Consider the following 70,194-nt stretch of genomic DNA (forward strand, 5'->3'; position numbering starts at 1 on the left):
CACATCTCATTAAAGAACCACAGCACACTTTACAAAGATGAAGTGGACATGGCTGTGCGGGGGATATGGAAATGGGCGACAGCACCGTACGGCCCCGCTGTCCTCACTAATAATAGAGGCTTTTCTGAATCAGCTAATGGTAAATAGTTCCTCTTTGGCCTGCTGGGGGGACAGCATACATCTTAATGAGCTTCAAATTAATCTGTTCTTTCAGTCACCACTGAACTCCACTCATCAACAGTTTTAAGGAGACTATGAATATTTCAGGATGGAATTCTTTTTTTTTTGTTTTCTCCCAGGCCTAGAATTGCAAATTCATTCTCCTCCAAAATATTCTCTTGGTTGGATTGTACTTAAATCTTACTGGCCCATGATAATGGTTTAAAACTCCAATAGGAGTGCCCCATATAAATCTACTTTCCAGGTAGTTAGAGAAAAATATCTATTTTATTCAACACACAGTATATACTGGTGGGAATAGCTCCAAACTACATTTGATGCTGGTTTTATTTTCTTTAATAATGAAAAGGAACTGGAGTATTGAAATGTGAAATGGAGGATGTGGGGTTAGTCAGAGGTGCTATTTTGGTAGGAGAACTGTGAAATCAATGTGTGTGGTCAGAGCAATAATGAGAGGGAGCTAAAGAGCAGCTGGGACTAAAGGTGATCCATGAAAAACTGGAAAGATCACAGTGCCATAGTGAAGACTTTCTGTCTGGAACGGAACAAAAACAATTTTTCGTGAGTGTCACTATGATAAACGTTCAGGTGTCTGCTTGTGGTGGTCAACAAAAAATTTATCTTGGAACTCTTCTCAAATGTAATGTATATTCCCCGTGCATCTTGAAGAACCGACGTTCTCTGCAGTACGAAGGCTGCAAAGTAATTCCGGGCTGCCAATAATCTGCCTCCACTTGCACCAGCTTTTTGCTGCTGGTTATTGTAACAAGACGGGGCAAAAGCCAGGGCAGTAAGAAGCCCCTGCAGCTGTGCACACATGACAACACTGCAGGACACTAGTAAAGTTCAACAACCAAGCAGAAGAAGCCAAAACATAAAAGAGACGTGAGGAATTCAAGCATGGCTTATTTTCCAAAAAAAAACTGAATCCCCAGACAGTGTGAGTAGCGTTCATTTATGATTCCCTGTTTGGACAGCATGTTGGACTCACACTGGGGATCAGCTTGTTGCAATGAAGTCTTCATTCTCCCTGTGCATGTTTTCTGTTACCGTTATCATCGGGCTGCTTTTATATCTGTCCAGGGTGGCTAAGCTGTGTTCAGAGGAGGAAAATGCTGGTTCTGACAGAAAAGTTGTCCTGTGTTGTATCTCTGCAGCACGTACGCAATATGTCAGCCACAGGCATGTAAACCGAGTGCTGCTGAAACAGCTGTGACCGTGCAGGAGACAACGGAACTATTCGTTTGAACAAATCATCCATGTAGTCCGATTGATTAGTCCAGTATGCACATTTTCTTTCTGTATAATTTCAGTGCCAGCTAATTGAGGGTGAAAATTGTCTGGGTAAAAGGCAATAAAAAAAACAAAGGAAATAGCTGTTGTAATGACAGTGGAGACAAATGTCGGCATGATGCCAATATTTTCATTATTTCGACAGTGACAAGTTAAACCTCATCCAATTCTACACTCTTAATCTGAATATATTGATAGTCCTCCACTTTTTGTGCATAATCTCGGAAGCAGGAAATTAAAAGGGCAGCTGTTTTATTGAGATAAGCCTCCGTTTTTCACGCGTGCATTTATTGCATCTTACATGCAAATGGAGTCATGGCCGCTCACCAACATGCTTTTTGTAAAAACCCCGCCAGGTGCTAAATTATGATCATCACTCATGGTCTCAACCAGTTATCCATTCACCAATGTTTCTCCCTAAAATTTGGCCTGATGTGATGCGCCTTTCGTTGAGAGTGGTCCGGTTTAGCACCAGAGCTAATTTCTTTTGTAGCGGTCCGTGCACACTCTGTCCACTCTGCTCCACGTCTGGAATGAAACAGAGCGAATAAATCTCTCTGGGTCACAATCTGGCTTCAGAAAGGGTCAGAAAAACGGGGGGGAAAAAGCCCTCACCTTCTCTGCTTAAAATGAGAAAGAAGGTTCTGTAATGAGGGTTTACACATTCAAGTCTCTACTTCTGTGTGCATGGACAGACCAATTTGCAAGCTGCCAGCATTCTTATTGTCCGAGGCCTTTGGCAGTAATTCTACACACTATCAAAGCTCCACATATCACCCCTTAATAGATTTTTTTGAATTCATGCTCACACCTTATTACCAAAGAGAGTGATGCTGGTTCTACAGCCCCTCTTTATACATGCCAATCATGTAAATGAAGCATAGATCTAAATCCGTTTGTATTTTCACTGCCTGTCAGAGGGACTCTCAGTGGTTAAGGCCATTTTAAATGAATAATCTATGAAAGAAAACAAACCTTTTATAGGTTTAACAATAAAACACGCTCCTTGGTCACAATCGAAGCAGGTGGGGAATCTACATGAGACGTGTTTCAGTTGAGAATACAACAAATTATGTATGTCATGTATGTGCACGGTTCTAACGTAAATGGATATCACTTCTTATTGAAGCCTGCCGGAGAGTGATAAAAGGCTGTGTTAGCGTCGTTAGCAATGGTGATTTCAGTGGAACAAAAAGCAGAGCCACGAGCACATAGCCGTGTTGGCATCATGAGGTTTCTTCAAGGTTTCTTTTAAATTCCTTCAAATCGACCACATTTTTAAATAGATTGTAGATGAATGTATTCATTTTAAATATAATCACCTGCAAGCACTGTGGGCTGGAGCTGCAAATTCTTCTTCTCTGAATTACTTTCGGAATTTCTCAGAGCACTGTGTGAATTTTTCGCTTGATAAATGACTTAAACTGTTCATTTTTTAGCTGAATAGCTGTTGTTATGGATTAATCAGCTAGGTGTTTCACCTCCATTACAGGATAAGGTTGTGAGACGGTTAATCAGCTCCACACTAGACTACGATGCAGGGAGAACATTTTTCCAGGTGATATAATGATCCCAGGCAGTCCTGTCAAATCTTCCAGAAGCAATCGGAGCACAATGCGGTGCGTGTCGCCTCTGACAAGAGAAGCACAACACGCCGTGATGGGCTAATTGTTATGCAGCAGGAGCGCAAAAGGCAACTGGAAGGTCAGTTACAGCATATGATGTTTACTAATGCTCGTCTGACTCAGAAGTACTGCAGTAAATGACAAGTTTCCCACATATTTTTAATCCACTCCCAACATGCGGTCGAGCTGTTCAGAAGCACATTTTTTGTAAAGGGAGGGGAACCCACCTCGGATTGAAAAAAGGGAGTGAAGCTGAATCTGTGCAACTAAGATCACTGTTGTTGGGCCTTCCTGTAAGTCACTGCTGAACTTTAGATGGGACAGTGAAGAAGCACAACATGTGACACACTGAGGAGATCACCAGACAGGGAGGCAACGACTCCTCTGCATTTGCTGAAATTACAGAATGTGGTTTATGATTCATTCTATTGCAGAAATCGTGCAGAAATTTCTCATAATCCTGCATAAATCAGATATCAGTCTTGGTCTGGATATGCAACTTTTTTTTTTTTTTCCCAGTATTACAGGTTTGAGATATATCATTTCAAGCTGGATCACAGACCTTGTAATCTTTTGTACATTGGTCTCAGGTATTTTCTGCTCTGCTGATTTTTCTTCTGTTTCTAACACTTTGCCGTGGAAAATCACTGCCGACTAGAGGAAATCAAAGAGGGCCCCAAGGGTAGCGGCTGAACCCAATGCTTTTTGCTTTAACAGCCAAAGAACATGGCTGAATGTCTATTCTATAAAAATAAATAAAAAGAAGCAGAAACCAAGCTGCAGTGCACGTGCGGGGGGAAAAAAAAGGAGACAAATCAAAGCATTTATTAATAAAGCGCCACGTAAAGCAGGCCTGTCATGTTAACTTGGCGTAATACCTCCGCATGGCATGTGCACCAGCTGTGTTTGAGATGGGGCCAGCATCCGGCACCTCCAAAGCCTTTCTCACACTGGGGTGTCACTCTTTTATGTTGTTCTGTTACATCGATATAAAATATGCTGCCTCTCAGTGGCCATCAGGGGAGGACAGGGCTGATATTTAATGGGTGGATCGTGGGGGTCACTTTCTTGCTGGATGCACAAAAGAATGATGCAACATGACAGCTGTGTTCAATAGCTCAATGCAAATAACAGCTACTGATAGAAGGTGAAATCATGGGCTCATTAGGTAATGTCAGGTCTCAGACAGGTCTACATCTGTGCTGTCAGACATCAGTCTGGCAGCCAGTGAGATTCCTGATCATTCTGGTGCTTCAGTTAGCTACGGAGAGTCATAGGAAAACTGGGGCATGGAGGGAATCTGTTATGTTGTGAAGGCTTGAAAAGCTTCAGAGCGGGGAGGGGGAGTTGTGGTGGTATTTTCCTGCATGCAGTCTGATCCTAAAACACAGGTGCAGCCTCTTTGCGGCCCTCTTTGCCTTTGAGCACGGCCCACCCCCTCCCCCCAGCTGCAAAGTGTTTGTCCATCTGATCCTCCATTAAATCCTGATTATTGAGGATTTGTCTTTTTCAAACCTGGAATTTGCAAAGATGAGGCACCGATGGAGGTTAACTGGCGATGGATCTGACTGTGGGGCTGCTTGTTGGAGATCAATGTGATGAATTAAGATTGCAGTTCCGCTTCACACTCAGTGAAAGGTGCAGAAATGACACCCAAACCATGATGCAACGACAGTTTTCTGATGTAGAGCAGAGAGACAGGCCCCTCCTCACCAAACTTCAGTAGAATGACATTTGACTCAAGTGTAAGCAGTGCTGACAATGTGTGGATTTTGGTTTCAGTTGATTTTATGGGGTGGAATATATTCAACTAATTTCTGCTTGGCTTTTCAGCGCAGTTGCGACCTAATCTGCCAACCCACTTCTTTCCAAAGCGTCTGAGAGCTAAACTCGATGAACGAGCAGTGTGTGTGTGTGTGTGTGTGTGTGTGTGTGTGTGTGTGTGTGTGTGTATGGGGGTGTCTGAGATTTGGGGCTTCCATGCGGCGTCATGCAGAGTCGATCATTGTCTCTCTCACACTTTCTAACTAGCCATTTCACAACATCCAGACAGCGGGTTGGGGCTGTACGCAGCAGCAGCAGCGGCTTTGCCCTCAGGGTTCTTTTCTCTCCCCGTCGTCGACCATAACTAACAATTTGGATTCGGCACGCGGATGAGACCAATTACAGGACTTAATCTATCATGTCTCCTTTCCAATCGGCTGATAGTGAAATGAGTGAAGCAATGGCTATGGGGATCCGCGTCCGCAGGGTGCGAGAAGTGTAGGCTATTTTTAAATAACTAAGAGAATGAACGCTTTGGTTTGACTGCAGAGCAGACTTTGCAGAAGCTGATCGCTAGGCATCATGTACAGGCAGGAGGACTTTACACTCAGAAAGCCGCTGAGTGCGTTTGATTTCGGATTACTGTGACAGACTTCTCAAAGAGGAGATTTTTTTTTTTTTTTTTTTTTGTTAAAGGAGTCTGCTTCCTCTCGCTCCTGTTCGCTGTCCTCCGGGTTTCTGCAGGACTCCAGAGGCGCGGAGAGCCCATGCAGCCGCCAAGGTTGGTCGATTCTTGTTTGTTCGAGACTAAATTTCAATGTATGATACGAGTTTCTTTAACTCGAGTGCAGTCAGCGGTGTGCTTTGGATTCCTGTCTACCTCCAAATATCCCTGTTTTCCAATCATCTTTTCGGTTTTTCTGCCATAGTAACAACCTGATCCACCAGTGTCACTCAACAAACTGCAACTAAACCAACTATATTGTTCCACTCCTGCTGCATACGGAAATACGCTGTTTTATTCACTACAATTCCAGGATTTATCATAGTAACTAATATGTATAGCATGCATTGCGTAAAGGAGGATTTTCTCCGGAGCTGCGCAGCAGGACGAACGCGCCTGTTTAATGAAGGTTTTCACCTTTTAAATCCTCCATGCCTGACAGCCCCAATTAGACCAATAACCAAGCTGTCCATAAAGCTCAAATTTAATGACAGGTTTGCTTGTCCTCATAAAGCCATGTGCGTTTGTGTCATGGTTTGAAGCTTCGTGTCGGAGCTCTTAACAAGCGCCATCTGTTGGAAAAGAGGGCCTGTCGAGGCAGATCTACAGAAAATGACATTTTAACACCACCCCGGCACATGACTTACACTTTAACATAGTAAGCATCACAGTGTCTAAGCTGTGCCTGCCGTTGTTACCCAAACAACACGCATTAACAGGTGATTTAAGGGATGTAAAGCAGCTTTTCATGAAAAGAAGAAAGGTGATTACGTTACAGCTACTGGATTCATGGATCTGTTTAATTATTATGCAGTGCACAGCAAGTGGAGGGCAGAGTCAGACAAATGTTTCTAAATAATCCTAATTTATAAATGACAGATGATAATGTGGATCAGCCCTGTTGATAAGATTGTATCAGCTGAAATTAATCAAACCATGCGCTGATTAGTGTGTCTCCTACATTATGACTTTAAAGACTGACAAGAGGAGGCCTCAACCTATACTGCTGTCTCCTGATGAAGCCGCCCTCCCTGACGACAATTAGGGCCACGGCAACTGATCATTTTTTATCAATGCTTATGTCGTTCATCTGTGGAAAAACATATCACACAATATAGTTTAAGAACAGAAACGCTGCAGTCTTCAAATGGCTCGATTTGTCCAACAAGCAGTGGACAAGGATTTGTTTTCCAGTGGCATAAACGTGAGATTTGGGGAAACTGGAGCCTGACATAGTTTGAATAAACGATTCAGCCACTTGAACAGACTGTCAAAATGGCCAACACCTTTCAACTGTGCAAATTGGACATAGTCGCACAGCTCTGACTCGAAGTAGAGATGTCCCAACTGTGCGAGTAGCAGCAAACTGTGCAGAGACGTGTGCAGCAGAGCGCAGCCTACCGCCTACTCCTTAAACCTGATGTATGCAAGCACTCTGAGGTTTTTCCACCCTGCATTGGACCCCAACACTTGATAAAGACGCATACATCAAAGCCTTTGGGGGTGTTACGACAATTTCATTTCGGAGTTTGCTGCAGCCACAGTATCTCTGCCATAGTCCAAAAATATTCCACAATTCATCAAAACATTTCAGCGAGCAGCTTAGACCTTTCAGCTGCGCTCATTCATTTCAGATGTGAAAGCTTGGCATATTACTGTTGGAAGTAAGTCTGCACAGGGCCACCCTTGTTGAAAACATGTGTAGGCTCAGACCTCATTGTACATGAACATATCCATCACCCGTGAGAGGGACAGCAACCACAAAGACATTCACCACTCTGTGGAAAAATACTGTACTGCCAGCCACAAGCCGAGTGCACAGCCATCCGTCAGGTAGTATTTAGGGTTAAATGGCAATGAAAGGCACCGGCAATGTGGCATTTGTGAAATTCAACTAAAAGTTAAAAGAGGGAGCGTGGTCCTTTTTTAGTGGAGGGGAACAACAGCTGTGTGCTCTTTTGAGGAGATGTTGTAAAAATCCATAAACCTGCAAGCAATACTCATGTTCCAATTAAAAAAAACTCAAAAGTAAACGAACGGCAGGGATACTTTCAATCAGGATGAAATCCCTTCTCTTGCGGTTCTTCTCATTGATTCGGTAATGTGTTAACCTGTTCCTGCTTACTGGGCTCGAGTCTGCTTACTTCATAGAAACTGGATTAAACTGCAACAGGTAAAAAAAGCAGAATATTTCCCTATAGAGCTGGAGGTGTCATTACAAACACATAGTTCATGCTTACAGTACTGTTCTGGGGTCTTTTTTTTAGTAATTTAGCAGACTGAAGACAGGCTTACAATCAAGCACATCACACATGTACACTTTAATGCTGAATTTGTGAGCTCACTGCCTCTAGAATTATAGCTGTGGCAGTGGCAAAAGCATTTCACTCCAAAAGATTAAAAGTTTAATATTCAGTTATATGTTCTGTTCAGGACACCAGATTTCCATAAAGCAGTTTAATTCCAGTGTCACACTTTCTTTATATCTACCTCCCTACTTACTATGCTTATAGTAGTTTTAACTTGCCACAAAGGCAAAACTGTCAGCTCACTGAACCGAAAAACTACTAAATATTTCCTCCTTCTAAACTGATATGATACTGCTCTACGTCACGTGTTATGCTAAACTAACTCTGCAGAACTGATTTTTCTCCACTGCACTGTTTCACATCTCATCGACCAAAACATTCAGAAAATAACTAGCCGATCATTCAGCGAAGAAAGCCATAGTTAGTCGCACCCCTACTTATCTGTTGATTTCTTTTTTGTTGTTGTTGTTTCGTTCCAGCATTCACTGAAATGAGCTGTTAACATTGTGGTAAACATTAAAGCCCAAGGTGTTTTATAGCTGCATTTATCCAAATGGAAATGTTCTTGATGTCTTTGGTACCAGTTTTGCACACACATGGTCCACAGCTGAGGCCTACCAGAGAGTTCAATTTAGCACAGTTTAGGCAAGGTGTACATGTCCCAGGGTATATAAAGTCTGTGTATAGTGACATGAACGTGAATGGACGTGATTTTTTTTATTTTTTTTTATGTTTTTCTCCTCTATCCTCGTGTATCCTCGCACTTGTTCAGTGGAAGCTGGCTCCTCGTTTTTTGTTTTTTTTCCTTCCCCCACAATGAAGTTATTGTGTTTCATGCATCAAAACAAGCCTTTCTTACACATGGTGTTGTGGACGACCACTTTGTGGGTCGTTAAAAGTCGAACAAGTCCGCACATTGAGGTGTAATGCGAGACTTACAGAGAGAGAAGGAGGGGGGGTGTTGTAAGGGGCAAAACGGGCAGCCGTGATTGGTTCAGTGCCCGCCGGCCCGCAGAGGCTGCACCTCCTCGGCACTCCCTCCGCTGCCTGCCGCGCTCCGAGCCGCCCGCGCTGCACTCAGTGCCGCCTGGGTAACGCTGCCGGAGCCGCTGCGTGAGCTTTCAGACAGAGGAGGGCACCCAAACAGCGTCTCGCCGGGCAGTGATGAGAAGACGGGGCTCTGGCTTCGGAACTCTTTCGGGTTATTTTTTTTTCTCCAGCAGGGCTGTCGGAGGCTCCAGCTAACTCTTCTCCACTGTTTTTCCTTCATCCAATGTGAGCAGGGAGAGGAGTGAAGTGCGACCCCGAGCTGGATGGATGGTTATGGGGGAAAGAGGGAGACCCTCGGCGCTTGAAGTTTGCAGAGTCCTCGCCGTGTTTTTCTCGCTTTTCCCCACCGGTAAGAAGACACACACACACTCTTAAAACCTTTTGCTAAAGTCACAGCAGGCACGCCTCACGCCGACACAGTGAGGATAATGTTAACTAGCTACAGGTGAAGTTGCAATCACAACTTAGCGTTAGCTAACTTGTAGTCCTTCGCGATGTTCGCCCTTTTTATTGGTTTTTAACCGTGGCCACCAAAGTTGCCCGGCCCGACGACCACTGCTCTTTCAACATTTTTAGTTCTATGAACAGTCAACCATTTAGTTTGGTCGTCCATAGGGGCTTTTGTTGGGGTCTGCAAATGGGTTCAAATACGGGTAAACGTACTGTAATGCGACGGGGCGATCCGTGATAAAGATCTACTAGATTACAGCGATTATGGTGGTTTAGAGCTAAGCTTTAACCCGCAGGTGTTTCCACCAAAACTTTGGGGAATTCTACAGTTCCGCATCACTGGCGATGATTTCCCTTGCCCTTGCATCGTAAACTGGACTATTTTCGGTAGTTTTCCCTTGTTTTCTTAGAACAGGGTATTCTCGAGGCTGCTGCGACTCTCCAACCTCGTTGTGTTTTTTGGGGGTGGGGGCACGCTCCAGCATTTTCTTTTGCTCATTGAAAGTTACTACTTTTCAAAAAATGTATTCAATTTTTTTTTAACGTTTTTGCTTGATTTTTGCAGTGCTGTAGCGATTAAGCGTTTATTGATCCGATAAATTGGTGCTGGCACAATAGGAAGGCAGCAGTTATATTTCAAGTGGGGACCAGGGTTGGGTCAGGTTACTTTAAACCTCAGTTACTTGGGGTTTTTTTTGTGTGTGAGGGATAACACCCTCCACCCCTCAAATTCACATATGATTTGAATGCCTTTGGATTGCTTTCAATCCAGCGTGCTACATCTTGTTCTAGATTTATTTTATTCGGGGTCAGTCATCTCGAAACATTCTCAGTGGTAATGAAATGTGTTTTGCATGCTTACAGCCGGCTAGCCGGGGGGGGGGGCATGGATCACATGGATCACAAAAGCAGGCGGGCAGAAACATATTCTAAAGATGGCATTGAAATGTGATCAAGCAATGTCACACCTTCCCTGTTAACCTGGGGCTGATCATAGCTACTCCTGTCATAACCAGGTGGCGTACTCTCAATTGGATATCATCTTGTTGCCACCCAGGACTGGTGGGAACGCCTCAGTCGGCTCACTTTAAACCCAACCCCCTCATCAGTTTCCCTCTTAAATCCCGTGCCGTCAAACAACAAAGTGATAACGTGCTGATAGTTGAGATCAGATTAGTTTATTGCCATCGGTTGAATGGTGGAAGTAAGTGCCGAGGGGCGCTGGGGTTAGTGAGAGAAGCGGCTTTCAAGAGTGGGACTTCAAAGTGTTCTGATGTGACTCTCCCCCTCCTCAAGACAGTTGGCGAAACAGCCTATGCCAATAAATGCTTTATTAGACGAAGGTGATAACCGTCAGACACGGTGTCGCAACGAGCGTCGCATCTCGGGAAATGTTTGAAGTGCTGTTTTATTTTTATTTATTTTTTTTGCTGAGAGTCAGTCGGAGGGTGTGTAAAAGCTGGAGATCTACCCACCAGCAGCGTTGATGATCAGTAAAAGTGCAGATTAGGATCCAGATAGAAGGCACTGGGTGTGAAAGGGAAGTACAGCGCTCTATAAATAGCATCATGCCTTGCATCTATGCTGATGCTTGGATCTGCTTTTTGCAGGTGTTTTTTTTTTTTTTTTTTTTTTTTTTTTTCTGATCGAAGGCCATCTAGATAATGGACAAAGTCTGAAAGGAGATAATCGGTGCTTAGGTCTTTGTTGCCGTTTGTCATATTGGCGGGTTTATTTTATCGTATGCGAGAAAAAAAAAAAACAAGGTCACCTTTTGGCAATGCAAGCTTAAAGAGAAACAGTAATGGCTGCCTGTGCGTTCTCGATTGGCTCAGAAAAAAACACATTCTCGGATCTTCTCAAAGCGTAATCATGGCTTTCTCTATGCGCTTGACTTGCCTTTGCTCATATGCTCTCTGATTCCACTCTGACAGTGAGTCTGCAGTGCAAGATCCTCAAGTGCAACGCCGAATTTTGGGCCTCCACCTCAAACCCTGGACCGGAGGAGGAGTATTGCGCGGCGGTGCGAGCGTACAACAGCTGTGTGCGCCGGACGGCGCGTACCTGCAGGGGTGACCTGACGTATCACTCCGCCCAGCATGGCATAGAGGACCTAATGAACCAACACAACTGCTCCAAGGAGGGACCGACATCCCAACCGCACGGCCGGACCCCACTTCCTCCTCCTCTGCCTCCGGTCCTCACCGACAGCCAGGAACGCTCCGATGGCCCCGAAGTGTGCCACTATGAGCGCAGTCTCTCACGCAGCACAGCGCCGCCCAACTACACCCACTGTGGCTTCTTTGGAGACCCGCACCTCCGAACCTTTGGCGACGACTTCCAGACGTGCAAGGTGGAAGGAGCCTGGCCGCTCATCCACAACAAATACCTGTCTGTGCAGGTGACCAACTCCCCTGTGGTGCCGGGCTCTTTAGCCACCGCCACCACCAAGGTGAGGATCATTCTGCTCTTCCCGTGTGCTTGTTTGTGTGGTGGAAGCAAATAATCAGCCAACGAGGCATTCCGTCTTCATTGTGTGCCAGTGTTTTGTTTTGTCTGACCTGCAGCCCGAAACCCGAAGGATTATCGATATCTATACATATATATCTATATTTAGTCTTTTATGGATGGATTTAGAATATCAGTCGTTTAATAAAAAATTTTAAAAAAAGTTTGGGAACTAACTTACAGCCTTCCCTGTTGTGACATTTGTTTTATGGTTGAGGGTGTATGCTTCATCAGATTGGGAATCTCTCCATGTTCTGTATTTGTGTGAGTGTCCTCTTTCATGTGGTCAGAGCTGCAGTGGGGGCTGCTTCTCTGTCAAACTTCGGATGCCGGTTAGCGTTTGGACGACAGCAGATGAAGAAGTCCAACCCAGCGCGAACACATCAGTGGCCCCCGATAAGCCTTTGAAATGACATGCTGCGCCAGAGCTGCATCAAATGTTAACACGAGGCTCCATTTTTCACCCCGGCTCAGCCCGAATTGCGGTTCGTACTGAGCGCAGTGAGGAGTTTCTCTCCATTAAACTGCAGATACCCTCCCCCCATCAAGAGATATTTTCTTTCACATCTTTATCAGCAGAACACACATGATTATAGTTGTTTTGTTTAATGGTTCAGTGGTTAGTTTGGATGGCTGCCACGTCTTACGGGTAAAAGTCGGGGTCATGAGATAAAAGTTGGCCCAGATCTGGCAAAGCATCACTGCTGAGGATCATAACTGAAGTGCTCAGACGAAGGTACAAGAGGACTTTGTCCTTAATCGCGTTTGTAGAAACCGCAATTTCTTTCTGTAATCAAGCCTTTCTTAATGACAGACATATTAAGTATTTGTGTTGGTTTTTTTAAAAGCTTTTAAAGTCATTACTTTTTTTTTTTTTTTCTCCTATGTTGCTATTCTTGGACGCAAATGAGACGGCTTTTTCGAGCCCCGTGATTCTGGACAAAAGGGAAAACAAAGCAGCGGCCTGTGCCACCTGTGCAAACAAGGCCCTTCTGGTAAAAGATCTGCATTAGCAGAGCGCCGTGTTGGTCCACTGCTCTCGCTGCAGCAAATAAAACCCGTCTTCATCCTAATGGAGCGATAACGGAGGCCTCTGCCTTTTATATAAAAAAAAAAAAAATTATTTGCTCTTATCAAATGGTTCAGAAATGAGCCGGGGGAAAAACAGATGCTGAAGTAGACGGGTAAAGGGCAGTGAGACAGAACTGGTGCAACACATGAGTTGTCAAGCTAATGGAGAATTCTGCAGGCCCCCCTACTTCCTGTCCTCTGTCTCCAACAAGCAGACACCAGAGTCCCCTTGGCTGTCCTCGTATTGCTGCTCTGACAATGGCTCGTTGGTGTCCCATGAAACCAAGCTTGGAGAGTCCTGACCAGTCTCACTTAATTAGCTACAGAGTATATCGCTGTGTCCTGGCCCGACGCCACTCCCTGGAGCATAGTTCTGGGGGTTCACAGGCAGGTTTTTCAGCGCTATGAATGGATCGTCTTTGTGTCTGCAGACTGAGGCCTGATTTTACATGGCCGGGACTCGTGTTTTTTGAGGGCGTTTACCTTGGCCTCCCCCCTGGTTGAGCCGGCCCTGAAATGTGACACTTAAGTGGGGTAGTGGGGGTAGACGGCACATATTAGCACCAACTTGTTCCCGATTGCACAAGTTAAAAACACTTCCCCCTTTTTGATTTTCACGTTTACATTCACTGGAGTTTACCTGGATTAAGGATTCAGTGCGCGAGCTGAGACTTAACGTGTGGAGTATGATCCTGTTACGGAGCTTTTGTGCTGATAAACTGTATTTTTCCTCTCCTCCCGCAGCTGACAATCATCTTTAAGAACTTCCAGGAATGTGTGGACCAGAAGATGTACCACGCAGAGACAGATGAGCTCCCAGCTGCGTTTGCGGACGGCTCCAAGAACGGAGGCGATCGGTACGGGGCTAATACCCTGCGAGTGGTGGAGAAGGTTCCCGGGCAGCATGTGGAGATTCAGGCCCGATACATCGGAACGACCATCGTGGTCCGGCAGGTCGGCCGCTACCTGACCTTTGCCGTGCGGATGCCGGAGGAAGTTGTGAACTCAGTGGAGGAAGGTGACAACCAGGACTTATATTTGTGTCTCCACGGCTGTCCTGCCAACCAGCGCATCGACTTTAGGAACTTCAGAGCTCGCGTGGCGGAGGCCCACGGCGCGGGCCGGACCAGGAGCAGCACCGGCGCGCACGGCTTCACTTACCAGTCTGCAAAGGCCAAGTGCAAAGAGCGGCTTCCAGTGGAGGATCTGTACTTTCAGTCTTGCGTGTTTGACCTCCTTTCCTCTGGAGACATAAACTTCACCATGGCGGCCTACTACGCCTTTGAGGATGTAAAAATGCTGCACTCAAACAGCAAGAGATACCATCTCTTTGAAAATAATGCTCTGAGCAGCGCAGCAGAGCGGGGAAGAGATTTACTCTCCGTCTCCCTCCTCAACCTCCTCGCCGTCTCATTGTGGATTGTGTGTTGTGCAGTTCGCCTTTAGGTTGTTTACAACAATACCCTCGTGTTGTGTCTGTCTGTGAGTGTTAGAGTTCCATTTTTTTTTTTTTTTTTAGTCGTGTCCTGAAGTCAGCCTATGGAGAGGAAAAAAAACAACAACAAAAAAAACAAACAAGTTTACCACTCTCCCACCTATCATCACATGTATTCAGCTGGTTCATTGGAGTGGTCTTTGAAGGGAGCAGCAGTGAGAGAGCCTCGCTACCCCAGAGCTCAGGGTATCCACCTGGGATTAAATCCCACATTCTCATCAGGGCCGCATGCCTATGGGAAGCCGGACAAGATGATCTTTTGCAGAAAGAGGGGTTTGCTGATCCTCCCTCCCCTGATCCGCACATTGGTGCAAAGCCAATGAAGCTCTCTGTGGCTCATGTGGCAAAGCAGGAGGACCTGACAGGGGCTTTTGTTAACCTTAGGCCAGAAGCAGCTCCATGTTTGATTAGTTTCCAGCTTTGGAAAAGCCTGAGCCTTTTGGAGGAAGCACCCAGCCAAAAGGATGTCAGAGCAGCGTCTCCAGTTGTCTGCTGTGGAGATTAATGGGTCATATTGTTAGGTTATGTGTGTGTGTGTGTGTACGTACGTATGCATTAGTACAATATGTGTGCCGAATCCAGCATCTGTGGTTAATTTTGTGTGTTTGTGGGCGCAGGAGTTTCCAGAAATGAGATTTAAGGAAGAAAAAAGAAAAAAAAAAGACCGAACCCTCCAGTGGGAGAAGTCTTTGCCATGTCTTTGTGTTGCACCCAAAATTTCAGAAATACAAAAGACGAAGCCTTCCAGTCTGTTCAAACGGGCTCCTTCAGCCAAACGGCAAATTCCAACGGGAACTAATGAAAATGGACTGTTTTCAGCTGCACGTCAGTTCCAGTGACATGGAACCGCTCCCTCCATTGTTTGAGCTGACATGTTGATCAGTTTTCGTGTTTCAAGTCTGTTATGTGAATGTAGCGAGCAAGAAAGCAAAGGAACAAACTTGGATGGCACTCTGAGCGCTTACAGAATCGCAGGTCGGCCAATCCAAGTGCAAGACCTTTAAGAGTTTAAAGTCTGCGCTTCGAGCCTCGGCTGGACAGCGGTGTAGGTGCTGCTGGTTTCCGCTGTAGAGATGCCACCTCCAGTCAGTTCGCAGTGTGCTGACCCAGCTCTCTGAGTAAATGATAAGCATATGTCTGTAAACGTGACTTCATGGCTTAACTCGTTGCCAAAGAAACACGCTCTTGTGCCAACATTTGCCGAACAGCTGAATTTCATCTTTCAGATGGTTTGACATTAAGGTGAAATCCTTCACTGTATATAACTCGTGTTTTGTGGGTTTTCTTCTTCTTCTTTTTTTTTTTTTTTTTTGTTTGCTAAGCTGATGAAGTACAGTAACGCATACTGTTAAAGCAAAACGAGTCCGTCTCTGCAGTCTCACCTCGGCTCCTCTTGCGTTTCATGTCAACACGCGCTCCTCACTGCGAGAGCTTTGAAGCTCAGCTCGGTATCCGTCCGTGTGGGAAGTCCTTCCCGTGGACGCCGTTACCAACGGGGCGCAGTGCTATGGTCATTTCTCCTTTACACTGAAGTGTGTGGCAGGCCTTACTACTGCTATTTGGAATACATGTCGGTGCAGTTTGACAAGAACAACAACAAAAGACAAAAAAGAATAATAATAAATTGTCCTACAAACAAATGATTGTCATGTTGAATCTTGTGTTAATAGATGTAATTTGTATTGTGTTTCACAGTATATTGTACATGTATCATGTGAGATTGTACATACGTTTTTGTGCATTGTCGAGTTTAAATTTGTATATAACCAGTCGTGTTGTGAATTTATCACTCCAGTTTTTGTACATGAGATGTTTTGGTTAATGTGAACTTTTTTTTTTTTTTTTTCTCTTTCAAAAGGGATTTTTTTTTTCAAAAACATGAACGCCGCAGAACAGATTATGGTTGGTTATTATAGAAGTAAAGGCGTGTTTTGTTGCACATCACACACCTTGAAAGCAGCCCACCTTCACTAGAAAGGAGAATGTAGGGAAAGTGTCACGTGGCGTTCATGTTCTTGAGTCGAAAGCACTTTATTATGTTTTGCATTTAGCTCTTATTTTGTTCGACGTGCGATGGTTTGAAAAGAGTAAAACGTAGCTGAATGGGAAAAATGCCAGAAAGCTCAAACGCTGTTGTGTGTAAGTCTAATGTGGTCCCTCGTGCCCGCTGTTTATAATGTAAGTTATTTATTGAATAAAAGACGGTGTCTTGTTCATGAGCTGTCCAAGCCTCTCATGCTGTCATGTTCTTATCTGCGGTGCTGCACTGCCCCCTGCTGTCAGGACGGAGCATCGACGGGAGCAGATTCTGGGGGGAACTGGGCTCTTTGAAATCTTTGATTGGGGCCATTTGTCTGTCAGTGGCAATTGATCTATATTATAACCACTTATGGCAGGTGATATAATTTAGTTGTGCAGACTCAGGTCCAAAAGACAAAATATAGAGACGATTTGTTCAGGGACGGAACCATTTGGATCAACGCCAAAGTGAAATTAGCTTAACTGCCTCCGCGTTTCTGCGTAGAGCAGGTAAACTGGTGGGGTGATCAGCTCATCCCCGAAATAAGACAAAGAGACACATTTTCTGCCGGATAAATCTTACATTTCGACATTTGGAGTCTTAAACTCGAGGATTTTTTGTGTCAGCTAGTTGTGCAAAATGACTGGTTTCTCTTTTTTTTTTCCCTTTTAAATTGGGCGTAATGAGAGGGAGCGCGAGCTCAGCTGTGCTGTAATCCCCACGCCACAGAAAAAAATGAAACTTTCTCACGTGTGAACCCTGTAAGAAACTGTAGAGCCGGTCCGGCTCTCACATATTGCGTTTTTATATATATTATACTATATATATATAGAGAGAGATATGTATCTCTCTCTATATATATCTATATAGATAGATATATAGACAATAAAATATTTAATTACTTGAGTGTCTTTACACAGGACGAGACTGATATTGAGTCCCATTATGTGTAAGTTTACAGAGACAGAGATAAGGAAATGAATTTCATTGTGTAGCAAAGTTTATTACATATGTCCAAACATATGTACAGCACATTTCTCATGAAGAGTGGTATCGTCACAAATATAAATTATTTAGACTTTCTTACAGAACATATCATACAGGAACTGTTGCTTGCTTTACTTGAAAGTGGGAAGGAAAATAAAATAAAAAAAATAAAAAACAAGTTGGCTGTTCACTGTAACAGGTCGACTAAGTGCCCCAGACAACACAGACGCACGCACGATTTCTTTATATTAACATTTATAACGATATCCCCTCAATCATCAGCTCTTCTGTAAGTCACAGAACCAAACGAATTACCACAATACATGGTCCCTTCTACGGATTCAAATTGAATTATGAGCGAATAGTACGTCAATACACATAAATAAGGCACACATGAAGCAGCTTTGAAAGAAAAAAAAAATACTAATCATCAGGACAGGAGCAAGAACAGATTTGGCACAGAAGGAGTGACAAGAGGTGATATACTGTCAAAGAGCCACTTCCTGATAGCTTCTCGACCTGCAACAGCACAGTCGCCTGTGTGGGGGAGCAGAGCATTTGACCCGAAACCATTGATTCAGGAAAACCACCTATTTAATGAGCGCTTTTATTGTGTGGAAGAATGGGCGAGTTAAAGAAGGGACTGAAGTGCCATTCCTAACCATCATAATACTGCGAGTCAAAAAATAAAGGGTGGTTCCAATTCATAGTGTTATCAACCTTTGCTCAAGTTGAAATAAATACTGCTTAGATGGTTTCAATCTCATGGAGCCTACAAAGTGATGACAGTGAAGAGAGCAGTAAAGGATTTATTACAGCTGCAGTTACAGAGATCCCAATCCGTTCGACACGCGACCAACGGGAAATTTTCTTAAAAGCTTTTCGAAAGTCCTGACGAGTGTGTACAGATCCAACATACTGGCTCGTTCGATCGAGTTTCCCCGGGCGATTCATCCGCTGTGAAACTCCCGTGATTCGGTCCGGCTACATCGGAGAGGTTTTTTTTCGAGGTGCAAATGACGACACGTTTCACATTCTAGTGTACCAAAAAAAGTCTTCGAATGACATCGTTTGCAATACTTGAAGCTAAACACAAAAAAACAAAAAAACAATAATAATGATAATAATGTCCATGTCATGGTTCCTTTGGGAATAATCCCATACATTTACCATTCGAAAGGCCAAAACCTTCAGGCACTTTTAGGGCTGAGATCACTCATCAGTTCGTGCATCCTAAATGTTCCTTTTAATAGTCCACGGGACTAAGCATCCATAGGCAATCCACTCAGTCTTACCATGATAAAGTGATGAGCCAGTTCATTGAAACATTGTTTTCAGTTTCGTTTCCGTTTTTTAAGACGGACGGAAAACAAACTCCCTCCTTCAGGGTACAAATCCCTCACAGCCACAGTCACGGGGAGAAGACAGTCAGATAGTTTGGTTTTGCTGGTAAAGAGAGTCCATGTTCCCTTTTCAACAGTGAGCTTATTAATGGCGAGTTCACACTTGTCCATCAGCAGCGTCACAAGGCTTTGACCTTGGACAAAACACTCGGGTCGGTGTCTGAGCCTCCGCAGGCAGACCTTTATGTCTTCCTGCTGATCCAGTTTGGCTCTGCTGCGGAGTTGGGCTCTGCGGGCCGCTCCAGCGGGGACCGGGAGTCCTGGGGAGACTTCTGAGACTGCGGGGAGCGAGGGTCCAACAGAGGAGGAGGTTTGTCGGGGGGGAAGGGTCTGTTGTAGTGCTCTGGCCCGGTTGGACCCGCTGGCCTGTGGTCCGGCAACCTCCGGAAGTCCTGATGGGAGCCTTCACTTCCCTGGTGGTAGTTGGGACGGAACTCGTCAGGACGTCTTCTTTTGGGGTCCGAATGCCTGAAAAAGATCATTCAAATGGGATTTTTTCTTTGTCGCCGAGAGAGAATTCACATTCTTCTTATAAATAAGAAGAGTTCTTTCAGAAAATACATGAAACAGAAGCATGCAGCCCATCACTTTTTGTCAACCTTGTCTAAGTGTGACAACGGACATCCTGTTGAAATCAAGAGATGCACAGGAGGAACAACACCCACACACATCTCAACATGTAATGATTTACATAGTATCAGAATCAGAATTTTTTTTATTGCCAAGTAATTATCACATCACAAGGAATTTGGCCTGGTCCGTTTGGTGCAATAAAACAAAAAATATAATAATAATAAAATGTAAAATAATAAAAATAAATGTACAAAGTATTAGTAAAGATGATACATCTATAATCTTCCTCAACTACTTGCATTGTTGACCACTTTTTAGCTCGCACCCACCTGTGCACGTCACCTGGCTTTCGGGACTCACCTGTCGTAATAGGGTCGGTGACCCCTGTGGTCTCGGTCATTGCTGTACTGATCGTAAGGCCGTTTCCGAGGAGAGCTATTGTTGCGGTAACCGCCCGAGCTGCGATACGAGTCTCCGTGTGGACGCCGGTCACCGTAGTGATCCTTGTAGCGATGGGGGTCGTACTGATGATGGCGGTCTCCCTGCCACGGCTGGTTGCTGTTTCCCGGATAGCTGTATTTGCGATCCCTCTGCCAGTCTCCTCGATCTGCAATTGAACGTGAAAGGGTTTTCATTTTTAAATGAGCAGCGCGCGATTATTTTTGGATGGTCAGAGAGTGCTGCTGTCAGCTAGTAAAGACCCTCTGCACATTGAAATAAAAATCGGGTCCATCCGCACGTACCATCGTTGCCAAAGTGCCGTTTGTGAGCCGTATTGTACGGTTCCCTGTGGTGTCCGTGCGGTCCCGACTGAGACGCAGATTTGGAGGATGGCTGAGTGCCTGTGGAGTCTCGACTGGAACCGGAGGCCTCCGGCCTGAATGATTTTACTCTTCCCGAGAGGTCTTCCTTCTTCTTTTGCTCCTTCTGGAAACGTCGCAGAGGGATATTTAGTGCTGGCAAACGGTGGCGGGTCGTATGGACTCAATGACCCTGCCTGGCAACTTACCTCTTCCTCATGCGATCGCTTCTTCTGTGCCATTTTGTAAAGCTTGTGAAGCTTCCTTGCGCCAAACTCTGTAAACTTAGACACAAAAATCCAAAGGTTCCTGCCAAAAACAAACAAAAAAAACCCAAGACAAAACATTTACAATGAGGGCTGAATAGGCGAGAGTTATGCGAGTTAATGTGACAAAGCTAGAGGCTCTCTTTTTTACCTTCGCCAGATTTTAACATGTTCAGGGTCGCTGTAGGCTTTAAGGCACTCTGTGATTCGGTCCCCAATTTTCAGCAGGCATGAGCGAGTGTGCTGGAGCTGCTCCTGGTCGGACAGACCCTCGTCTGGTTTGTCTAGCTGCTTCAGGGCCTTTTTCACCGGCCTCATGCGCTCCTTACACTACACACAGAAAGAAAAAAGAAAAAAAGGACTCTTACTGGAATGCTTAGCTTTTCGCATAACAAAAACATTACACCACACAAACTCCTCCGATTTAAATCATTGAACAAGAGCTGGAGAGGAAGCTCACAATACTGAATGTCTCCTGGTCAAGTTCATCATCCTCCTTCCCCTCGATGGGAACGGGCTCAGACCCGGCCGTAATGTGCACTGGACCTTGATTCTTCTTCCCTTTGGCTGCTTTTGCCTGAAAGACAAAAATAGAAGACAGCAAGACAGTTAACCCACACCTGCCTTTTAAACCTTATCTGGATAAATTGCACTGTTGTATTGTATCTCATGCTAAAAATTCTAAAAAAAAAAAAAAAAAAAAAAAAAAAAAGTATAGTTTATTAAAAAGAAGAGAGTAAATCCGTCAAGGCTGTAAATTTGAGCATTTTCGGGTCAGGACTACTGTTGTGAGATACCTTCTCTGCTCTGGGCTTAGAGGCCTTCTTTTCTTTGTCCCCATCCTTCTCCTTTTTAGGTGTTCCCTGTTTTTCTTTGTTCTCTTTGTTGTCCTTTTTCTTTTGTCTCTTCTTGACATTGGGCTTTTCTGTTCCGTCGTCCTGCTTACAGCACAAAGAAACAGCGGGCCATCACAATGAGGTCATGGGGCCGCAGTGGTATTTGGCACCTTAATGAGAGGCTCTGTCACTCAGTTTACAAACAAAGATGAATTCTACTCATTAGTTACAGCATAAGCTGCATTGAGACCGCGCACGTTCCCACTGCAGAGTGCGACTGACCTTAACCTCGCCCTCCTCTGAGGGGTTATCGGACAGCCGGGGGGAGGAGATGTCATTGCCCTGCTCGTCTTTGAGGACCTTGCTCTCTTTTTTCACCCGAGGCTTCCTCTTCTTCACTTTCACCTTGGAGGACAAAGCCAGATGAGCAAAGAGGAAGCTTGCAAACTCCACTACGGACAAGTTGCCCGGGGAACACGGCCATCATACCTCCTCTCCCGTTTTGGACAGATCGGCGTTGTCCTGTTCTTTTTTAAGCAGCTTCAGGAGATACTCCGCTCTCGCCTGCAACTGCTTGGCTTGAGGCTTCTTGCTTGTGTCGTCCGGAAGAATCTGTGCACAAGGAAATGAACGTCAAGACTGCTCCATTCATCCCCTCGCACACCAGACTTGATGAGAATGACCGAAAGAAATGTAGCTGCAAGACCCAACTTTTGCTCATCAGAAATGGACTCATAGGTACATTTCTTCAGTAGAAAAAAATCAAAGTCTTACCAAGTATATTTGTCTCATTTCTCGTCAAAATATCTCATTACACTTAATATAAGACACAACTGCCTAACAAGTACTATTTCAGCCAGATATAGGGACTTGTTTGAAGACAATACATCTGGAATATCTTGTTAATTGCAAAAGTCTTGAAAACAAATTATTTTGAGTTACATATCATATGAAACAAGCTTTTTTTTGATATTTGAAGAGGTTTTTAAGCTAATTTCAAGATCACTTTTATCTCAAAAGTCCTAAATATCACATCTTATTTCAAGAAATCTTGACAAGCCGATTTTCACTAGTTCCGTTGGCAGATTTTTTCGCTTATTTCAAGCAGAAAGTCTTGTATATGTGGTTTTTCTTACTTATTTTTGGAGGGGCATTTTTTTCCAGTGTAAAGTCTTGAGATGCCAGTTTGAGGCAGCGTACTATGAATACTTGCCTTGTCAGCGAGTTTGAGGTCGGGATCAGTCTTGATCAGATCCCAGTTGCCAAAGCCGTGCTCGTAGATGCCGAGTAAGAGCTGGATGTCATCCTGCAGATCCCAGTCTGTGTCAAAGTGAGCTACTTTCACCCTGCATGTCAGATTGAACCTGGAGGGAGCAGAGCGTTGTCAGATTTAATCTCAACACAGATCAGCCTTCTCTGAACATCTTGCTCCTTCTCTTGTATTTACAGTGGCATCTTACTTGTTTCTCTCAGCGGGGTTGGAGGGCACCACTTTGTGCAGCGGCTCAAACTCCTCCTCATGCTGGATGATGGACTTGGCGTTGACTTGCACTCCTGAAATCTTGATATTAATTCCACGTCGCTTCCCAGGACCTTTGGCTGGAATAACATCACGTGTCATTTTGGGGACAAGTGCTGAAGAATGCAGTTTTTTTTGTCCTCGTGAAGTAAAAAAAACAAAACAAACAAACCTTCAACTGGGTTCTCTTTGAGCTGTTCCTCGTGCTCCTGCACCGCAGCCACACAGCTGGTGTGAATCAGCTCGCCAAGTCTCTTCAGGTCCGCTATGGACTTGTCCACCAGCTCAGAGTCTCGGGCAATGGCCTCCAACCTGGGCACGAGATGCAGGTTTAACAGAAGTGCTTGAAAAGGGGCCAACATGTTTAATTGCTTAACGAACAGGAATGAAGTCTTGAATCTCCATCTATGGATTATCTATACGATTAAAGAATAGGCCTACCTTTCAAGGGGAGATCCAAACTTCTTGTATGCCTTAATGAACCTGTTGATAAGATTATGAATGCAGTTTTCATTGCTCTTGTGAGAGAGGCATAACGAATGCAACTGGGGTTCAGCTTCCTTCTCCATAGGAAGTAACAGCCAAATACCTGCGGATCTCTGCATCGGTGAAGCCCTCCACATTGTTTTTGCGAGCTCTGGGTCTGCCTCGCTTCTTCGGCTTCTTGTCGTCGTCGCTGTCGTCAGTCTCGCTGTCTGAGCCTGAGGAACGCTGCTTCAGCTTGGAGCCCACGTCGCTGTCGCTGTCGTTGGCCTGGGGCTGGAAAACAAAGGAGCGGTTGCTTCTGTTACTTGCCTGTGTATACAGGTACGTTAGGTGTGTAGCGGTGAACAGGGTCCGGAAAACAAGATGAAGCATAAAGCGACATTTTTGTGCGCCAAAAACCGGTCGGATCTAATTCTAATGAGGTCCGAAAGTGTGAGTCTATCCCACAATAATCCAGCGTACCCGCTTGTTAGAGCTCCTGCTCCTGGGCAGCATGAAGATATCCTCCATCTCCCGCTGCTTCTCCTCCTCCTCAATTTTGCGGCGCTGGTCATCAGGAATGATGTCATCCCATTCCCGGATGGCCCTCTCCTCAAACTCCGGACTGGTTTCTTCCATACTGGAGAAGTTGGCAACCTGCAGAAATGAGTGGAAAATGGTGAAAAAGCAAAAAAGTGTGAGTATAACTTGAACTGCCACCCATGTCTGAAAGTGAAAACGTGAAAACAAAGCTGCCTGCAGGGACCTTAAACTGTGACAGAAGCTCATCTGTCGCGTTGGAGCCTTGGTCGCTTTCTCTCGTTTCGGCCAACCTCAAGATCTCATCGATATCCATCTCCTGCGGAGACAAAGAAATGCTGGTTTATTTCTGCAAGCGTGCAACGCTACAGCTGTCAGAGCACAGCAGAGGATTCACACGATGTGATACCTGCGGCTCAGACTCCTCTCCCTCTGCCTCTTTGAAAAGGTCCTCCGCACCAAACTTGAGAATTGCCGTCAGTTCTTCTTTATTGAAAGGGTTAGAACTGGTAAAAAAAACAAAAAAAAACAAAGAAAAACATATAAGAACATTTAACACACCACTAACAAGCGGAACAAAAGCTGATTAACAGGAAAGGTCACTTTCAAAGTCCTACTTTGTGTTTCCCGAGTTGCTGTCCAGAACAGTTCGGCCAGTGGTGTCCATTCTCTGAATGACAAGATGGTCCAAAACCATCTTCTTCTTCGCCCTCTCGATGATGTCCTCCTCCACCGTTCCTTTTGTGACGAGTCGGTATATGTTTACCTGCGAGGAAACAGCAAGGATTTCCCTTTTTTTAATACAACGACCTCTCCGCTCAGGCGAGCTCGCCCATAGTTCCAGCCACCAATTACCTGCTTCTTCTGTCCGATCCTGTGAGCTCTTGCTTGCGCCTGCAGGTCATTTTGAGGGTTCCAGTCGGAGTCAAAGATGACCACGGTGTCTGCCGAGGCCAAGTTTATACCCAAGCCACCAGCTCTGGTGGATAACAGGAAGCAGAAGTCCTGAAAAACAGAAAACATGGTATAATAGGAGAATCGGTGAATATTCTTCTTTGCATGATTTTTATCTTCCCCACCCGTCAAAGAGGCTTTTTGTAACAAAGAATTGATAATCATTTGTGGGAAGTGGATTTCATAACGATACAGTGATCAATAGTACAATAAATGATGGCGCTACCGTATCATGAATATATATTTTACTGTAACTTGACCAATTATAGTACAAATAGCCCAAATACCGTAAGTGTACATACCTCAGAGCCTTCAGCATTAAAGTGGTCGAGTGCTTGCTTTCGGATTTCTCCCTTTATGGAACCGTCCAATCGCTGCAAAGGAGAAGAGCAAGATGACAAATTCACCCTTTAAAACATTTCCCCAGCAGCCGTCCGCTACCACCCCGGCTTCATCCGGCTTTGTGTCCACGGTGGTCCGACTCGGACGGACCACAACAGTCGAATGCAAAGACCAATTCGGCGACAGCAAAACAAGCCGAGTCAGCTGTTCTCCGGCAGAAAATAACCTGTTGATATAAATAAACACATGCAACTCTAAGCCTGCGTGCGACAACACTGACATTCGATCCTCATCAGAGACCAATCCGTCCAGCGCAACGTCCAGAAGGCGCTTCACTGTGAACATCAACAAAACCCAAGAGGCAAAAAACCGAGGCCAAGTGGTTCTGTTTGGACGTGCCAATAGAAAAGGAAGCATCGCCACTATTAGAAGGGGACATGACGGTAAACGGGGAAGTATGGTTCATCCTTTGGATGTTTATTCAGGAGCTCTTTTTTATTCTTATTTTTCACTAAACTACCTCAGAGACACATCAAAGCCCTGCTTATCCTGGAACAACCCCACAACTGTTGACCACAGCATCACTCGGAAGAACTACATTGTTTTTACAGGGGAAGCGAGTGGCCTCGAGCCGTGCAAACCGTACCTGAAATGGATAGCGTTTTTTGGCCAGATATTCAGCCAGAATGTCCAACATTCGAACCATCTGGGAGAAGATTAGGACTCTGTTGCCTCTTTCGCGGAGCCTGGTCAGCAGCTTGTCCATCAGCACCAGCTTCCCGCTGCCCCTCACCAGACCCTAAAACGCGTAGCAAAAAAAAAAAAAAAAGGACAGAGCGGCCGGTGAGAACGCACATTCAAGAATATCGTTTCATATGCGAGGTAAGAGCTGGTTTTGGTTGCAGGGCGGAGACGCGCAGAGGAGATGCTGGAAGCTGCAGAGGATATACCTGCAGGTGTTCCTGTACTTCAACCTCTACGTCCTCAGGCTGTTTGATGAGGAAGCTATGGTTGCAGCACTTTTTGAGCTCCATTACAATGTTCAGGAAGCCAGAAGAGCTGCCACGCGTGCCTTTGGAAAGAGCTTTATAGTTTCTCGTTAAAATCCACCTGGAAGAGAGGGGGAGAAGAAATGAGATTTAGATAGATAGATAGATAGATAGATAGATAGATAGATAGATAGTAAAAACGCCTCCAAAAAACGGCTCGTACTTGTAAAATTGTTTCTGTTGTGCCGTCATGTCGACACGAAGGATTTGTTCCACCTTGGCGGGGAGAGACTTCTCGACGTCTTTCTTGACTCGCCTGAGCAGGAAAGGCTCGAGGACTTTGTGAAGACTCTGATAACCGTTATCACTTCCTTTCCCATGTTCGTTCTCAAAATCCTCCCAGGAATGAAACCGGCTATAAAAATATAAAAAAATAAAATCAATTGAAATGAACTGGAATACAAACTCTGCTTCTCTTCGGGACAGTTTTAAACATGTAAAGCAGGACGTACCTATCGGGCATGAGGAAGTGAAGCAGTGACCAGAGCTCTTTGAGGGAGTTCTGCAGCGGAGTGCCAGTGATGAGGAGTCTGTGGTTAGACCTGAACTCCATCAACGTTTTGTAGAGCAGGGAGTCATCGTTCTTCAGCCTGTGAGCTTCATCCACACCCAGAAACGCCCAGTTAATGTTCCCAAGGACCCCCTGGAGTCAAACGTGAAGAAACTAAGTGACTATTCTTCCTTCAACAAACCGACAGAATCAAACAAGGACAAAGGCTCGACAAGAATCCCACCTTGTCCTTGAGTAGAATCTCATAAGTGGTAAGAAGCGCATTGAAACGGATTCTCTTGGTTTGATGGTTCACCCACTCGTAGTCGCGGATCTGCGCAGAGAAGGGAAAACGACCATTCATGCTTGCGTAGCAAACCTCGGAGGTACCAAACGGGGCGGTTCCAGTCTAATTCAACCTACTGTTTTTCTGCTCATGACGTCGCCGATGTACACCACCACATTCATGTCGGGTGCCCAGGTGTCAAACTCCCTCTGCCAGGAGGTGAGCGTGGACAGAGGCACCACCACTAAAAAGGGCCCGTAGAGCTGATGCTGGTGGAACAGGTACGACAGGAAGGAGATAGTCTGGATGGTCTTCCCCAGTCCCATCTCATCAGCAAGGATAACACTATTACACCTGAGAGAGAAAGAAAAAAAAAGAAAAAATCCGGGGGGTACTTAACGATTGGTGGTTTCTGCAACTCGTTAATGTGTCTTTTTCAAATGTAGCGCCTGGTGACATTCGTTAGCACGGTACCTGCACCAGGAGTGAGCCAGCCAGTTCAACCCATCCAGCTGATAGTCTCTCAATTGAAGGATCTCGTTGCCGATGTAAGACGGCTGTTTCTTCAAGGCAACAAACCTCGGCCTTTGCTTCAAGACCTAAAGCAACAGGAGCGTTTTATTCAGTTAGGACTAGACATTTTGGATCAAAAGTTAACAGAAAATCTGCATCCCTCTTGGTTTTGACTCCGACCTTGCAGTCTTTAGAGGGGACGGTTTTGTTGGAGTTTCGGTTTGTGAAGCTGTCTATGCAGTGCTGAAACTTCTTTTTGACCAAAGCTCCGTCTTCCCAGCTGCACTCTGCATACGGCAAACCCATCCACTTGCACAGGTACTCGGGTTCATTCGAGGATGAGGTCTTGTGGCTGTGAGCTGTTTAGAGGGAAGACAAATAGCAGATTGGTGTGTTAAGAGTGTTAAGAGCACAGCAAAAGGACGTTCGAAATTCAAAAAGCTGTGGACGGATGTGTTGGATAAGACACTCACACGGGAATTCAACAGATCCTGGCATCTTTCCCGTTTTGGTTGCTGTTCGAGATAAAGTTCATTTTAGTACGACATTCATTTGTGCGTCAAACAAAACAAGACCTGCAGCAGCGAGATGACGACGTCTCACCGATGATGCGCTCCACAAACTGAAACTGTTTGTTCAAATCAGCTGTGAGCTCCTGCTGGCAGTTATGATATTCTATGTCCTCAGGAGACGCCCTCCTCAGCCTGCGAACACAGTCAGAATTTAAGGAGAGTTCCGGCGCGGCAGCGCACGAAATAAAAGCGTTGACGCAAAGCAAAAGTTCCTCACCAGGAATTCAGCTCGTCGTTTTTCCTCTTGAAGTTGTCGAGCTTCTTCAGGCCCTTGACTTTCTGTTGCGTCAGAGAATCGATGCTCTCCCACGTGTTGTGGATGTAGGACCAGCCCTTCCACTTGATCAGATACTGAGTCTCCCCCTCTTCGGTCTGAGGATCAAAGCCCTCGCTCGGGTCCCCGTTTTCCTCCACAGCGTACACAGTGGTGGAAGCTCCGATGGCTGGAAGAGCCACAGCGGTCACCTCAAAGACGGCACAGAAACTATGTCGACTAACAAGGTTGGCAAAGCAAAGAAAAGTAGATCACCTCCTTTTTTGCCGTTCCTGGTGTCGACGACTTTCTCGATGGTCTCGCTGTCGTCGTCCTGCTGCTCCTCGCCGGCATCCCCCGTCATTTCGATCAGGTCGTCGGAATCCGTTTCAAAGTCGTGTTGGTCCTCTTTATAGCTGTAACGTAACAGCAGTGCAGCGCAAGCCTCGTGTTAAAATGACTTCTGTATGCAAAATGCCTCAAGGGAACGAACACTAAAGTATACGAGATGGTACTAAGAACACCAAACATCGTGTGTCCACCTTTTGACTTTCGTGGCGCCTCTTCCTCGAGTCTGCCTCTTTGGAGTGTCTTCCTCATCGTCGTCATCGTCCTCTTCGTCGTCGTCGTCGTCGTCGTCCTCTTCATCGACTGAGGACTCCGGTTTCTTGGACTTCTTTCCTTTTTGAGACTGCTGCTTTTTGAGCATCGAAGATTTGGTCTGTGGTCTGTGAAAAAGGGAAAAAAGTAAGTCAAGCACGGAAACACAAGCGCTTACAGCAACAAGAAGACACGAACACACGCTGACGGATGGCAAACATTTTGGATGGAATTTTAACAATCAAATCAGGTCTGGAAACAGAAAAAAAGAAACCGAAAAGGGGTGGAAACGTGCCATCAAACAACAGCTCACACAACATGGAACGATTTGGGGATGACCCCCTGGGTAGCTGTCTGAGGGCCAGGCTTCGCTACACGCTTACCTTCTAGCAGGAAGTCGTCTGGATCTAACTTTTTTCTCTTCCTGCTCACTGTCTGTACTGTCGGAAGCCGCCTCCTCCTGATCTTCCTCCTCTTCATCATTTGAGTCATCATCTTTCCAGATATTTCTTTCAACAAAGAAATGCCACAAGTTCACCCTCAAAGGCCCATCACTGCTATTTCTCCTAAAAATCTTAAATTTCATTGGAAAAAAACACACACAAAAAAAAAACACTGGCCATAGGGTGCTTAGTTAATCAGTTAGGGATAAGCCACTGATCTAAACACTCAATTTTGACTTAAACGTAACACATCACCTGGCTGGCTCGCACTTACTAAGCCCATTCTGAGACAAACAGATACCCATTTATAAATAGGCTTTTTTTTTTTTTCCCATGGTAAGATTCACAGCATGAACACTGATCGGCTACAGAATGACACAGACACAAACGGCACAAAGACTACTGTATGGTTCAAGTGCCAAACAAAAATTAAAAAATTAAATAAATAAAAATTCTCATTGTCAATAGAGGTCAGTGTCTCATGACAGCAGGGCTCTCAAGTCTCCCGCATTGAGCGTGAGACACACGCATTTCAACAAGTTCACACGCTCACACGCCACACATGCCATTTCTCACGCTGAGAAATGATCAACTTCGTTGCACAGAAATTCTAATGGCCGATACTATAAACGAGTCAATGGCAGGTTACTGTGCCCTAGTACAGCTCAGAACTATAGCTCTGGTACAGCTGTCTTGATTTAGCAACCCATCGGCAAATCACAAAATAGAATTTCTCAGCCAATCAGAAAAGAGAATTTCTTGTTGCCGGGTGAGGTCTGAAATAGCTTTCAGCTGCAAGCACGCGTGCAGAAGTTGTAGACGAGCTGGAGGTGGAAGAGAACCGTCAGGATCATCAGCAGGTCATATCTTCATTTATTTGAATCTTTTATTAGTTACTATAGTTTTCCTACTCCTTGTAAAAGACCAATACCTGCCGATTAAAGTGTTCGTTGGAGTAGTAGACCTAAATATTCAGCACACACCCTTTGACATGAGCAACTTAATGAAAAATGAAAAATATGTAGGAGTGTAATTAGGCTTCCGTGGTTAATTTTTTTTTAAAGGTGACTGAGTAGATTCCCAAGGCTATCTACAATTGCCAAACTGGTATTAGTTCTGCCACACTGAAATGCTGATGCAGAGAGGGTTTTTTCCATGGTGGGGCTCAATAAAACCAAGACCAGGAACACGTTGGCTCTTAATGGAATTCTGTCATCCATCATGACTGTGAAAATGGCTGACATTGAGCCACAGTGCTTTAAATGGGAGCCCCAATATCAGTCATCAAGCATCAAAAGCTGCCACAGACACTTACAAGACATACATTTTTTTTTTTTGTTGTTAAGACTTTGCATACCTAAACCAATTCATTTTAAAATATAGCGGAATTTAGTGTAAAAGTGAAGATTTGTGATTTTGGTATAAATAAAACAATTTCTTTGTTCTTTAAGTAGCTAGTTTATGGCGATGGGATACTGCAAGGGACCAGCCCCCCCCCCCAAAAAAAAAAAAACGAAAGAAACCCAGCCGCGCACACGGCCCGGCCCCTGCCCCGCCCGAATCTCACCCCAAGCAAACTTGAAAACTTGAGAGCCCTGCATGACAGAATTAAAAAGTGCTGGAAATAATAAGGTGCTGCGACATCAAATAAATTATGAATGGAAGAATAACAGAAGAAGAACTCTTCACACGTGTCCCCATACTTACTCCTTTTTCTTAGCCCGGGAGGATTTTCTTTTGGGGCTCTCACTCTCGGAGTCGCTGCTTCCCTGTGGAAGACAGCAGCCGTTTCAGTGAACACACGAGGCGGCACTACACCACAACCGCCACTAGATGGCAAAAGCGGCTTGCTCAGAGGGAGCGAAGTCGAAGAAAGATAGTTGAGCCATGCAGTCTGTGATATTGCTCTGCTCACCCTCGAACCTCACCCATATCATCTTACCTCAGCTCCTATGTTGAGACGGGCAGGCTCCTGCCTGCTGCGGTTCGACCTCCTGACGCCGTACACATCTGGATGTTCTTCCCACATCTGCAAACAAGAGAACGGGATTCGTGGATTGCCCTGTGCACGTGCCGTTCCAATTCCATTCTACGTTTGAATATGTCTGCCCTGTGCAACGGGGCTGCTGCTGATGATTAATGGCAGCAGAAAAGCCTCCCCCCCCCCCCCATACCTCCATTGTGGAAGAGTACAGTGTCCCTCTATTCTGGGTAATGGTCATCTAGACCTTCAGCAGAAGTTTAACGTGCCATTTTGATGGCTACTGTCGATCACCTTTTACAGGATTGGGCCTAAATGTCTCTTTATGGCAGCGGGTAAAGAGACATAAACAGCTAAAGTAGCATTAAACAAGAGATTGTAAAATAATGCTCCTCTAGAGTTTTCTTTATCCAGCACCATTAGTAATTAATGATTTGCGGCAGCTACGTTGATCCTCTGTTATCCTTTGCTCTCATGAGGTCGTCTATAAAAAATCGTTTTATAACTAAGGCAGTTTTGAGCTAAAACGTTCTACTTTTATTGCAATTTATTACCCATGTCGGTATGTTCATGAACAAACTAATCTAATTGTTAAGATGCCTCGAAAACAAATTATATATATATAAATATGTCTTAAAAAAATAACTCAGACAGAGCTCAAGTCTGACAGAGTTAAATGTTGCCCTTTTCCAGAGATGGGACCAAGTCACACATGTGCAAGTCTCAAGTCTTAGCTTTCAAGTCCCAAGTAATTTTTTCTTGGGCAAGTCAAGTCAAAGTCAAGTCACCTTATTATTATTGCAATTTTACCTGCAGAATCTGATCTTAATAAAGTGAAAAGACAAGATATAAGTAACTGTCAGTAAACATCATTGGCCAATGTGTCCAACCTGTCCACCCCGTATCATATCAAGCTAACGTTAGCTAACTACCGACTAGGCTAACAGGATAATATTAGCTAATTTGACAAGCACTTACTGGTCAGAATGGATCTTTAAATGACGATCAAAGGTCGAAGTTATGCTAGATGCTTAACACTCAAGTCATTCAAGTCATCGTGTCTCAAGTCAAGTGCCGAGTCTAACTTCCAAGTCCGAGTCGAGTCTCAAGTCTTTTATTTTTTTGTCAAGTCACAAGTCATCAAAACAGCAACTCGAGTCGACTTGAGTCCCCATCTCTGCCCTTTTCTATAAAAAAGTCTTGCATGTCACACCCTCTTAATTGCATTAGGAGTCCGATTGCACAAAGTGAGTTAAGTCAATCAAGGAGGTTCAGTCCAATGACCTCTACCTTCTTCACGTCAGCCAGGAGCTCCTTCTTCTTGACTGGCTTGTCTTTGACCTCCGCGGCGTTCTGCTGCGATTTTGACTCGGCCGACTCGCACTCCGACTCGGAGCGACTCTCTGACTCCGAGGAGCTGTTCGACTCAGAGTGGCGCACTCTCCTCCGCTCACTGCCATGTTCGCTCTCTGACTGACTTCCCGACTCGGAGCGGTTGGATTCCTCTGAAGCGGAGTTGCTGCGGGAAAAAGAACGCATTACATTTTTTTTTTTTTTTTTGCTCCCAGCCCTTTCAAATTTTGCAGCCGCATATCCTGATATTTGGCCCGTAGATCAAACATCATCATGGCGAGGGTGCGTTAATGGTCGAGACACCCTCAAGCATCTTAAAATTCAAAGACGAGCGCGTGGGCTCTCCACGGGCCACAACGAAACCGCGGGCGCTTGATGGCATGAGTAATTAGTGACTCTCAGCCAACAGAAACCTCATTACATCATGGACTGCGTTTCCTCCCTCAGCTAACGAGCTTATTTCAACCCCATTCTCTCACGGGCACATATATCCTCTTACAGCCACTTTGGAGAGACAGATATCTCTCTCTCTCACACACACTCCTGTTTTCCCAAATAAATTTGCTGAAAGATGGGCCAAACCCTAAAATAACCAGCCTTTATTTTTCCACACAAAATATTGACCTTCGTTTGAGTCTTTCTTCTCTGCTAGTTGTAAGGCTATGAAATAACTATGAATAAATTAGCTTGCTCAACCTCAGAGAAATCAAGATTGAAAACACATGACCAACACATTGCAACTGTAAGTACTCTTACTCCCAGTTTAAGTGTATCAGCCTATATCCTCATTAGGCAGCAGATCAGGAAAGGCAGATCAATGACTGTGGAACGAGGCCATTCCCTTTTTAACCGCATTATCGTACGACTCCATAAACCGAGGCCCTCTTGACCCTTCATCACATGCTGGATGTTAGCTGACAGAAGCTGAATTTAGACCTCAAAAAGTTTGGGTATTGGGAGGGAAATTAAATGTGTGTGTGTGTGTGTGTGGTGGTGGTGGTGGGGGGGGGGGGGGGGGGGTTAAATCATCTTCTTGGATTTGTTTTAAGCTGCCAAGAAGGTAAGGCTGAAAGTCAAACCGCATTCAAATTAAATTTCTTAAAAGAAAAAAAAAAGTCCATACTAGACCTTCCTTAAGAGTCTGGAGGATAATAAATCAGTACTTAATGTGAATGTGAAGAAACCACAGGATCCAACGTCCCGCTTTGGATGCAGTACCTACTTTTAACACACGGGGTCTCTGGTACCTCGATCCAGGAATGAATCTGAAGGAATCGCTGCTTCAACAGAGCAGTTTTGGATGAAACGAAAGTTTGGGCCCCTAAACATTTCATAACAACAATAGAGATAATGTAATCTGTTCATCACCACTGATATTACTTTGATGCTCAAATAGACTGATTGCAGCTTTGATCAATAACCATGTCTGCATTTGCAGTTTTTCATAGGCTACCATGGGAATGAGAAGAAATATAAATCTACAGGGTCAAACTATGGAACTCCATTTATTGTTTCTTAAGTGTAAAAGTAACTCTGATAATCAGTCTGTGCAAAAACCTGCCTCTTTAATCCGACTCGGAAGTACTCGGTTCTCTCTGCTTTAAGTAAGGTCAGCAGGGGGCGGGACTGGAGAGCTCAAATTTCTATTGGCTAGTACGTTGCTATGCGAAAGTCGAGCCTATCACGACAGCGTGTGTAGGCTTTAAAGGTCCGGGCTCTTCCTGTTCCTCCTCTGTGTAGTTCTGAGCAGAGTTTTAATAGAGACAAGTGAACAAGCTGGGCACACAAAGCAAGGGCCATTTTGTGACTCTGAAGAGAATGTAAATGGCACTTTGCTGACATGCAACATTACATAAAGTCACTGGATGTTTCTGATGCTCCATCTGCTGATCTGAAGACCCACGGTGCTCATGTTTAAATGTCACATAAGTTAGGCTGCCATCACTGCAGAGGACACATTACACTCTACTCAAAATAGTAAAATGGCTGCCGTAAGATCCCACAAAAAACTACAAATGTGATGTAACCTGCTGCAGTGAACACTCAGTAAAACACTGAGGGTGTTTATCTGCATTTACTGCCTGAAATCCTTTTATCTAAATAGAAAACACAGCAGTCTAATGAATGACAGTTCTATTTACTTTAATAATGTGGCTGAGATTGAGCTTAATTTCAGAAACAGCATCAGTGTAGCAGATACAAACATTTCTTTTATATGGCTCGTCACTTCTGAGCCAGCATTCCTGCATTGTCCTGCATAACATTCAAATGATACAGTTTGGTGACAACTTTATTCGTTAGTGTACGTTTCCACTTATTTTCAGTGGGCTTTAAGACACCTGAGGACGATAAACACATACTTGGACATCAAACTGTTGTTTAATAAGAAAAATACTTTTAAATGATGTTACCAAGTTGATGCTTCCAGGCTTGCATGGCTTTAAGAAAAATAAAAAATAAAAAATCTACCTCAGAAGTAATGTAGGCTAAACGAAGCAATATTTAAACAAAAACTAATATTGTTCAGCTGCAGCGGTCACAAACATCAAGCAGGTTCAAAACAAAACCTTCAGCTAACACAGCCAGCTTCATAAAAACACAGAATAATCAGTACAAAATGTGTCACAAGTTTGTATGATAAAAAGGCACAATTTTTCCTTTGTAAAAAGCGCCATTCCTTGAGATAACATTCTTCACAAGTTAAATGAATCATTAAGTCTTAATGTTCATAAATAAACACTGTGTGCAGAGAGATGTTGAAGCTGAAACTCCATTCATAAAGCCTCATAAACCCAATGTCAAAGAATAACATTTCCCACGATAACAAAGTTAAAAATGCTCTTGCATCACGGTGTCAAGTTTCACTACCCCTGTAAAAACAGGACAACATAAGGATTTACAATGATTAATTTATTGAAGATTTAACAAAAAAATAAATAAATCTTTGAGAGCACTATTTAAATACAAGAAGAAGAAAAAAAAGAAAAGAAAAGCAAAACAAACCCGATCATCTTAAACTTTAAAACTTGGTGAAAACTTTAAGCACAGGTTCACATGTAAAGCAGAAACTGACTGAAGTCCAGCCACTTGAAAACAGACTTGAAGAAACCCCACGGGATGTCAAACATGTCAAAACATCCGAAACACTGAATACAAGTGTCCACAGGTAACAACAAGGCGAGGTGACGTTTGGGAAACACATGTTACCCAAACAACAATGTTGATTAAAAAAAAAATGGTGCATTGCAGTCCCAAATTGTAAGGCAAGGTCATGTAACATTATGGCAACTGGACATCCAACACTTTGCATCGAGTCTTTTGAGACATGACACGGGACAAATGGCCTTTCCCTGTGGTCTAACAAGTACATCTTGTGGGCAGAGATGTCTGAGCACAGGCCTGAAACCTCCGTACAGAGTGTCAGAAATGGTAGGAAAATCAGGGTGTGGCTATTAAACAAAAGCAAGGTCATTCGTGACACTGGTGAACTTCTGCAAAACGACGTCGCAAATGTAACACAATTGATCAACCATGCTCGACAGGGTAAACAATCAAACCAGAGATCAAGAGGGTAGGGGGGGGAAAAAATGAAAGGATCATACCTTGATGCATTGCTTTGGGTCGATCCTTCATCCTCTTGTTTTTTACTTTTATTCTTCATCATCGTGTTGTCGTGAAAATCTGATAAGGTGATATTTTGTCCTGGTATTTACTGTCAAAAAGTTGTGGAGCAAGCATGAACTATCATACAAGTCCCACAGGATTGCTTTTGCTCAGGTGGCAGATAAAATCCAGGCGTTGCGACACGAGTACAGAAAAAAGCATCAAATCGATGGATTTGAGGATCATTATTTGCATCGCAAGTTTAAGCAGAGCCAAGAAAAAATGACAGGTGCCATTACTATGTTAAATATCCACCGTGTCTTTCAACATAGTCTTCAGATCAAGCCGCATGCCATTAATTACAACTGCGTCATCACATGAAGCATTAGAAAAATAACATTTGCGGATGAGAAAATTCAGTCAATTATGCTTTACACAATGTAAACATATCAATTCAATATGAAGAAAGGTGCTAGTCTATACGTGAACGATTAGATTCCCGTTTGCTCTGTCGCACTTTAAATATTCACCCGACTCGGATTAAAAAAAAAAAAAAAAAAAAAAAAAAAAGCCGATAAAATAATAACGTAATAAATTACAAAAAAGAAAAGCCTTATTTAAAAAAAAAAGCTCGCAGGCCTTTTCAGTCAACATCGACTGACAGGCTCAGAGCGAGAGGCGAGCAGCAGCAGCAGCACACTAAAAATGGAGGCGCGCCATGGCTGCCAGAGCCCAGTATGGAAAACAACGACAAGCACTCCGCCAGCACAGACGGCTCCTCCAGCTCAAAAATTCAGCCCAAAAACCACACAAAACGCGTATAATACCCGTTAAAACACGTTCGCACAACAGCAGCCTTCACATTTACACGAAAATCAAGCGGTTTCGGTCGAAAAACAAGCAAGAGACACGGTCTGATTAAAGTCTATGGCACCCTTCCCAAGGCTCAGCCGCCATCTAGAGCTCCTTCCCTGCTCTGAAAGCTTTGCCTTTGATTGACGTTATTTCCATTTACCCCACACTCAGGTGATGTCTAAGTCCCACCCCTTTTATTATGTTTAAAATTACTTTTGGATAAACTTACAACTGTTTTCGACCCTAAGGGACAAGCCCCAAATTGAAATCTTTCTTCCCCACTAGTAAAGGCATTAATAGTGAAAGGCTGTAAATATATATATTTTGCACCAACTGCATCACTTCCTGCTCAGACAGGAAGAAGGACAAGTAGCAGCCATTTTAGAGAGCCTTCCAGGCTGTTCATTGGAAACCATTTGAATACTGACCAAAACCTTCTGAATGACTATTATTCACATGCTTGTGCATTAGTTCAGATTTACCAGTGAAACGGATTAAAGCAAAGGACAGCATTTTCAACCACTGCTTTCACCTTTATCTCATCATTCCAGATGATAAGTCCCTTTTTCGGAGCAACACGAAACAGAATAAAAGTCCCCGTCTATGTTAAACTATCAATCCAGCACGGAAGCTGGTGAAACTGACTCAGATGATAAGTCTTTCTCATTATTGGCCCAAAGACAATGCAAACCAGCCAAATTTGTTGCACAGATGACCTGAAAAATTTGAACCAACCTCTGTTTTTAGTACAAAAACATGAACAAAGTATTGCGCCACATATACTCGTGATTTTTCAGGAGGATCAGCTAATGAAACAAAGCCAGGGATAAAATGCGAGCACATACACTTTATTTAAAACAACATTTGAATATCAAATGTACAAAGGCGGATTTTGTGTTAACCAAAAAATTTAAAAATAAAATTTAACAGAAAATTTTCAAAGAGTCCAATATACAGCCAGAATCGGTGCTCCAGAGTCCACGTTGCGGTCAACAACAACAAAAAAAGTAAAAAATCCAAACGTCAAAGTCCAGTCAGAAAAAGGTTTCGTCAAAATTTGGCTAACTGCCAAATCGCTTTCCGTCTTCATGTTAAACAACGTTGTCTCCACTTCAGCAATATCCAGTTGAATGGGGTCTTGATAGGATAAAAAAAGAAGGAAGAATTGTAAGCCCACAGTGCAACTGAAATGAGTAAAGATTCACTGACCAGCAGTTTAAGAAGGCATGCGAAACTAGACAACAGTTTAGTTACATATGGGGATAGCGTTCAGTTGCATTAGCGAGCATCGCACAAGAGCATGTGATGCTATGAAATGTTAGCATTTGTATGAATACAAAATTGTAATAAAGACCTATTTGGCAAAACTGTTCTCACTACCTACGAATAAACTGTCGTAACGTATTGCGTCAAACTATACAGTTGGTCGGGTTTGCAACCCAATTGGGATCTAAGTCGTAGAAATCTCAGTGCAGAACTTTTATATTAATTTCTAATAAACATACTTCTCAATCATATCATAGATTGATTTATTTAAAGACTTGGCTCATGAAATATGTTAGCATCAAGTTCCACAGCAAGAATCGTAGTTCTGTCCCAAGAAAAAAAAAAAAAAAAAAAAAAAAAAAGCCTTTTGGTGTATGGAAAGGTGTGAGGTGAGTTTGAAGTAATTACCAAAAAACAGCCTTGGCTGAGGAAATGCGTTAAAAACAAAAGCAAAATAAATGCATCAACTGGCCAGCAGGGGCGAGTAGTGTAAACAATCGTACCAAAGACGCATTGTTTGGTACGAATGTGTCTTTGATTACACAACAGCAGCAATATTCGAACAAATCGCCTTGAAAACATGAAACTGGTAGGCGATCGAACGACGCTATAAACAAAATGAGTTCCTTCGCCTGAATAGATTGTGGCTACGTGAATATCCAAATACCTGACCTACTGATGGACAACACAGTAGCATCTTCTAACTATTAAAGCAGTTTTTCCGACAATGGTCATTTTCATACATCTACTTTTTAACCGTCAGAATATATCTTGTAGATCTTAAGGAGAATCTAGATCAAATCTAAACAATAACTAACAATAAATAAACTACAACAGATTTAAAGTAAAAAAAAATAATAATCAAGACTGAAAAGGCAGCAGCTTGTGAAGTGCCAATAGGAGGCAAGTTAAGGGTGTTGAGGCTCTCCATCTGCTACATTTACCTGCGCTGCTAGCCTTTAAAACTCGAGAAACAAGAAATATTCCATATAAACACGATGGGGCGAGGTTTGCTAAAAGTAAGCGTTTGTGTGTTACCCTTAATTTATCCGAATGGATCAAAGACAAATACAATCTCTAGAAACTTCTCTTTTCTAAACTTGACACTGGACTTGTGAGTAAAGACTTAGGTCAAAGAAGAGAAACTTACAGAGATGTCTTCTTTTTCTTCAGAAGTTTAAAATCTTGTCTTCAGTCTCATGTTTCCACTGTGAAAAAAAAAAAAAGGGAACAATGAATGATAAGCTCCACACAGAGATGACAAACAAAACAAATGAACTTGTTCAGCTCGTTGTTAGGATTTCTGTTCCGTTTTTAAACTGCAAGCTACCATCGATAAAGAAAGGCATCAAACAGCATTTACAACCAAACAATGACTTCAAGGTGAAAACACATTACTGTCCCTTAAACTTCCACAGTAATAAATTACAACTAAGAGGTTGTGTTCATTACAGTAAATTAAATAAAGTGAATAAAGATCAAGTCAATTTAAAGCCCCAAAACAGACCTGGCTTCAATCTAAAGAATTACTACCACAAGATTGTTTAAAATGGTCTTTCACTCAAGACCACAATTTTAACTGATTTCTTAAGCTAACAACCTTGAGCTTTTGGCATTTGTTGATCAACGCCAAATAAATATTTAATCTTAAAGATAAGGTAACACAAGGCCTTTGAAAGTATGGAAAACAATACAGTGTCCCCACGCTGGAAACTAATAATATTAATCATCAATGAGCACCATTGTTATAACAACATCAATGCATATAAGAACTTTCTCCCAGGAAAAAGGAAATATGTCTATAGTATCTCTAAACTGATGCTTGGTGCAACAAAACACCAGTTAAGGCTTCTTGGGAAACTAAATTCACACTTTTCATTTAAATAATTAATATTCCTGACTCTATGGTGTCAACTTAATGTTTCTATTGCCTTTTTTTTTTAAGGGAAAGTGTTTTGCCAACCTTAAAACTTTCTTCAGTGTCGTCTATATTTCTAAAGCTACTTCCTACACTTCAGACGAACAAGAAAAAAAATAAAAATAAAATGAAAGACCAAAGACTTCCATGTTAATGAGGTATTTGTGGAAAAATATCCATCCTTCTGCAACTTGTAGTTTGTGTTAGTCATTACTTTTAAACTGAATTGTAATAGGAAAAGATTAGAATGATGTGAAATAAAGCTTTATATATTATTACGTGTCTAAGAGATGGATTAAGTTATGGTGTGTCACACACTGGCATGCGGACGATCAAAGTTTGGGATTTTGGCCTCAGCCACCTTGTTTTCTGAGACAGGACTTCACAAACAAAGGGTTTGTTCCGATTGAGCCTCCGGACAAAACGCAGGACAGGCTTGTCAGTCATCATGATAACACCTTTAGAAAGTCATTCACTCTAAATAGGTAGATAATTAACACAATTAATATTGTGTTATATTGAAGATTTGAAATTAGCTTTCTTTTGTCAGTTATGTTAAATCTAGATTACGACAAACAGTGAAAAAAAAAAAAATACATGCCTGATATAAATCCAGGTATGCATGTTTTACATTGTTTGCCCTGGATAATTTGCATCAATGGTTTTAATTTGTGCACAGCTTTAGTGTGCAACTTCAATATCAAAGGCTTAAGTGATGAAAATAGATTTGCATAACAAGAGACTTTATGTTAAGGTCTCTGAAGTACGATGTGACGAAGCTTATAAGACATGAAACCAAACTCAATTCTCGCTAGGGGATGGTATCCCCCTGCTGTGGCTTCAGGTAGCCGAGTAGGATAAATATGCGATATTACCTGAATTAATTTGCCTTGGTTTGATTTCAGCTCTGCGAGAGCCTCTACTTTATTGTGCTTTTACTTATGTTGAAGCGAATTTCTCCCCTATTTTATGTTTCGACAAATATTTTCATTGAAACGATCCACAGATCCAAGTGCTGCCCCCCAGAGGGCAGAAGAGGAGAAACAGGTAAAGTAAAGATGACATTGCTAGGGGATATAACTCATTATGCTATTTCAAGTTCCGATAAAAGACTCTGCGCAAGTTTTTGCGTGTACAAATCAACAACAGACTTAAGGTTTTGAATGATGACAAGAGAAAATTGGCAATGGTTAACTTTTAGCTACTTGCTTGACACTGACCAGGCTCCACCGTACACTACTGTCGTGTTTGTGTGACACTGACCCGCCTCCACGGTACACTACCGTCATGTTTGTGACGCTGACCAGGCTCCACCGTACACTACTGTCATGTTTGTGACACTGACCAGGCTCCACCGTACACTACTGTCGTGTTTGTGTGACACTGACCCGCCTCCACCGTACACTACTGTCATGTTTGTGACACTGACCAGGCTCCACCGTACACTACTGTCGTGTTTGTGTGACACTGACCCGCCTCCACCATACACTACTGTCATGTTTGTGACGCTGACCCGCCTCCACCGTACACTACTGTCATGTTTGTGACGCTGACCCGCCTCCACCGTACACTACTGTCATGTTTGTGACGCTGACCCGCCTCCACCGTACACTACTGTCATGTTTGTGACGCTGACCCGCCTCCACCGTACACTACTGTCCTGTTTGTGACGCTGACCCGCCTCCACCATGCGCTACTGTCATGTTTGTGACGCTGACCCGCCTCCACCGTACACTACTGTCATGTTTGTGACGCTGACCCGCCTCCACCGTACACTACTGTCATGTTTGTGACGCTGACCCGCCTCCACCGTACACTACTGTCATGTTTGTGACGCTGACCCGCCTCCACCGTACACTACTGTCCTGTTTGTGACGCTGACCCGCCTCCACCATGCGCTACTGTCATGTTTGTGACGCTGACCCGCCTCCACCGTACACTACTGTCATGTTTGTGACGCTGACCCGCCTCCACCGTACACTACTGTCATGTTTGTGACGCTGACCCGCCTCCACCGTACACTACTGTCATGTTTGTGACGCTGACCCGCCTCCACCATGCGCTACTGTCATGTTTGTGACGCTGACCCGCTTCCACCGTACACTACTGTCATGTTTGTGACGCTGACCCGCCTCCACCATGCGCTACCGTCATGTTTGTGACGCTGACCAGGCTCCACCGTACACTACCGTCATGTTTGTGACACTGACCAGGCTCCACCGTACACTACTGTCATGTCTGTAAAGGTTGGTTGGAATGGGGAGTTGAAGTTGATGCACCATTGACGCCGTAGTCGCTCAGTAGATTTTGCAATGCTGACTTGTTACTTGAAAGCAGACACATTGATTCTGTTTCGACAGTATGATCGAGTAAAGGCAAAAAGCCTGAACAGTACAAATGCAAAAATAAAATTCAATGCAGGAAAATGGGGAGCCGAGGCAAAATGAGAAAAAAAGGGATGGTTCCTCGCCATCCACTGTGACTAGCTTGTCTCGACTTTGTGCCACACTAAATGTTTAGAAATGTTGTCTTTAATACGCTTAATGAGTACGATAAGTTTATCTTTTTTAAAAATGAGTAATAATGTTTAAACATAAAGAACAAAGTTGTTTTGCGGGTTTGCTAGCAAGAGTAAAAACCATCACAAATTTGTTAAAATATGGCAGGTTTCTGCATATAATTGAAAGCTAATTTTATCGAAATATAATAACTGGAGCTTAACTGTCTACGCACCCAACCAACTGCATGTAATAAACAATGGCAACAATTTTGAAAATTTTCTAATGATTTTCTCTTATGATTAACGTTACATTTGACATCACGTTTCATTTCAATGTGTCAAAAATACTAAAGATTAAAGGTACTTTAAGTTTTAATTTGCAAAGTACGTTTATGTATGAAAGTAATTAAATATAAACATACATTACGGTAAGGTAGTTTCAAACTAGCCAAACAATATGGGTCAACCAGCATCAGGAGCTGGTTCACTAAATAATTTATACGCACTTTGTTGCTACATCATACACTAGGGGGCAGTGCTGTCCATCCTTGAAACGGCATAATAAAGCGCAACCTTTTCATCCAACACATTTTAAGAGTTCAATGCCCAGATAACATGTAAGGAATCTTCTATCCGTTTTAAAATAGTACTTACAAGTCTCCAATGCAGCGTGAATCACTCAAGTTCTTCGGTTCACAGTGGATAAATGTTAAACCTTTAAAATAGAAAAATAATGATTCAGAAAGGGAATGAGACAACAGCACACCCTGCTGGACACATGTACATAGCAGTAACAACAAAGAAACTCTTACCGCTGCAAACTATAGCTTGGTTAAGTTAAAACAAAACATACCATTTAGATTCGTTGAGACGATTCTCTTTCTTCGCTGACGTAGTTTGCAAGACAACAAAGGGAATACCTGCGAAACACAAAACAAAATTATGCTAATTTTTCTGGTTGCAATTGAAATTTGATCTTACGTTGGCATGTTAACCAGTCATAAATAGGCTGTTCGTACTTAATACCTATCAAAGATAATTTCTGAACCATTTCGGGGCTCATTTACATATCAAGAAATTAGCAAATAAGTATCTGCATATCTAATCATGCAAATGTTTTATCTTTATGTGTCTGAGTGGCTCAAAATGCGACTAAATCTGTCTTAAACCAAGACATCCATTTGAAAATAGCTAACAGGAGATATTTTGTTATGTGCAGGCTGGGACTAATCCTTTGGATTCAAATACATAGGATAAGATTTAAATATATATATATATATTAAAAAAAAGAATACATAACATCTACTTTTAGGATATGTAGTGTTGGTCTTCAAATGTGTACGTTTCAGTAAGCTCGTCTTTGAGGCTGAGAAAAATCAAGATTATTTTTTTTTTTCTATATTTAATTATTTTACAGTGTTTAGGAAAGCATTTAGGGTTTTTTCAAATTCACATACGGGTGATGAGGATTTCTAATGTGAAAATCTTTCATTACATGTCTTACTTTAGTAATGGGACTTGAAAAAGAGATTTTATGCAAATATTCATATTACATCTCTATTCAGTACCTCAAAGGGTTAAAAGCCAACACCCTATTTTGAATTTCGACGTATATCCGAGCTTTAAAAACGTACAGAGTCTTGAATTTATATTCAAGTTAAGTCTCGTTTATGTATGGTGTCAGCAATACAAGGATTCTTGTAAGAAGTCATATTTTGTGTATTTGGACAACTTCTCACAATGTATTACATTTATTTATAAACTATACGCATTAAGCATGTAATACTTCCATAAATCCTATAACAAACTGCATTTGCATAGTCTGTGAGAAGAAAACGAATAAAACCATCTATTTTTTTAGTATTTTCTTACATTTCAATTCGGTGAAAAGTCTCAAAAAATGAATACACTGAAAATGAACAAAAATGTGTTTAAGGTTGTTGTGCTGATGTCTAACCTGCCTAAATACAACGTTGAAAAAGAGAAACATTCGCTCAGTTTTGTGGTTTTTAATCGAGTAAATTCAGACAAGGGCATTTGCCCTTTCAAGGACAAAGCAAATTTTAAATGCGTAGGTAGAAATAACTCCAAACTATTCGAGAATAAATATGCTTGTCCACACATGAACTAAGTTAACTCAAAACAGAGATACAAAACATGCAAAATCTATCAAACTAAACACAATTCTAAGCCATTTACACCCAATAAGCTGTTTTCGCTGTTCTTCGCTGACAACACACCATGGCCATTTTTACAACACTGCGCCTAACTGTCGTTCTTGCCACCATATTGCCTCGCGCGCCAGATTCATATTTTTCAGCGAATAATGTATGGTTACTTGTAAGTTCTTACCCATTTCTCCGGTCGTGTCTATCCCCCGTCGTCTGCCGCGGTCTGCGTAGCATTTGTTACCGATTTTCGGGGTTTTGCTGGGTCTTTCACCGCCATCGTTGCGCCTTTCATCCTCTCCGTTCCTCCCGCCTCGCTCCTCTGCTGCGTGTGTCCTCCTCTCCGCCTCTGCCTGAGTTGATATCCTTCAGCGGCTCTGCCCACCTTCCTCTCAACGTAAACCAAACTCCACTTCCTCTACAGCCCCATCTTGAAGTAACCTCCAATCCACTGAAACTTTTTTTTGAACGAACCGGAGCCCGTCAGACTACTCACAAAACGTTTTGATAAATTAAATAAGTGACGTTTAAACAAAATAAAGAATAGCTTGCCATGTTAGCGGTGCTCATAGAATCAAGCTAAATGTGACCTTCAGTGCTACTTGTTGATGTGATATGAGGAAACACTCTGTTTTTAGAAACAATGCCTTCTGTCCGTCCTATTAAGTCGTCCTTGGGTAGTTTATGTGTTTATTAGGTGGTAGAACAACACACATTCTGTTGTCTGGGGTCCCTTTGTGTCTCTCCAGATTATCTACAATATTTACACAAGCATAGCCTATGTATTTATTAGTGTGGTGTAACTTTTGTTGATCCATTCAGTCCTTCTCTGCACCCTTCCAGATGGTCTTGGAAAATAATGTATATTATTTTGGAGTTGCTGATACATAGTCAGCATCATGATAATAAAAATCAAATTTGTACAAATTGTGAGCAAAGTCAGTAAGTGCGTTTTGGAGTCTCATCCAAATTCTCAAGTATTTGCATGCAGTGTTCATAAAGAAAGGGATTTAGAAACCTTGTTATAATCCTTCTATGGGCCTATAGGCTCTTCCGGTATTCAGGTTTCAGATCGTGTGTGTACAGTCGTATCTGATCCAACACAGTCAGACTCAGGCTTTATGCCCTTACCACCTAAAAGTGTTGAGAAACCCGGGCAAAGACCTGCCCTCTTTAGGGGCTCAGGTGGAATCCAGACTTTTCAAAAACCTGCTTTGCACCATATCCAGGTTTATGAAAGCAGATGAAGCTGTAGACATTTGTAACATACGACCTGGATGACCTAAAACTCTCAACATAGCCAGGATGTTAGAGTGCATGTAAGCTCTATGAGGCTCATTTTTGGAAAGATATGGCTTGATTAGATTTTCCTGTTTGTGTCTGTAATGTTTTTATTTCATAACTACAAGTTCTTATTTGATATATGAACTTTAGAAATGGAATTAGAGTTGTTTCGGTGTTAAGACTTACTTCCCAAGCACAGCACAAATGCCAGATGCTTTACAGAAGCCCACCCTGCCTGTGTCAACATAATAAAATCAATGAAGTTTGGCCTATAACCAGCTGAAACAAAGTTTAAACAGTCAGTTGTCTAATGAAGGAAGAATCAAACTTGGTCAACTTTGGCTGATCAGCCAGTGCAGCCCCTGTTGGACAGTCTATGGAGCTTGTGGTATGCACTCCACCCCCACCACTAGCCAATGAGAGCCTTACACACCACCGCGCATGGGCCTTGCTGTGGAAGATTTCCTTTTAAAAGATCCCCAGCCTAGCAACAGCAATGCCATGCAGAATCATCGCAAACCCAGAGAGCACAAATGAAGGGAGCACAGCCATATATTGACTGTATGACTTGCGAGCTGGGTTTGCATGTAAGGCTGTTGAAATCCAAAACTATGCTATTAGAGACTGAGAGCTGGAGCAGTCGATGTAGAAGCACCGTCTCCCTTCTAAGATCACCACCATGATTTAAATGAAAGCAGGTTGTTAATTGTGAGGGCCTTGTAGCTTTTTCTGGTGCATGAAAGCAAGAGCTAATTTAACGAATCCTAATAGTTCCCTTTTATTCACTGTGTTCTTGATATGGTATTCTAGCTATCATTTAACCGTTGATTTAAACCAATGTGCTGTGATGTTTAGGTTACTGGTTTTTTTTGTTTGTTTTAGAAGTGCATATTCAAATAGTAGAACAGCAATCAGAGCTTTATTGGCTTCATATCTGCAATATAGTACAATTAATGTGTACACTAAGCTATATGCTCACGCAGTCGTGACACATTAGAAGCGAATGACGGAAATGTAATCATTTCTTCTCCAAAGCACAGAGGGGTGTGTCTTCAACGCACCGGAACAGGAAGGTTTGCATTCATGGGTGTTCAGTTTCACATAAAGGCGTTTCCACCGAGTGTTATCTTACCCTGCCAATGCTTATGAGATGACTCAAGAGCAGGTTTCCGTGTGTTTTATTTTCACTTTGCAAGACAAATGGCCGTGTATGCCTGTGTGGTCTCGTTGTTCAACAAACAGCTTCTGAGAGCTGAATGATCAGGTTGAACGTATAAATGCCAAACGTTGTGGGGCAAGCTTCAAAAATCAACAGCATGAAAACAGTTCTAATGTTGGCTTTTTTTTTTTTTTTAATGTACATGGTAAAGTAGGTGTGTTGAGAACCAATTTAAAGCACTGTAACACAATCACTGCCATCACAGCCTGAGCTGAATGTCGGCGCAAAGTTCAAGCCACAACTTCAGCTAAAGATTTTTATCTTTCTTTGTGAAAACCAAGTCACGTTTTGAGCGTTACAGAACCAACATACGGCTGATGCAGAGGCCCCTGATGAGTGTCCTTTTGTGCCCGTGATAATGGATGATCTTCACTTAGAGGCCTATTTAAAATCTGAACATTTCTGATATGACACAAGCTCTGTAAAAGAAACATGGGTTTGAACGACAAAGGTATTTAACATTACTGTGCATCTTGAAGGCCAGCTCTAACTGTGCTGAGTATTGAAAGTTGGTGGAAATTGCATGCATCGTTATTTTGTGCTGCCATCTGGTGGCCTTGGATAAGATCAAATGGCCCTTGCTTGCAGGGAAAATAGTAGAAGGTCAGAACTCCCATCGCCAACCAGAAAAAACAGGAGACACAAACACCGGACAAGCAGAACCGGCTTTTGTCTCCACGCAAAATTGGACCCAGCGGGGTTGCACGCTGTATTAAATTCTATCTGATGTGTCTGATGTACAAAAATACAAGTTCCCTGCTTACGATCAAACTGATTGTCTGTAGAAACAGAGATAGATATTGGTTCCTTTAAAAAAAAAAAAAGAACACACAAGTCTTCTAAAAATAGAAAAGAACAAAATTGAGATCATTCTAAGATAAACTCCAAGACAGAAACTGGTTTTGTGTGTAATAGATTAAAGGTTATCACCGGCACTGATCCACTGCCTGATTTTCTCTGGAATCTGCGGTTGTGACCTGGGAGTTTGCCGCCTTTAGAAAACTGTGATGTCTGCAAAGGTCCATGCTATGCTGTCAGAAATCTGTAAACTATGACCCCACGCGTGCGTTTGCAGATTGTAGAGGGAAGCCTTGTTTGAATAAACTGACGATCGAGTAAAAAGCAGGAGTATTAAACAATCCAGTGGAAAGCCAAAGGCTGGGACTGTCTGTTCAACAAGGGGAACAGTGCTGTGACAAAAGATCGGTGTGGTGGTCAGCTCCGTCGCCTCACAGCGAGAGAGTTCCTGGGGCCTTTCCATGTAGAGTGTCCATGTTCTCCTTTTGCATGCTTAGGCTCCCTTCCTCCAAAAACATGCATGTTAGATTCACGAGTGATTCTAAATAGCATGCATGCATGGATAAATGTATGTGTGGGACTGCAATGAGCGGCTGGAGGGGATGAATGGGCTGCATTTGACTTTATTGAAGTAAATTTGAAAAAATCTTTACACGATCCTAGTTTTTATGGATTTATTCAAGCGGCAAGTCACAACTTGTGGAAAGAGTGTGGCTATTTGTGATCCGGATATTTGGAACCTGAACCCAGTACTGACACGATGACAAACGTGTGTGTGTGCTTTTTTTTTTGTATATTTCATGGTTTAACCTTGTTAATCTTCTCTTAGATAAGAATTGTCTTTAATTAAAGGCGTTGCTGCTCAAGGCCCGACAAAATAAACCTTTTGGAGCTAAAACCACGTAAACAAACAGCGGTACATATAAGAATTCTAATATATATTGTAAGACCCATGTAGATTGCACAATAAAACACACTCAACGACAGCAGCCATATCACAACAGTATGGGCTTGTCTACAGTTATATTGTTGCTTCTTATTGTTTTGATCCCTAACTGTATTTCCACAGGAGTGGATGCTGGCCTGTCTTCGTTGGCGGACAGTTTTTAGGTGGGTGTATTAATGGAAATCTTGAGGCACATTCTTCCAAAAAGATGTCAGTAAACTTTAGCTGGCAAAACAGTCCAAGCTGTCGACATCCTGTTCTAAATGGCAGCAACTCTGTGGACATTAGGATGTATGTGACTGACTTGAGGGCAGCACAAGCTCACATAATTCCCTTCTTCAGCACCAGGAACAGAGGGCCAGCCTGCAGAGGGCCAGCCTGCAGAGCTCTTCCGGAGGCGGATAATCCCTATCTCTAGTCTACACGCAGTACTAATACTGTCAGGAAGGGATTGCCATAACTCACCTCCAGGGAAACACATTCTGGAAACTAATGCAATTTGCGAGCCAGAGGTCTGCCTTTAAGAGAAGCGTGGACACGCAGAGAAATGGATATTTCCTCACCTTGTTTACTGTGTAAAGAGCCAATCCAACACTGATAAGGCGGTTGTGTATAACGTGACAGCTGCTGCCGCGTTTCCATCTGATTGGGAGAAACTGCAGAAGCTCCTCGCTCGCGTAGTTTTTTTTTTTTTTTTTTTTTTAATTTCAGTTTCAGCACCATGGCGGCGACGCACAATTTGGCTTTAACTTTTATTGCCGCGGCTCTTTGGTGGGTAAGCGGCGAACGACCACTAACTCCCCTATCGAATTCAACATCATCATCATCCACCACCAGCCAAGACGAGCTGACGAGGAACGCCACGGATGCTGCCCTGGGATCCCGGATTTCATCCCTCATGACGCATCTGCCGACTCTGAAAAACATTGTCATTTTCATCTGCGTGTTAACAGCCGCTCTCATCACATGTCTGGTCATCAAAGTGATCAGGTAGGTTTCCCTCAGACAGTTATTGTGGGGTTTAGAATAACGATTCGTGCGGTTTAAATGTCGGCGTTTTAGCGGAAAATATCCAGGTGAATTTCTTTTTATGGGGGCGCGTGTGACCGTGGTGAAGTTGGTTTGATATTGGATATTCGGATATTCGACAGATATTCACAATAAGGAAATAAGGTCTCTTTTTCCCCAATACCTCCCAAGCCATGTGACCTAGTGACTCCAAACCAATGCAGAATAGTTCTCCTATGTAGCACCAACCACGCACACCTTTTTTTACATCAATTGTATGCACACGCGATTTTATAATTTTTTTTTTAAGGAAAAGCCATTATTTCCTAAAAAAAAACATCATATAAAATAGAATGTGCATACAATTGGCTTTAAAAAAAGGTGTGCGTGGTTGGTACTACATAGGAGAACTATTCTGCATTGGTTTGGAGTCACTAGGTCACATGGCTTGGGAGGTATTGAAAAAAAAAGACACCTTATTTCCTCTTTGTGAATATCTGTCGAATATCCAATATCAAACCAACTTCACCACGGTGCGCGTGTGGTTGTAGCCTCCACCTGCGGGGCCTGTTTATCATGTTCCCACGGGGATCTTTTATGTGGAGGCACTTAACCAAGCTGTGGTCTAAGGTGACGGCGCTTCGCGGGCGTTTATCTTTCATCTGATTTGTCTGCAACCTGTAAATCGTCACCAGTCGTCACCGAAGCTTACTTCCCTGTGCTCAGACATGAAACAGGGAAAACCAGTGCCACAGTCAATGAACTGCAACCACATAAAGTCTGGCATGACGGGCAATAAACGACTCATTGATTGTCACAACTGCTTTTACGCCAATTTGATTTCCCCATCATCCTTGTAAGTGAAACTGTAGTCAGCTCAAAATGGATGAACAACCAATCTGAGCATTAATACAGTTGCACAAAGTCCAAATTTACCAGATGAACCTGCTCCACCAGTCGCTGATGAATTGGGACCACAGCTGAAGTTCTCCTCTCGTGTTCTCTTCCCCACAGATCTGGCAGGCGGATCAGGAAAACCCGAAAATATGACATAATAACTACACCCGCCGAGCGCATTGAGATGGCCCCACTTAATGAGGAGAACGAGGACGAGGATGACTCGACCCTCTTCGATGTCAAATACAGGTTTGTTCTGCTTGGATGAGAAGTTCGTGCAGCACATCTGACGTGTTATTGACTCACCAGAGAAAACACGTCTGTTGCTTCTAACTCTTCTGGCCAAACAAAGGCAAATGCAAACCTAATTGCATGCAGAACATTCTGCACTTGCAGAGACAATAGGCAAGAGGAGTTGATGCTGACCATCCTGAAGTCTACTAAGATGATCCTAAAGCGCAAAGTTGTGCAGACAATGGTCATTCTTAACATTCTTAACTACAGATAAATTGTTTTGTTTTTTTCAAATCTTTCTGTTTTGTTTTTATTTGTTCGAAAAACTGAAGCTTTTATAGTATTTCTGTACCTAAGAATGGCCCTGTTTCATGCACTTGCAGTACCACGTTTCCCCTCACTGCCTCTACTCCTCTTACTTGGCACTACAGTTGTGATTAAATGTGACTGCTTTGGATGTAAAGCAACTTGTGAGTCCGCTTTGACGATGACACTTTGCAGATCATTTTCCTGCCTTACTGAAGCAGTTGTAGCTCTTCCTGCTTTTGGCTGTACATTTACTCCTCCACATGAGCTCTCGAGTAATAAGATGTGGTACAAAACCACTATGATAGTTAAAGACTGTTGGGTTATGCATCTAAGGGATGTATTTGCAACTGCTTTATCTTTTCAAAGACACACATTTTTACATCAGCGCCAGTGTTGACATTAGGTTTCACCCTTCCGTGCTTTCAATTGTTCTTTGACACACAAGCACTTCCTCAAAGGAAGATATGACGTCCTGTTTACCTGACATTCCTGACTTCCAAGTCAGACTGGACTCTGTGGGGGTAAAACATGCTTCCTCCTCATCACGTTGTCCATTACCACAGATCAAACATTGTGGCTTAACTCTGAACCCTTCTTGTCGTTGCAGGTGAATCCCAACGCGGACATCGATGTTTTTCTAACTCCCGGTCTGCTCCTCAACTCAAGTGATTTGCTGTATTTTCGTGCCGCCACTGGAAGTCTTATCCTATCAGCGACTTGTGTTACTTGTGCATGGCTTTTATCTGTGTTAAAGTGACTGGCGCCGTACAGATATCACTGTCTGCTGTCTCGTGAAGGCTTCTGTCATGTGATCCGAATAACCTGCTCAGTTATTCCCGATGATATACATGAGCAGCCTTCATATTGTTACCTCATACGCCATTTAACGATCATACTCCAGTGGTCTGGAGATAAAGCTCTCCTTTACAGAACGAATTATGATATGGAAAGGACATTTTCTTATCGTCATTTGGACAAACTTTTACATACCTGACCTCCAGTCTGTTGGGGTGGAGTCAATAGAGAGAACCAAAGTATGCCTGTAGGCCATTTTTTTTTTTTTATAAGGAGGTAATCAGTGTTGACTGAATAGTTAAAAAAGTTAATGAGTAAACGGATGTTGTGCCGAATACTTTCATCAACTGTAAAACTTGCAAGAATCTAGTGAGATATTGTAACTGATCTCCCACCTATACTAACCACTTTATTGTGCATTTATACTGTTAAAGGCTTTCCATTCCTTTATCTATGGAGTGAGTGTATTTTCTTTTTTGATTTAATATAAGTTGTTTCAGGTTCGGTCTTACTTTGCTGATACATCAGCTGAAATTTTAAGTTTTCAAATTTGACTAAAAGCTCAACAATGCTATCAGGCCGGTTAGGCAGGAGTTTTGTGGGTGACCTTCTGTTTTAGTCCATGCTGTTAATGGATCGCCCACCATGCTCTGCAGATGCAGCGGATGACCTCCATCCCTGATTCAGTATGAGAGAAAAAGATAAGTCACCGATGTGAAGCCGATTCAGCTTTTTCTTTCCACGAAAAAGAACATCGGGAGTCTTTTTCTGTGTTCAAAACAAAGTTGTCGACCTTTTCAGAGGACTGTATGTGTGTATTGTTACTGTTGTGATATGCAACAATATGCAGAAGTGCACGTGAGTCTGTGTGACTAAGCCACTCTATGCGAGTCAGACATATTTTTGATATGATCTTCCCGAGTATACCTTCAGCCAACTGCTGGCAATGTCTTGTGTTTTGCATCAGCCTGTGACCACTTATCATATCAGCGTTGTTACCTGTTTAATTTTAGCAGATGCAGATCCATTTTTAAGCTTCTGTTATGTGTTGTCTCAGGAGAGTAACCCTTGGCAATGTCTTTTATTTCATCCCGAGCTGTGTGTAAAACCATGGAAAAATCCTGCCCGTGTAAAGATGCTAATTGTAGACTTTTATTAGCGTCAATCATCTGCTACAGAAGCTTGCTCTTGTAAAATAAATCAAAGTCGTGGCTGTGAAGTCACTGAAGCAAAAAAAAAAAAAAAGAAAAGAAAAGGAAAACAGTTACATGTTTAAACTGTCTTGGACGTTTATGGGAAACGAGCCTGACACAGATGTTATGTTCACCCACTTTTGTTTCCATCTCTCTAAAATGCCACTGAAAATAAAACGGCTTCCTTTGAAGTGTTAAATCTTTAAAGGGAGAGGCTTGAAACCTTACCCCGTTTTGATCTTTTTTTTTTTTTTGCCACAAAAAGTACATTCACACTGTCATAACAGCACATTTCAAGTGTCCAAGACTAATTTCAAGTATTTTACTAAAGTTTAAATATGTATGGATATGTTGTATCCACTTAAGACAACCATGCAAAAGCTAATATTTGCTGGAACTCTGACAATAACAGATGTGAACACACATTGAACATGAGAAAAACAAAACTGTACAACACAAACCCCCACAGCCTCACTGCAGGGTCTACATGTCAGAGGGTTTTTTCTAAAATAGTGGCAAACTCCAAATTCTGGGTTAATGAACCTAATAGTATTGGTCACAGAAGGTTTCTATTTTTGTGGAGCTCAGACGAGCGTTCACAAACGAGCCTTTCTTTGCTTCAGACTGCTGACGTCTCTATTACAACTTTCATGTCTATTCTTAACTTAATTGGCAGCGTAATAAGGCCAACATGCGAGTCAACAGGCGCGTCCTGTCAAACAACACTTTCATGGACGGATCACATGGCTGGGGAGCGCATTAGAGACAACTCGCTTAGCCGCAGAGCGCGTGGAATATCTTAAATGTTTCTGGTAAATCCTGTAAACGGCGGCATTTTGTTGCAGAGCAATGCCCAAAGTGACTGGCAAAAAGCCCGACGTCAAAGAAAATTCCTAGAAGTCTCTTACCGAGGGGTACAAAAATATCCTCCAAAAGCTATTTTGTTTTTGGCCGAAGAAAATCAGCGTGCTATCGTCCTGAAAATGATTTTACTAGGACTTCAAAACATTCCTGCAGCCCTACGAGGAAGTGTTTTTGCACATTCTGTTTATACGGGCATCATTTGATCACTACATTTCTTAACCGTCAAGACAACTATGTGAGAAATCTTCTATCTTTTCTATTCTATTAGGAATAAATTGGATAAACCCTGAACATTTTCAGTTTTTAACATGTGAGTGGTCCATTTTTAAATGTCGGATTGTTTTGAGAACAGGCACAAAACAGCGGCAGCCTAAATTAAATCTACAAATACCTCCATTAGCTACTATCTTGGTCCGAAACTAATCCAAACACTCAACACAAGCATCAGTCATACATAACTTGGAGTAAATGGAGGCGAACAAGCCTCCAGGTCTTCTCAATTTCAGTGTTATTGCGCTGAAACTGTTGTGGCTAAAAGGTAAAGCACATCATGGGGCTCGCTCATTACAACATTTGTAAGGTAATCACAAAAAAACATTCATTTTAAAATGCAAAGCTCCACATTGTAACTGTCTGACCACATTCCCAGTGCAGAAACTGGACTAGTGCAAAGTGAGTTTACCGTTGGCTGAGTAAACATTCACGTGTGAACAGCTGCAACACTCCTTTATCCTCACAGGAGTTAAATGCACCTCAATATGCTGTCATTCCTTCATTTGGTTCTCAAGGCAACTTAAGTTTTTCACGTTGGCTCGGGTTCATTTAGAAATTGTTTAGAAATCGTTTTCACACCCTTTAAAAAGGTACTTTATAGGAAGCTACAAAAATCCCAAAACGCTCTATATCAAAGGAAACGTTATCACAAGTCGAAAATCATATATCAACTCTTCAAGAAGATCCAGAAAAAGAAACGTTCACAGTTTGAAAAGAAAGGTTGCTCGGGTTTTTTCTTCCATAGTAAATCTTTCTCCCCGATTATTCAGTTCTTCCATATTGTGGCGACTCACAGGAGCCAACAGCAAGCTCAACCTGCTGCTGGCATCCTGCACAACTCACATTACTGCCTCAGCGGAGCCCTAGCATATCATAAACTGCAAACTGCTAATCATGAAAGAGAGCTCTTCTTTATTTTAACCCTCTGGGGTCTCAGCACTTCAAGATGCATGTAAATGAGCATTCTGCTGTAGTGCTGCGTCATTTTATGAATAGCTGACAGTAACGTTGATGTATCACATTTGTTCTTTTCTATACAAAAACAGATGTGCTTGTTTTTTCACCGAACGAGTAGCGTCCATTAAAAGAAAAAAAAAAAAAAACACATCTGTTGCCTCTCCAGTTGCTCATGACTGAACCCCAGAGGGTTAACGGTTGCCATAGTAATCTCATTAAAGTAAAAAAAAAAAAACACCAGTGTAATGAGTCAATACAAGAGCCTGTAACAGAAAGGGGGTTCATTTCTATTACAGGACATTCGGATATGCAAGTTGAATAAGAAAAGCAGTAACAAGAAAACATTTCGATCCGAGTTCCCCTCAGTCGAGAACATGGTTTCCATGAAAATCTTCCGTCCGGCTATTTGCTCTCGAGTTCATTCTGTTGTCTTGGCTCCGCATCACAGGTTCCCGTGTGTAGCCGGAGCGCCCCCTGTCTGTGCAATGTGCTCAAGGTCCTGAATTCCAGAGGCATGGTGTGAGGACTCGAGCTGGAGGTATACTCATACTTCAGAGTGTCGTAGTAGTGGTATTTAACCGCTTTGCCTTGTGGGTCCAGTGAAAATGGCCAGAAGCCGTAAAGATGGATCTCCTCACAGAAGCGGGTGGCCATTGTGTACATGAGGAGGCCAGTGGTCGGGCGCTTGATGTGGACATTGTTGGTCAGCCAGTATCTGTAGACAGAGACATGCAGTATGCCATTAGTTGCATTCAGTCAGGCAAAAGCAGCCACAAAAAGGTTTTCACGGCTTAAGCCACAAGTAAGGAATACTCATCTGCTTCAGTGTGACCTTTTTAATGACCTTTCTAATGTCAGAACCACCGGGTGTCATAAAGACTTAAGAGTTAGAAAGAAATGTTTCTGAGTTGTCTATACCAACAAACCGATGCATCGACTTGTTCACAAAATCTTCTGGAGTCCCAGTGCAGAGGCAGCTGTTGATTAATTCACGGTCATTTATCAAACAAAGAACAACAAAAATGCTCTGTAAAGTGAGCATCTTTGGGCTTTCCACTGCTGATTGGAACCTGGAATCAATGTGAAGCTGCAATGTCTGGCTGCTGGAAATATCGACACATCGACTTATTTTCTGGTGATCGATCAAAAGTTTGGCACACGAAGAGAATTACTACTCGCAGCCCCTTTCTTAACACTTAAAACATTACTTCTCACACATTTGCAATTTAAAGCCGATTTCAGAACGTAAAATCTGTGCCACTTGCTCGATGCCAGGGCCATCAGTACAGGAAACATCCTTTCCATCTGTCTGGTTTTAAGACAAAGATACTCCTGAAAGATTGTACTCCATGTTGGAAAAAAAGAAGACTTTCTCAGCACCGAGGCAGAGCTCCTGATGGCTGAACTTGGCCTTATATTACTTATTCAGGTAGATGTGTTGTTCTTCTCTTTTTTTTTTTTGCTTTTGTGTTTGATAAGCATATACGTATGTTCGTCTCTGCATCAAGCCCCTATGACAAGGACAAGTCCGGGAGCGGCTTCTGGCCCAGATGGACGGTCATTTGCCACTGCTTTCATTTCCCCTTTTTAGTAAAAAGGCCGTAGGTCTAACCATGACGATGTCGCTTCATTTGCAATCACCTCTTAACGCCCTCTGTGGTGATTTGGATGGGCTGTTGAGATGCAGAGGTTGTGTGATTCAGTGCAGTTTTGTATGCTGCGCAGGGCAAAGCCTACAGCAGGTAAGAAGCATTCAAACACCCAGAGAGAAGATGAGGGTCATGTCATTTGGTTGGAGTGAGCATGTGCAGCTGTTTTGTCCTCTATTTCTCTCGATGTTGGTTTAGCAATCGTGTTTTCAGACAAACAGTCAGTTGGGGGCATTTCGCTAAACCTACCACAAAAACATTTTTTCCCCTCATCTTCAATACATTTCAAATTATTTAAATAAAAGACTCATCTTACAGTCTGCCAACAACAGAATCGGGGGCAGATCTAACCCTTTACAGGGAGTTAGTTGGAGCATATAAAATGGCGTAATTTGGTCACTGACCAGCAGTGGATGTTAGGCTTTAAACAAAGCAGCAAAGATCCAGAGCCGAAAGAGGCCAGAGCAGCAGAAAAAAGAATTGCAGGGTGGGATTTTTTTTGTTTGTTTTCATCTTTAAGCCTCAAGGCAGTGGAGGATGTATTTGTCAAATTTGCAAAAAAACCTTTCTAAAAAAAAAGATCAGCTTTGAAACACATAAATGCAAATGGTAATAATAAATAACATGATTTAACGAGGTTGCTAACAAAGGAAACACTAAATAGGGTTTGCCATATCATCTGTGCTAAATTCGAGTCCCAGCAAAGGCTCCTGCTAACAAATAAACATTTTCCACATAATTCAAGTATAATTAAAACAGATCTCTTCAAAAGCCAAAACAAGAGCTGAGAAGAAACATCCATCAGCGTTGATGTGACTTCAACAACTCAATTAAATTTTGGAATGCGCTTTCTGCTTCCTCGCAGAGAATTAGAGGGACAGCATGAGGTCTATCAGCCCAGCACTTCTATCCAGCAACTCTGCTGGTTGCCTGGCAATCTCACAGTGACGACAGGACTCACTGAAACCGGCTGTTTTTCACCAAGATGAAGTCAGATCATCAGACTGTTGTGTCTCAGAGGAAATGTCAAGCTGTCAGTCGCTCCACGATTGATTAAACCCCCTGACTTTTCCACCGTCAGACTCATCTTTGAGGTCTGATTTGGGCTGACAGCATTACATTCACACAGGGCAAAGCTTTTAATTGGCCACTCTGTTGGGCTATGAGCGAATTCCTCCACCTTGTAAGTCATAATGCTGTTCGTCTGTCTGCCTTTTTGGCGGACAAACCAAACATTGGTTCAAGTTTTTATGTTTTTCGCAACCAGCACAGTTTCTCTTACGTGCTTTGGAGGGGAGGCTGAGGGTATTGAGTTTAATGCAATCTGCAAGTCTGCCACCAGGTGTCACTTAGTCAAATACACTAGTTTTAAAGAAGCAGATGCGAAACAGCGTATTAAGCAGCATCAGAAAAAGCTATTGGTGTACAAATGTAGGTTAGAATTGAATTACAAAATAGCTATAAATATGAGTGATCTTAAAAGGTGATGGTAGGCATTATTTGTTTTATAAAAAAAAATTTTTTAAAGTACACTTGCTGTTTTCCTCTGCTTCAGGTCCTCACAGTAAGCTGAATGCCTCCGGGCTTGACAAACAGCATGAGTGCAGAATCGATTTTCTCAGCTGGAGAGCAAATTTCCCCCAAACACCATGTTTTCAAGAGACGGAGAAATGGAAAACAAAAAAAAAAAAAAGCCAAGCAAACAAATAAAAGAAAATATTATTTTCAAAGAGAGGCAAACGACATCTGCTTAAAGAAAATGGGATAACTGAGGGTGTGCGCTGACTGAGGGGAGGCAGAGCAGATTTCTCACCCTGGTTGCCCGTGGCGATCATCTGTAATGGTTTGTTTTAAAAATAGCCACCTGGGCCACAGATTAATGTTTGGCAAACCCCTGATTATGCTGCTCACAGGTGTTCTTTTGTGACGCAGCAAACCATGAGCAGCAGCTGCATCTTACCCCCTGACGGCGTGGAGAAGGCGCAGTGATGGAAAGGCAGTGCGTACGTCCACAGTGTGCAGCAGGATGAGACGAAGCGCCCACTCCACGCGCTCCTCGCCCCCCTTCGCCATGAAGGCTGGGATCCAGAGCACACTGCCGCTGAGGCTTCGAAGGCGCTGCAGGAAGCGCTCCTTCCACTCCTCACTGACCAGGTCCTGGAAGGCCCGCTGCACCACAGACGGGTTCATGGTCACCAAGTTGGTCCGTCGCCCCACATCCTCAAAGTATTCCTCCACTGGTGCAAGGTTACACCTTAAAGCAAAGTAGCTCCATTTTAGTATCAGAAAAGGGTACAGAAATAACTCAACTCTTCATACATGTACACACAACTGAAGTGTAAGACAGTAAGACGCAATAAAAAGGACAAGCCCAGCTCCAAAAAACTTGGGACGCTGCACCAAACAGAATGCATTGATTTGCAAAGCTCATAAACCGATAAGTATATTTATTCACCACAGAACATAGAAAACATCTAAAAGCTGTGTGCACCAGAATTGATGGCACCTTTCCAGATGTGCAAGTTGGCCGTTTCAGCGGCAGTAATGCACCCCCATACTATAAGAGATGCAGGCTTTTGAACTGAGTCCTGATAACAAGCTGGATGGTTCCTCTTCTCTTTAGTCTGGAGGGCACGGTATAATTTCATGACAAATTTCAAATCTTGAGTCGTCGGACCACGAAGCAATTTTTAAAATTTTTTTTTTTTTTTAACTGTGCCTCAGTGCATCTTAAGTGAACTCCATACATGGCCTTTTTCCTTACGTGATAGAGCTTTAACCTGCATTTGCTGATGGCACAGTGAATTTATATTCACAGATAATGCTTTCTGGAGGTGTTCCTGGGCCTATGCAGGGATTCAGAAACGAGTCTGTTTTTGTTAATGCGTCACCTGAGGACCAAGATCACCAAGCATCCAATATTCATATTCGGCTGTGTCCAGTAGGCATGGTGAAGAAGTGACACAAAACATTACCCACACTCTTCAATTTGTTGACGCAGTTTATTTGCAGATTGCTGAACTTCTGCTCGTCTTCAATTCCGGGAGACTACGCCTCTCTAAGGAGCTCTTTTTATGCCTAATCGGACTTGTTGCCAATCAACCTTGTTAGTTGCAAGAAGTTCCTCCAGCTGTTTCTTTTAATACCACTTACATTTCCAGACTTTTTTCCCTCCAGTTTTCCTTTTGCCTTTTAATTCATCACCTTTCTGTGATTCACGGTGGCTAGTCACACTGTTCTAACCCACAGAAGGGAAAGAGCAGAAAGTAAAATCCAGCATTAAGGATAGTATTTTGTTTATTCATGTTATCCTCTGCCTTGTAAATGCCAGAAAACTCATCACAGCGAGGCATTACTTTTTTGTTAAGCTCGGCGGGGAAATTATGCCAGGAGTGCTAGCCACCCCCCTCCCGAGACTGGTCTTCTTTTCACCTTGTAAGTCTGTGTGTGATCATGGCAAAATTTGCCTCTGGTGATAACTACTGTGAAAGAGACAAACACAAAGTTTGAATGTTGTGGTGCAGGTTTACAATGCCGTCTTCCTGCAGTAAGATTCTCCGTAAAACAACACGTAGGTTATGCATTGTGTAACCATGGGAACCATGCATTCGGTTGGTGCATCAGAGGGGGTGATGGGCAACATGTTTTAATATACTGTCCCAACTTGCAAAAAAATGTATACGATAGCCTACTGCTGATATCTGATCTTACACACGAGACAACGTATCAGAAAAGGTTTAGTTAATAAAATTCTGCTTTGATTTGGTCAATGATTTGCGTGGTTTCCACATTATAATGGGACAGTGTCAGAGCTGAAGGTCATGAAACAGACAGCTGACGTGTATACATCAACTTATTTTTATTCACACAACTAACAGTTTTCTGGCAGCATTACTTTCTCATCTCAACAGCCTCACCCGCTCTTATTTTCAGATTTATCCCAATTATACAACCTGCTCTTCTTTTGAATGAGGGGTCAGATAATCGGCATGTTTTGTGCGGAGGAAGCATCAAACAACGAGTAAAATGCCAATTTTCTGTTAGCGTGCACAGAGCCTGAAGAGGAAAGGCTAGTGAACAAGGAAAGGTCATAATCACTGGTGGAGCACCCTGGCTGTCGTAGTGCACCCCTCGGAAGATAGCTGGTTATCTCGAGCATTTTTGTAAGGAAAAGTCAAGAAAAAAGCGCCAAGTCAAGAAGGTAAAACGCTAATAGACCCAAAAAGACAGAGCTGTCGTTTTACGAGTGCTTTTTGGTGGCTCAAGTCTATTTTTGAAGGAAATGACTTTTAAGAATACTTCTAACATAGTTTATAACCCCCTGACGTTTGTACTTTTATTTGAATAAAAGATCTTGATGTTTCAACAGCAAATATTCACATCCATTACATGAATGGTTCTCATCGCACTGAGACGTGTTCAGTCTCATTTATCGTGGTTGCTGTCAATGGAACATGGCAGCTAAGGATCCTGTGGAAAGAACACCAGCTGTATGTTGTTGTAAATGCGAGCCGAAATGATCTGTACCAGGTACCTCAAACACTGCCAGCCTTCATTGTGGAACCCAAGTGTGTACGCGGAGATTTATATTTAACTTAAACATTTTCTTCCCATCTAATATGCGAGTGCAAAAGCAAATTCCTTAGCTCCTCAAAATCACACATTTCCCGTTCTCTGCTTTCAACCAACCATTACTGCCATGATCCTGCATTATTATCATGCTGCTGGAGTTTAGAAAGCCCGACCCCTCCTCACCAGCACAATAGCACTTAGAGAAGACAGGGTATGCAAATAATAGAAATTACTTTCCGAATGAAAAACAGGCATTCGGGATTTTTGAAGCATACTCGGCTGTCAATCAGTGAGTTCAATGAGATGCAACAGCATATGCTGCTGCTACCTTCTTCTTTTATACATGAACATTAAAGTCACTGATTTCTGAGCGGGTGCTTTCGCCGCCTCTTCAGAGAGTGCATGTTTTTGTTAGATTGCGCCCAACTCAATAAAGAATCAAAAGTTTTGCATCCGCCACGACAACACAGCCACTAGACGGGTTTAAAATTCACGTCAAAGGCAGCCATGAATAATGACAAATATCTACTTATTTATTTATTTTTAAATCATACACAGAATGACTCCTCCGATCGCACCTCAGCACAAACGGAGCAGGCTGACGGCTTTGCAAACAGCGTCCTGTTTGGAAATGAGAGCAGGACCCAGGGGAGAATCGGCCTTTCCCTGAGGAGCCCGCCGTGTCACTGCCGGCTGCAAAAGCCTTTCAAAACGTCAATGTCGTCTATGTTCGAGCATTTAATCACTCTCTGCCTGACTTTGGGTTTTCAACTTGGGAGTCAATTAAAAGAAAAAAGCTGACAGCTTTTTAGAAAAGTGCAATTAATGCTTTTAAAGCGGCGTTGGCAGCAACTGAATTGAGCTACTAATACCAGAAAAAATGATTATCAAAAGAATATGACTCACACGATGCCGTAAAGCGTTAAACTGAGACTAATGGGCCAATAATTTCCCGTTACAGTTTTCTTTCACTGACATGCTTTATGATTTCTTTCACATGGAAGGCTTCCATCGCTTACATTCCTTACGCGGTTTAATTGGAAAAAAAAACAAAAAAAACAATCTACCTGATAACAAAGTCGTGAGAATCAATCTCAGGTCCACAGCTGCTGTTCAGCAGGATACCAGAGTTTCCTACGATGGCGCAGCGTCTGTGATGTTGGTTTTTCATTGGGGATACAGTTGGCAAAAGACGGTAGAGATTTTCTGAGATGTTTGTGGTGCTGTGGCGATCAAAAACATAGTGGATGATATCTCCCAGCTTCAGCGTGCCCTTTAGAATTGAGATATCTCTCTCCGGGTCGAGAAATCTCAGAATATTCTTCCTGCAAATAAGAGAAAATATGCCCTCATTATAAAAGACTCTCAGTGGACCTCGTAGAGCCAATTTAAATGAGTGATGAAAGGCACCTGATGAGGTTGGAGAGGGTCTTATTAAAGGTCCAGTTGTTCGATGAGTGTTTGGCAGTGTGATTGTAGCTCGGAGGGCGATGACCCACGTTTCTGCTCATTCTCGTCATCGCAGTTGGATCCATGTGCACTGCAACCTTTCTGAATGAAGATAAAAATGTTACTTTACAAAAGAAAAATGTCGACCTTTAGAGCTCTGATCAATAATAGACAAAAGCCTTGTTATTTTGTCCAAGTATGGTGCGGATTTATCTCCTTTCTAAAGCCAAGAGATTTCAAGGGGTGCTTTTTCTTCTTACAACAGGTATTGGAATACAGCAGGTCCTATTATGTGATACAAATCATAAAGTCTTGAGACAAATGTGTAATTTCAGGGTTACATAAACAGCAACGGAACTGTCTCGAAATCTCTTTGGAGAACAAATTGTGCGCCTGTCCAGTGCATTCCATGGATTACATTACACTGCACTTCAGTCATTTCAACGCTTTGCTTAGTTGTGTTTACAAAAAGAAAAATATATCAACTTAAACAGAACACGCTTTAAAACGAAGCCCCTTTCGGTATTTGTGATTCTGGTACTTGCAGTGGTGGAGGCTGGTGCAGACAGTGCAGGGAGTCTAAAGTTGACTGACGTAAATTGACCCAGATACACTTATGACCCATCTTTTTGCCACTTGACAAAAATAAACTGGAATGGTTCTTATCTTCCATGATTTACCGGTGAGCCAGGTCTGCCTGACGCAACTTAGTGTAATCTCATAAAAGACACATTCTTATTCTTTAAGGTTTGTGTCATGGTTTATGGGTTTAGTTGTGTTCTTTGCTTTACTGCTGACCTTGTCTTTTAGATTTTTTTCCCCTTTTTTGGGGGGGGATCAGTTGTTTTAGGGTATTTGGATTTCCATGTTCTGTATTGTAGTCAACTTATACGTTTCATTTGAAAATTGCTCTCACTCTTCACCTCAGTTCACTTTACTTACATTCACACTTACAATTATTTACACCTGGGTACTGTCATCACCCCCGTCGGCCTATATACATTTCAATTGTCAAGTGCCAGATTGCCGTTGCTGGTGTGCGTATGCTCTGTCTCATACTGTACTTCTGAGAATGATCCATTTGTCATTTAGTGAATAAGCGAATGTAGTTCACTCCGGTTCTGTGAGTGCATATGAGTCTGCATTTGGCTCCTCGCTTACACTACAGCGCGACAGTTTTGTTTACAAGACAGTCTGTGTCTGGGAAGTGGCACATGCAGGCTCTGCATGCACACAGCAACACGAGTCACAGAATAATAGCTGAAAACATTGAAAATAAAGACGCCACCGCAAACACAAACCAGTTGAATGGGAAGAAAAAAAAAAAAAGAAGATTTTGATGAGAAACAGCTTTGTTTGGCAGTGCGTTAAAAATGTGTGCGACCGTTTCAGTCAGCACCACAAAGCCCTGAACCAACCAGTTGAAAACATAACGACGCGGTGAAACACTGGATCGATAGATGAGCGTCAAACTACCCGATTATCACAAACGTCGCTCCAGAAGAATGGTCACAGCGCACATCCGCTTTTGTGTTTGGAACATTCGAGCCAAATAAGCTGCATTATGGGGTAAAAAAGTTACACTTCAGCCTTTCTAAACTTAATTTTCATTTTTCCTTTCATCCCCCTGATGATTGTAAAGAGTGCACTTTAAATAAGTCTATTCAAACGATTCCTGTATCATTTCAAGTCACTACATAAAAGAATATTGCAGAGCAAAGCCGCTCACTCCCCAAAAATCACGCAACTGTAATCCATAAATGAATATAGCGTTATTTCTGGGCTAATTAGCGAAACTTACCAGTTTCTTCCCCAGTTTATAGAAATAAAACTGAATCCGAAGTGACGTTACTTGAAAGAAAGCCTTTTTCAAAAAGCTGAATTCAGCTTTTATGTTATCTCATGTAGCTACACCGTGCGATGACACATTGCTCGGTATATATAGCAGCGGCTGTCTTTCCTCAAAAAGTTATGACACACTCGGTGTGAGTGACTCAGTGTGTTATCGAGGATGCAAAGGATTCAGTGACCAAAGGCAACTGAAAATCATACACAGACACCCCTTAGATTCTGTTTGGTGGGTTATGGGTGTGCGAGGATAAGATTTCAGACCTGTGTGGTTTCAGGATGAGCCGGTGTGAGTTCATCTTCTTTGAGTGTCCAATATTTCTGGGGGGGGGGGGGGGAGTGAGAGAGATAGATTCAGATTGGATTACACATCACTTACAGCAGCTCAGGTTCTTACATTTAATGCCTTGACTGGATTCAGCAGCAGACGCACTGTACATCCGTTTCTCAAGACGGAAAGTGGGCGAAAATCACACATCTGGGGATTTTAGTAGAAATGCACAGTGGGCCCATTTCCTGATGTAATGAGCAGAAATGTGGCCTTAATGGAGCCCCATTTACACTACGAAGAGGTTTTCTCTTCGCCGAGAAGTGAGCAGTCTTTTCACAAGGTTGTCGCATACATCAGCCAAGATGCATTTACAGAAAATATGCTGCATGTGCATCCAGATTTGTTTCAGCCTCAAGCACTTTTGCAAACCTGACCTTGGCCGTATTTGATAAATTTGCAGCAAGCTGCCCGAAGACGTCAAAATGAAGGAGAGGAAAAACTGGACCAGAAGACGGCCGTCAGCCTCTTGTCAGTCATTTTACAACATCCCGGGTTGGCCTTTAAATACATTGGCATCAAGCTGAATTTATGCAGAAGTTGAATTGGTTCTGGTTCTTCTCCCACGGTGAATCACAAACCAATGTGACCTCATTACAACGTGAGCCACAGCCGGGTAATTGCATTCAAAACAAAATGTTCTTGCTGTGAGGGAGATGTGAGAATGAAAATAAATAAATAAATAAAAAAGTATTTTTTGTTATTCAGGAAGCACAGCATCTTTCCAGCGGTAACGATAACCTGGAGAGGAGGGGGTGGGGGGGTGCACTCTTGTGGTCTGCTTAGATTTTTTTATTTTTTTTTGATCATACTAAATCAAGAATAAATTTACTTGCAGGTCAAATGCAAGTAGGGCATGCTGTGGGTGACTGGGAAGGTGTCTGGCACTGCTAAACATTTCAAAGTCTGAAAATGAGACAGAAAAGACAGGGGGAAAAAAGATAGGAAAGCTCCTTTTGTTTCCAGTCTGTTCTCCCTCCCTCCTCCTCCTCCATCCGTCCGTCCTTCTCTCTTTCACACACGCTCGCTCTCCATTTCACCCCCTCTTCACGCACTCTTCTAGTGGAAATGTATCCCATCCCGCATGCAGCCTGCTGCAAGACAAATAGCCTAATCCTTGGAGACCCAGGCAGGCTGGCTGCTGTCGGAACAGCTGCTGCTGCTGCACCCAAGTGTTACAAATGTGGAAACAAGCCGCACACACTCAACATTCAGCCCGAAACTTCAATCAATTCGAAGAAACTCGTTCTTTTCCATGCATTTATTCTCCCTCCCCGGCACACTTCATAGATTAGATCTTCTGAGAGAGCCTGAAGGAAATAACCTGCTGGACAGCGAACAATAGGCAGCACGGACTCACTCAAACACACACACACAAACAGTCACTGGATTAATTACACTGGGTTACTCACGCAGTTTCTTTCTCCACTTCTGCAATATCATCAATGATCAAAAGCACAACCAGCAGCGTTACAAAGCCGAACAACAGCGCGCGGAATACAAGAGGCATGGCTGAGAGGGGGGAGTGGAGAAAGGCTGCAGCCGGGAGTCCTCTCCTTTCAGCGGGTCCTATTATATTAACCTCCTTGTGTTTTCCATTTATAAACCGAGAATCCGCTCGGTTATCTCTCTCTTTGTTCTTATCGCCAGAGTCGGACACTCCTACGCGGGATGCGGTCCTTTCCTGCCCCTCGGAAAGATGTTGTGGGTTTGCGTCTCCCGGTGGGGCGACGCTGCTGCCGTCTCCGCCGTTACCTCTATTCCCCCCAGTCAAACTTTGAAAGCGTGCACCTACGGAGCTCCCAGCGGGATGTAGACCACAGGCAGTCTTAAAGGCGCAGACAGGTCCACAGGTCCGGGAAAAGTGTCCGTCCTCTCCACCCCCACCCACACCACCCCCAGGTGTGGACTGCTCGCCGAGGCTGCGGCTCACACCGAGTAGCTCAGGTGCGCGAGGCAGGTTGAGCCGAGTGCTCTAAAGAAGAAGAAGAAGAAGAAGAAGAAAAAGAAGCAGCGAAAGTGAATAAAAAATAGATTCAGGAATAATCTGAGTGCCGTTTTTTAAAACAGCGATGCGTGTTCTGACAGCGTGCTGGGACAGCTGTTCGAGGGGCAACACAACATTATGTAGCTACTCTGCAAACTACTTTAGGCAACAACAACAAAAAACAACCAAACAAACTGGGACAAGGTCACAGCGGTTGCCCCAAAACTAAATGAAAATGCACGCCAATGATATCCTGTCAATGAACGACACAAAGAGGAGATGTTCAGACGCAGAGGCGTTTGAAAGTTTGTGCGAAAAAAAGCAAGGTTCACTTCAATTTGATGACGGCAACACGTGTCAGGGAAAGTTGGGGCTGGGGGCAGGATTAGCAAGAAGGTGGGGATTTCATCAGCCATGCTCTGTGAAATCCAGGGAATCCAGAGGCGTCTCAAAGCCTGGAACCAGGATTGAATAGCTGTGACTTTGTTGTGGAAAAGTTTTTCTGTGCCATCAGAGTTTGAATACGAATTTCTGATATTGAATTTTTATAGCATCAAAATCAGACTTTGAATTTGAAAAAGCGACAGTGTAAAAAAAAAAATCAATTTCTAAAAACAAAATTCAGTGGAAAAAAATTCAACTTAAAAAAATTCAGTGGAAAAAGAACCAGACTCAACATCCGGGTAAACAGGGAGAAGCAATCGATCCCTGTCTCAATTCATCCAACGGCAGCCAATCAAGTTACGCTCCATTGGACAGATCGGCTCAATAGATATTAGTAATATCTATTACTCAATTTTACTAACACAAATGGCTAATAAAGTAAACTCACTCACCGAAGCACCATCACCCGCGTTGGTGGACATGTCTGATCTGTCCAATGTAGCGTAACTTGATTGGCTGCCGTTGGATGAATTGAGACAGGGATCGATTGCTTCTCCCTGTTTACCCGGATGTTGAGTCTGGTTCTTTTTCCACTGAATTTTTTGAAGTTGAATTTTTTTCCACAGAATTTTTTGACGTTGAATTTTTTTTTAGATGTTGAGTTTTTTTACACTGATTTTTGTTTTTAGAAATTGATTTTGTTTTTACATTGTCGGTTTTTCAAATTTAAAGTCTGATTTTGATGCTGTAAAAATTCAATATTAGAAATTCGTATTCAAACTCTGATGGCACAGAAAAACTTCCATAGAAATCACTGCATGGGCTCAGGAGCACTTTGAACACAGTCAGTGAACGCAGCTTGTCGCTCCACACACGTACACACTCACGCACACACACACACACACACACACACACACACACACACACACACACACACACACACACATGCACTAATTAAAAGGTAAACATGCTAAAGAAAAAAAAAGAAAACATCTGCTAGCAAGACTGGGAGACTCATCTGGCCTCTTATGTGTTCGAGATGCTCTGAACATTTGTGAGAGCAGGATGCCATCCAGACATCACAGTTTTTAGTCGAAACCGAATAATGCCCTTTTGGGCCTCATTAAAGTTGTTTTCATATCAGCACGGGAGGGGGGCATTTTTTCCACACTGCAAACAAGGCTTGTGTGAAAAACACATCGTATGGACATCCCTGGAAAAGATGTCGCCTTGAAGGCAGCATATTGTTGTTTTGAAATCTCATCAAACCTGTCTGCATTAATGCTGCCATCACAGGAGGGTAAATGTGCTTGGGTCCATTTCCTCCAATATAGGTCCTGAATACTGATGAATCAGAGCTCTCTGGACAAGTTAACCATAATGTCTTTTTTTTCAATGCTCTAACAGAGGATTTACCAAAGTAAGTCCTTGCTCATGTGGTTATCTATCATGTGTCCATCCCTTTACCGACTGAAAACCCTGCAGATTCCTTTCCTTGGGGAGACACATGAATCTATTTCAGTCTTTCTTTGAGGAACATTGATTTGAAACATTTTGATGAGTTTTTTTACCCTGCATTTGCTGATAAATTGGTGATTCTCAGCATATCTTTAGCCCTCAAAGCCTCGGCCTTTCATGGAAACATCTTTTGCACCATCTCACGATTTCAATCAACTGTTGACACCCCCCCCCCCCCCCCCCCCATTCAATTAGGGTTGTTGTTATTCATTTCATTCTATTTCAATACCAGATTAATATCCCTCATTCGTCCCTGTCAAAACCTTTTTTTTTTTGGACTGTCTGAAATGCAAAAATTGATGCATCTTAACAAATGAAATGAAGTTGAGGAGACAACGCATGAAGTAGCTCGAATGCATACCGCCTTTGAATGAATAAAAGTCAAGTAAGAGTAACTTCTTTTCATTTTCTAAAACTTTTTCTGTTGACCTTACTTTCGTATTTGTAGCCATATAGGTTCTGATTATTGTTCATCTTACTTGTAAATGAACATATCTTCTGCTTTATAGCAACGTTACCCGAACACTATTCTGAGCCTCGACGAGAATTACACCACCAGCAAAACTATTCATTCTTTTTGTGCCTTTATATGGTTAAAGCGGGTAGCGAAAGAGATATGTGCTACAGTCGAGGTTTCCGTCATTTAGGCCTTTTGAAG

General features: G+C 42.9%; 4 protein-coding genes across 6 annotated transcripts; 2 read left to right on the forward strand and 2 right to left on the reverse strand.

The window, feature by feature from the left end:
- The first annotated feature begins 5,151 nt into the window (after nt 1-5,151).
- rgma (repulsive guidance molecule BMP co-receptor a) lies at nt 5,152-16,683 on the forward strand. Its single transcript, XM_075469816.1, has 4 exons — nt 5,152-5,643; nt 9,179-9,294; nt 11,330-11,847; nt 13,719-16,683. The coding sequence occupies exons 1-4, from the start codon at nt 5,630-5,632 to the stop codon at nt 14,418-14,420; spliced, it is 1,350 nt and encodes a 449-aa protein (XP_075325931.1). The 5' UTR covers nt 5,152-5,629; the 3' UTR covers nt 14,421-16,683.
- A 784-nt stretch (nt 16,684-17,467) lies between these two features.
- chd2 (chromodomain helicase DNA binding protein 2) lies at nt 17,468-46,236 on the reverse strand. 2 transcript variants are annotated; one of them, XM_075469818.1, is made up of 42 exons: nt 45,209-46,236; nt 43,710-43,776; nt 43,511-43,571; nt 39,589-39,646; nt 36,317-38,309; nt 32,652-32,880; nt 31,323-31,409; nt 31,088-31,149; nt 29,321-29,446; nt 28,880-29,065; nt 28,614-28,753; nt 28,302-28,527; nt 28,116-28,216; nt 27,986-28,027; nt 27,693-27,871; nt 27,474-27,598; nt 27,137-27,353; nt 26,958-27,047; nt 26,676-26,866; nt 26,387-26,578; nt 26,125-26,284; nt 25,821-25,973; nt 25,135-25,206; nt 24,734-24,883; nt 24,496-24,644; nt 24,288-24,384; nt 24,105-24,197; nt 23,822-23,995; nt 23,463-23,632; nt 23,315-23,356; nt 23,046-23,185; nt 22,815-22,953; nt 22,568-22,718; nt 21,844-21,966; nt 21,637-21,759; nt 21,316-21,459; nt 20,979-21,095; nt 20,670-20,848; nt 20,462-20,561; nt 20,196-20,379; nt 19,813-20,059; nt 17,468-19,347 (listed from the first exon to the last, which is right to left on the reverse strand). In XM_075469818.1, the coding sequence occupies exons 5-42, from the start codon at nt 36,376-36,378 to the stop codon at nt 19,062-19,064; spliced, it is 5,448 nt and encodes a 1,815-aa protein (XP_075325933.1). In that variant the 5' UTR covers nt 36,379-38,309; nt 39,589-39,646; nt 43,511-43,571; nt 43,710-43,776; nt 45,209-46,236; the 3' UTR covers nt 17,468-19,061. The 2 variants fall into 2 exon arrangements, with proteins under 2 accessions (XP_075325933.1, XP_075325932.1); XM_075469817.1 differs by lacking the exons at nt 39,589-39,646; nt 43,511-43,571; nt 43,710-43,776; nt 45,209-46,236 and having other exon boundaries at nt 21,316-21,456; nt 36,317-36,428.
- A 3,439-nt stretch (nt 46,237-49,675) lies between these two features.
- fam174b (family with sequence similarity 174 member B) lies at nt 49,676-53,934 on the forward strand. Its single transcript, XM_075469821.1, has 3 exons — nt 49,676-50,261; nt 51,294-51,425; nt 52,327-53,934. The coding sequence occupies exons 1-3, from the start codon at nt 49,993-49,995 to the stop codon at nt 52,328-52,330; spliced, it is 405 nt and encodes a 134-aa protein (XP_075325936.1). The 5' UTR covers nt 49,676-49,992; the 3' UTR covers nt 52,331-53,934.
- On the reverse strand, nt 53,654-67,534 carry st8sia2 (ST8 alpha-N-acetyl-neuraminide alpha-2,8-sialyltransferase 2). Of its 2 annotated transcripts, XM_075469819.1 has the most exons (6): nt 67,060-67,534; nt 65,584-65,640; nt 63,433-63,573; nt 63,090-63,347; nt 59,411-59,704; nt 53,654-56,516 (listed from the first exon to the last, which is right to left on the reverse strand). In XM_075469819.1, the coding sequence occupies exons 1-6, from the start codon at nt 67,155-67,157 to the stop codon at nt 56,204-56,206; spliced, it is 1,161 nt and encodes a 386-aa protein (XP_075325934.1). In that variant the 5' UTR covers nt 67,158-67,534; the 3' UTR covers nt 53,654-56,203. The 2 variants fall into 2 exon arrangements, with proteins under 2 accessions (XP_075325934.1, XP_075325935.1); XM_075469820.1 differs by lacking the exon at nt 65,584-65,640.
- Between the last annotated feature and the right edge of the window lie 2,660 nt (nt 67,535-70,194).

This window comes from Odontesthes bonariensis, chromosome 7 (assembly GCF_027942865.1).
Source record: "Odontesthes bonariensis isolate fOdoBon6 chromosome 7, fOdoBon6.hap1, whole genome shotgun sequence".
Classification (NCBI taxonomy): Eukaryota; Metazoa; Chordata; class Actinopteri; order Atheriniformes; family Atherinopsidae; genus Odontesthes; species Odontesthes bonariensis.

Excerpts from the sequence above, each read along its gene's own strand:
- st8sia2 (XM_075469819.1), bottom strand. The coding sequence starts at position 67,157 with ATGCCTCTTGTATTCCGCGCGCTGTTGTTCGGCTTTGTAACGCTGCTG. Across the intron at positions 59,705-63,089 it reads TCTCACGACTTTGTTATCAG|GTGTAACCTTGCACCAGTGG; the intron begins GTAGATTGTTTT and ends CTTTGCTTTAAG. Across the intron at positions 56,517-59,410 it reads CTTCTCCACGCCGTCAGGGG|ATACTGGCTGACCAACAATG; the intron begins GTAAGATGCAGC and ends CTCTGTCTACAG.
- chd2 (XM_075469818.1), bottom strand. The coding sequence starts at position 36,378 with ATGATGAAGAATAAAAGTAAAAAACAAGAGGATGAAGGATCGACCCAA. Across the intron at positions 28,217-28,301 it reads AACGACGAGCTGAATTCCTG|GCTGAGGAGGGCGTCTCCTG; the intron begins GTGAGGAACTTT and ends CTGTGTTCGCAG. Across the intron at positions 26,285-26,386 it reads CAACAGAAACAATTTTACAA|GTGGATTTTAACGAGAAACT; the intron begins GTACGAGCCGTT and ends CCTCTCTTCCAG.
- fam174b (XM_075469821.1), top strand. The coding sequence starts at position 49,993 with ATGGCGGCGACGCACAATTTGGCTTTAACTTTTATTGCCGCGGCTCTT. Across the intron at positions 50,262-51,293 it reads CTGGTCATCAAAGTGATCAG|ATCTGGCAGGCGGATCAGGA; the intron begins GTAGGTTTCCCT and ends TCTTCCCCACAG.
- rgma (XM_075469816.1), top strand. Across the intron at positions 9,295-11,329 it reads TTTCTCGCTTTTCCCCACCG|TGAGTCTGCAGTGCAAGATC; the intron begins GTAAGAAGACAC and ends CCACTCTGACAG. Across the intron at positions 11,848-13,718 it reads TAGCCACCGCCACCACCAAG|CTGACAATCATCTTTAAGAA; the intron begins GTGAGGATCATT and ends CTCCTCCCGCAG.